This window comes from Anolis carolinensis, chromosome 1 (assembly GCF_035594765.1).
Source record: "Anolis carolinensis isolate JA03-04 chromosome 1, rAnoCar3.1.pri, whole genome shotgun sequence".
In the NCBI taxonomy this organism is placed as follows: Eukaryota; Metazoa; Chordata; class Lepidosauria; order Squamata; family Dactyloidae; genus Anolis; species Anolis carolinensis.
The window spans coordinates 334,033,022-334,105,110 of record NC_085841.1 but is presented as its reverse complement, the minus strand read 5'-3'; the positions used below and the strand labels follow the sequence as shown (position 1 = coordinate 334,105,110).

General features: G+C 38.9%; 1 protein-coding gene across 2 annotated transcripts; it reads left to right on the top strand.

Annotated features, from left to right (window-relative positions):
• Positions 1-25,246: 25,246 nt before the first annotated feature.
• Positions 25,247-47,524, top strand: dio2 (iodothyronine deiodinase 2). 2 transcript variants are annotated; one of them, XM_016991111.2, is made up of 2 exons: positions 25,247-26,651; positions 40,984-41,562. In XM_016991111.2, the coding sequence occupies exons 1-2, from the start codon at positions 26,430-26,432 to the stop codon at positions 41,560-41,562; spliced, it is 801 nt and encodes a 266-aa protein (XP_016846600.1). In that variant the 5' UTR covers positions 25,247-26,429. The 2 variants fall into 2 exon arrangements, with proteins under 2 accessions (XP_016846600.1, XP_003214410.3); XM_003214362.4 differs by having other exon boundaries at positions 25,251-26,651; positions 40,984-47,524.
• The last annotated feature ends 24,565 nt before the right edge of the window (positions 47,525-72,089 follow it).

Below are 72,089 nucleotides of genomic sequence, written 5' to 3'. Positions count from 1 at the left end.
TATGTTCACACTTCAGCAGTACTGTGCAGAGGACCCTCACTGCCACCAGCCTGCCCCCCCCCCCGGTAGGTTTTTGGGGAGAAATTGTGGGCTGGAGGGGGGATGGCATCTAGCCACCCCTCAGAGGAAATCCCAGGATTTGGGTTGGGGGTCAGGACTTAGAATTCCTTAAAAAAAAAAAGGAGTTAGAGCACCCAAGCTTCCAGCAATGGAAAGGAAAACCTTGGGATACATCTATGCTGTAGAATGAATCCACGTTAACTTCATTGGTTCAATGCAATGGAATCATGGGGGCAGTAATTTGACAATGCCTTGAGCCTTCTCTGGTAAAGAATGCTGATGCCTCACCAAACTACAAATCTCAGGATTATACAGCATTGAGTTATGGCAATGAAATGAGAGATGGCATCCTCAAATAGGAGCTCTAGGTGCAGCTTCTGAAGCAGCTTCCGCTTTGGCTTTGGCTGGGCACTTAGATTACTGTATGACATGAATCTAATGTGCACCCTAAGTTATGAGAGGTCATTTAGCTTTAAAAGGTGAACATTGGATTCGAGTAAATACAGTATGTTTCAGTACAGAAACAGCGTTATATACTTGCCAGCTGCTAGTTTTCTATGCACAGCCATTGCAGACAAGGTATTGTTAATACTTGACATCTTTTCTGGGAAGGGTAATTTCAGTTCATCATTGAAGTAAACACTTTCTATAAGATGACTCATACTCCATAACCATTATTTTTTAAGCAAATAATCTACCTGCCAATGCAACCACTCAAGCTAATTGGTGTAAAAATGTATAATAGATAAGAGGCATCTCTTGTACTTATTAATAGACAGATGAGGCTACTTAGTGCACACCTGTTTTAAAGTATGGTGTAACAACATCCTGTGTATGTCAAAAACTGTGGCGATTCCTTGTTGGAAGCTTTCCAAATACTGTAGTTCTTGAACAAAACCCAGGTACCCAAGACCATCTGAATTCCTAATATATCACACCCTATACCATTTTTTAAAAGGAGGGAAATGCATGAATTTATTAACTTTCTTCATGGTTGTTCCTAAGCTACGGACTTCCTTTCCAAGGGCACATCCAGATAGCACCCAAAATGTGTGCCTTCCCATGTTTTTACCTGAAGTGTCCAAACAATACCTCAGGTAAAAACAAATTACTTCTGGACAATGCAGGAAAACCCTGCTTTGGTTCAAATTAATTAGCTAGCCTATTAGACTCGCACCTTTGTGAAAGGCCTGGGTCTAATGAGCTATGACCTATGTATGGACAGGCCCATGGGGAGTTCTGGGACTTCATTGGGACCTGTCCATACACCCATCTAGCACGTTCTGAGTTTCTGGAGCCCAGAGATGCAAGATGACCCCGCTTCCCAACCTCTCTAAGCCTTAAAATGGTTAAGAACTTACCTGGCTGCCATTAGACTTCACAGCACACTTCCTGGAATGTACCAATTACTTGTGAGGGAGTGAAAGGGGACCAAATTGCTCCTGCCTTCCCTGGCCTCCTCACACATAATTGGTACATTCCAGGAAATGTTCTGTGAGGTCTAATTGTGATCAGGTAAGCTATTCTCTCCTTTTAAGGCTTTTCTGGGGGTTTTCTTTTGTGTCTGGGCCTTTCGGCCGGGCATCTGGACACCCCACCTCTCAGGAAAGCGCGGATGTTGGGCTGGTCTGTGGACTTTAATGCGGGCAGGCCCACATTAAAGTTATGTTTGGAACTGCCCAAGAGAGACTGGACTTGTTTTCGTCCTATTAAAACAGCTCCACTGGCTACCAATAAGTTTCTGGTCCCAATTCAAGGTGCTGGTTATCACCTATAAAGCCCTAAATGGTTCGGGTCTAGATTATCTTTTTAATCTGTTTCCTACTATGAACCTACTCGATCCCTGACATCTGCGGGGGAGGCCATCTCTCACTCCTGCCATCATCTCAAACACGGCTGGTGGGGACGAGAGAATGAGCCGAGGGAAATTAGATTAGCCCCCACCTTGGCCACATTCCGAAAAGAGCTGAAAACCTGGCTACTTCAATGTGTTGTTGAAGGCTTTCATGGCTGGGATCACAGGGTTGTTGTATGTTTTCCGGGCTGTATGGCCATATTCCAGAAGTATCTCTCCTGATGTTTCACCCACATCTATGGCAGGCATGCTCAGAGGTTGTGAGGTATGGAGATACTTTCTCCATATCTCACAACCTCTGAGGATGCCTGCCATAGATGTGGGCAAAACGTCAGGAGAGAATACTTCTGGAACATGGCCATACAGCCCGGAAAACATACAACAACCCTGGTTACTTCAATGTTTGTTTGACTGATTCAGTACAAATTGATGGTATCCTTTCAACCCACCTATACCCAGCTATTTCACTTTATTCTGGCCCAGCTCAGGGGTTGCAAGATATTGCACATAAATAAATCTTATTGCCTTACCTACAATCCTGATTATGCTCAGTGTGCCTAGAAGGCTAAAAATCTACAAGATTGAATGCCAAAATCAAAAGCTAACAAAATCAGAAGCTGGTGAATTATTTTTTAAAAATCCCTGGATGCATTTGTTATTTTAAAAAAAACCCTTCTTGGAGTATTTAAAAAATGTAAAATGTTTTCTTTCTTTATTGTGCAAGGTTTATCTGTTCTGGTTGTTTCATTTTACATGCACATATTATTAGTTTGGGTCAAATAGTTTGCTGATGCAGATTGATTTGATTTGTAGGCATGTATCTCCATTCTTTCCACATTATATCTAGCTCTGTTACCAAACATTCAGTTGAAGAAGGGCAGGGCCTTTGGGACCTACTGTGATTTAGTTACAGGCCCACCCTTCCCCATGGATACCCAACTCCATGGTTGCTTAAATCCCATTACATATAATAGTAGAGGACAATGGACCCCTTTATATAAAGTTGCACAACCAAGGTTTGCTTTGATGATTTTTAAAAATTATTTTTAAGCCATGGAAGATTCAGAATACAGAATTCATGGATATGGAAGGCTGACTGTAATGCCAATATATTGACTTCATTAACTGAGGCATATTGTTAGCTGCTGCCAAGTTGACCTCTGCTTATGGGGACCCTATGAATAAGAGACTGCCAAGATAGCCTATTGCAAGCAGTCCTGCTCAGATTCTGCAAACTCAAAGACTTGGCTTCCTTGATTGATTCTATCCCCCATTTAGCATCATTTTAAATATTTATATTGTTTATATAATTATATGGGTTTTTAAAGTTGGGTAGAAATATTGTAATAAACAATAAAAATGTTCAATTTTGTAAGCAGAGAAGTAACGAGATCTTCCCAAAAGCAGTATCCAGAATTAAAAGAATATTTATAATAGCTCCATTCAGATGTTCAGACTGCATTTAAATGAAGATATAATGGATGGAAGAGGGCAGGTTTTGTCTCTTCTGTAGTCTTTACCTCTCCTATGCAAACTGAACATCTGGACGGGGATTGGTTAACAAAATTTTCTCAGAGTAATTTCTTTTAATCCTCCACTTTGCACAGAAATTAAAGTTAAATATCTCTACTGTCATCAGAAATGTGTTCAGGATTTCAGTTTATATGTTTCCCATTAAAATAATGTGCCTTATCATCCTGTGTCTTTTACAGCCAGCCTTTAAACTTTCTTTATCCTGGCTTTTGTAAAAGGGTTCAGTGTCCTATGCAAGTCTCCACTAAATTGAATGGGTCTTTAAAAGCTTCAAGGCCTCTTTATTTGGCAGGAATTATTTGATGATGGTATGTCGGCTCTGAGTAGTACGGTGCTACATGATTACTAGCATCACTATTATTACATTGGTTACCTTTTTTGAAAATGCCGTCTATAAAATTTAAACGAGGCTGAACATTTGGGTGTTCAGTGGCCAAACAATGCAAAATGATCATTCTGGCCTTTTAAAACAAACCACTGCAAAAGAGTAATGGCAGTGCTGATGATATTTTATTACTTATTGGGCGCCACAAGTGAGTTCAGTACTAAGCAAATTCTGTCGCCACCACTGAGATGATTCCCAGACTTAAATTTAGACATGTGGTTATGATGCTTGCTGAATTGGGGCTATTTGTATTGATGTTAATAAACAGATCCAATTTTGTGGAGATCAACACCAATTTTAACTTCTTTTTGGGTATGAAAACAGAGCCGGTTCAGGACTGTATAGTAAAAGAAAAAGGTGTGATCTCTGATGTTTTATTTTTGAAAAAAACTCTTGAATCATAGTCAGGAACTGAAGTGTTGGTTTCCAAGGCACCTTTCAGCCTCAAAAATTATTGAAATGCTGGACATTTTAAGGAAAACTTTATGAAAAGGATAAGTGGAGCACAAACAAAGGAAACTCTGTCCAGATAGGAAAACATCTGCTTTAAACCCACATTATGAGCTGTCTCGTTTCTTGAAATATAAATTTCATGTGGCCAGGGTTATAGGTCACATAGAGGTACCACTAGCAGAATATTCTTGTATTTCTTGTGAGTTTTCCCCACCTTAATAAAAGACCTTGTCACATGGCTGGCAGCATCTAGCAAGGCATGGAGCTCCTTCCCCACCTTGCTTCGCTGGCCAGCATGGCAATCACATGGAGAGAAGCGAGGAGCACACATAGTGCGCACAGCTTCCCCCCATGGATCTGGCAACACGGGAGGCTTCCTGTGTTGCCAGATCCATGCCAGCTCCACTATATATAGTTTAGGGTTGTATCCAATCTTATATGGCCATCAACAAAAGGATCACTTTTGGTAGAATGGATTCTTATTCCCCAAATTCACTGCTACCGTGTTTCCCCGAAAATAAGACAGTGTCTTATATTAATTTTTGCTCCCAAAGATGTGCTAGGTCTTATTTTCAGGGGATGTCTTAATTTTCCATGAAGACGAATTCACTTTTATTGTTGAACAAAAGAAATGAACATTTATTATGTACTGTACAGTAGATATCATCACAAACCAGCATAACCAGAATTTCTATCATATCCTATCAAGAATTTCTTGTTACTACTATTATTTTCATGTACATACATTTACCAATCCTGCATGCTCTGGTGTTTTGTTTGGTGGGCATAATTCCAAACAAAAACTTTGCTAGGTCTTACTTTCAGGGGAGGCCTTATATTTAGCAATTCAGCAAAATCTCTACTAGGTCTTATTTTCTGGGGATGTCTTATTTTCGGGGAAACAGGGTAGTGTGGCTGCTAATGCACTTCCCAGAAAGGACAACAGGCATCCCAGAAAGGAGGACAAAGGAGGACAGATTGAGAAGAAAATGCAGTTGCTAATATAAATTAATATATTCACATATAGAGACATCATTATTATCATTCAAGTTGAAATATAATACAACTCACCATAGTGCAGGTGAATGTGAAAAGGTGACTTTTGCTGTCCAGGTGTTTTTGATGGAAATCCTCTGAAGGCCCTATTGGGACAATTCCCTATGTTTGTGTTTCTGTGTGTGTGTGTGTGTGGGGGGGGGGGTCAGGGGGCTTATGATTGCTCATATTCTGCTTGTGAATATTAATCACTTTCCATGTGATGTACATTATGTTTTCATGGTCCAGAACAGAAATGTAGGATGCTCCAGACAAAATGCAATCCTGTGGCTCCCCAAGGATGTCATCAAATGACCCTTGGTAAAATGGGTGACAGCAGAAGAAATTGTGAGGCAGTGTGCAGACCCTGTCTGGCTGTGTTCCCTGCCATTGGGATCCATCTTCTGCCTTCCCATAATGTTTCCCCACTGTCCCCCGCTTTGGCTCCTCTGCCTTTTTTGGATGAGGAGTTGGGTTGCATGGCTGCTGCAATGCTGTCAGCATGGAGCCCTGTCGGAACTAGCCCTCCATCATGTGATGGGATCTAGGGGACTCCCAGCTCAAAGAAGCGGGAGAAGATGCTTCTCTGCCTTCATCTGATGACGTTGTAAGTCACAATGTATGCTCCCCATTAGGTTCCAAAGGGTTTGGGAACCTGCAGAAACTGATAGGATGTTGCGTACTCTGAGAAGTAGAGTAGCGATAGGTGTCTCATTGTATGACTTTAGATGTTACTCTATTAGAGCTGAAGAACTGTAGAATCTACATAATACTGCTTTGTCTACTGAAATATTTCTTTTGAATAGCAAAATAAAAAGTATGGAGTGGACCCCAAAACAATGCTAATGGAGTGGCTGGATGGGTATTGCAGATATAATAATAATTACACTCTTTAAATATCTCAAGACCTATCATAAAGAGTGGTATGTGAGTTTGTTTTCTGCTGCTCCATAGAGTAGGGCCAGATCTAAAAGTTTCAAATTACAGCAGAGCTGATTGTCTGGGCATGATAAAGAACATCTTGATCATAAGAGGTGTTTAACCATTGAACCAATGGCCTTGAATGGTGGTAGAATCTTTTTATCTAGACATCTTCAAGATGGAGCTAGACAGTCAACTTCTGAATATGTTCTAGAAGGATTTCCTGTATTTAGTGGGAATTTGGAGTTGATGATCTATAGGACCTCTTCCTATGATTTTATGTGACTTAAAGTTCAGCAAAATGTGGAGAGCCATGTGATTACTACCCCTGGTATACAGTCTCTAGAAGATTATACTACTGGAGTTATGTGTGATCAGATAAAAGAACATTTTAAGGACCAATAAAAGTAAACAGCCTTGTTGCCTGATGAATATCATGCACCTATTTAGAAACTGACTTTCGTTGGTAATTACTAGCAATTAAGGGTTAAAATGCAATGTGTGTATCTAAATGCAGATGATAAAATGTTTGCAGATAACCTTCCTTCCAGCACAAGCCCCCCAAAATGACTGTCCAGAATTGGAGGACTTCTAGGGGATTGGGGGAAAACCCCTCCTATTCCACTGATGAAAGGTACTTATCTGGAGTTCACTGATTACAATCATATGAAGTTGCAAGTTTTACATGTGGGATCAGTACTAGGACCCTATGTGTAATAAATTTTTTGTATATAATCTAGAACACAATTTTCTTACTTGAAATGAGGAAGCTCTTGCAGTTCTGACTGAGGAATCACATAGAAGTCATTGAATTACAGAGGATGCCCTATGACTTCATCACATAGAGCTTTTTTTAACAACGTAGGATGCTTCCCCATTAGTCCAGTGACAGATGGGCTTGCTGCCCATCACACGATGTCACCTGACTTCCAGCAGAGGTCCTGCCCACAACTGGAGTGGAATTGTCGTACAATGCTTCCCTTGCACAACAGGAGGCTTCCCGTGTTGTGCTGGTCCCAGTGGAGCCAGCACAGATCTGCATGGCTTCGTCAATGCTTCCTCCATGTGATGGGGGAAGTGGCGCTGTGAGGTAGCAGCACGCAGGGTGACAGGACTAATGTGATAAGGTCCCCAGTGATGCTTAGAGTGACCAGTGGCATTTTATGCCCAACTTCTGGTCGAACATCTGGCAAACATTGACCATAGATCATGCCTGAGGCTTAGAAAGAACACTTCTATAGGCATTGCTAGGTACTCCAGAACAATTCAATTGTATTCAAAGTTTATCACATATAATTGAAACTATGTCCAACAATAACTGGGCCTACTAAATCTCCCAAAGAAGTTAAAAAGCTAGCAGAATAAAATGGGGCAACAGAATAAACTATATTGCTTTGGATTACACATAGAATGGTCCATTTTATTGGTTCTCAGCATAAATACTTGAATATAGAGATCTGGGACATGAGAGAGAGAAAGTCTACAAACGACATGTCATATTTTTATTCTTTCTGCTGGCTTTGTATTTGAACAGAAACTGCTTTCATGTAGGCTGATGGTGTCATTCCCCACATCAGATTTGAAATGGCTCAGTCCACCATGGTTCTCCTTCTGTTTGTCTGTTTATGTAGGAGAAAAGCAGTTTATGGAGCCAGGAGTATCAATTCCAGATCTGCTTCTGAAGGTATTATTGTGTACATTACCCTAGTTCTCCCAACCAAAAGCTGGTATTTTTAATGACCAGAAGCAAATAATAATTACTCTGCAAATGAGCAGATGGTTTACTCTGTGGGAATGTTTGTAAGCCAAGAAGAGAGGCTTGAAACAAAGACATTATTTAATGTTCATTGACAAAGGCAAATAAATGTTCTTATGTCATTGCTGATTGTGATTATTGATAGGACGTGCCAACCAATAATGATTTTTCTCTTGCCTTAGGGTAGCTAGTGCGTGAGTGTGTGCATGTCTATTTATTCTGTTGATCTTAGAATAAAAACACTCTCAAGAGAGATCTTACCAACTGTAATCTACTAAACATGTTTGATATTGGGAGCAGGGTGCATAAGGTACATTTTTGTGTATTAAAATATGCACTATTTTTCTTCAAGCATTTATTCATTCATTTGCTTATTTTGTCTGTTGCATTTCTCATTTCATATTTTCAGTATTTAAAAGCTATGGTGAATAAAATGACAGCATCTATGTACATTTGCAAAGGTGGTAGCCCTGTATACCTACCTATAAATAAAACAGTGTGTGGGTGCCTGATTTTCATATCACAAAAGTTCTTCTGGGAGAAAAAGGTGAACATTATAAATTCTGAGCTCTGTATCTTTGAGCAATTTTCTTCTCAAACCACTCACCTTTGTTCCTGGAATTACAGAATACAGGGTTGTAAGGTATTTGTGTGATTATTTTCTCCTGTTCAACAAACACTCTTTATTGTAAACAAGAGATGTGTGAATATCCTTTCATATATGACACTTAGATTGTAGGCCTGAGGACAGGGAACTGTCTTGATGTTCTTTTACTTGTAAAGCATCATGTACAGGAATAGAAATAAAAATAGAATTGAAATAGAATAACTGAATTGTCATTGTAGGTTGTACAACAAAATTAAATGCTTCCCGCAGAGCACATCATAAAAACAACAATGCATCCCTCCACACTCCAACTACCACTGCACAGATAGATTAATAAATGAAACTATGAACAGGACAGGCATGTAGACTATAATTGTAATTCCCATTGTCATACTGAACTTGTCAGAGCCCCTGGTGGTGCAATGGGTTAAGTCCTTGTGCTGGCAGGACTGCTGACTGACAAAATCTGGGGAGAGTGGGTGAGCTCCCTCTGTCAACTCCAGCTCCCCATGTGGGGATATGAGAGAAGCTTCCCACAGGATGGTAAAATTACAAAACATCCGAGTGTCCCCTGAGCAACGTCCCTGCAGACTGCCAATTCTCTCACATCAGAAGCGGCATGCCGTTTCTCAAGTCGCTCCTGACACAGAAAAAAAAAATACTCTGTCCCTCACTAACAATGCAGTCCTGAGGCACAACTAAACCCATTTGGCTTAGATGCTCTGAAAACACTGCACAAGACTGAGCTGTAAATGTATCACCCCATAGAGAAAGCGAGTGGTTTGAACATTAGACTGTCAGGGTCTTAATCTTTGCTCAGCCATGGAAACACACTGGGTGACCTTGGGCAAGTCATATTCTCTCAGCCTCAGAGGAAGGCAAAGGCAAATCTTGCCAAGAAAATCCTATGATAGGTATGCCTTAGGGTTACCATAAGTCAGAAACAACTTGAAGGCACACAAGAACATAGAAATATAATTTAAAAAATAGACTTTCCCCATAGGAACTCAGTTTTCTAGACTGAGGATGTTTAGATCTAGGAGAGTTAACTTGTTAGTAGATAACTGACATAGGCTGCTGAATGTGTCTTACTACGATTGATATTTTATAGTTGGTTACAAACTTGGACTGACAAAGGCCATGTCTACTAAAAAATAAATAAATATTAACCTTGAAACTGGCACTGGCAGTTTTCACAACTCATAATGACTTCCAGTAAAAATCTGTGCCTTTTATCCCTTGACTAGACTTTGTTCTAGAGTAAGCAAAACCCAGGGATACTCTGAAGTTCACAGAGAACTCCAGAATGTCTTCATATTTTGTGGCTATCTGGACAGCTGGATGAGGTTTCATTTGGCCCAATCCATATGCACAGAACTGCTCCTCACTGGCCATGGAGGTCCCCACAAGAGCCTGGCTGTTACAGTCATGACTGCAGGGCTCTGAATGGGGTCCTGTACAATCAACAAGATTGAGCCCTCTGTCCTATCCTTGCTGACCTCAGCAGATGCCACTGAAAATGCCAAGCTTTTTCAGGGGGCTTCATGGCCAGAAAAGTGCACTGGCAGCATCACAAGGATAAAGCAAATAGGGCTAGTGGGACTGATTCAGCCTTGGCTCTGCAATGTGGCATTGCAGTGTGACCATGGTTGATTTAGGGCCAGTCTGGAACATATACTTTGTACTGACTCCAGATTAAGCAGCCAGTGTAGACATGGCCTATATGTGACATCAGAATTCAACAATAGTTCAGTCTGTTACTAAATACATGTCTCAGATGACTTAATGAGGCCAGTGAGAACTTACAAAAATGGTATGACTAAGTAATAAAATACTTCTCTTCAAGCATTTAGTGAAGAATGTTCAAGCAATAGGTGTTGCCAGATGGGTTTTTAAGCGCGTCTTTCAACACATGCAATAGCTTTTGTTGTTTTCTTGATTTTATCTTAGAAACCTTTCCCACTGCCATCAATAACTATAAAGGAACCTTCCTGGTTTTCTTCTTTGTCTTTTCTTTAGGGAAGCTACTTTTTAATGCTGAGTTGGGTGGGGTTGTTAATTTTTGTTCCAAATTCAGGTCTGACTCATAAAGGTGTGTTTTATAGCCAGGTTTGTTCATTTGACTATTTGCTCGGAGAAATTTGATTCCTTTGCTGGTATAGCTGGGGTTCATCAGTCAGAGATTTATGACTTTTGCAGCCTCTCACCTGGCCCTCACACTTGCAGGTTAGTTACCTGGCTTTCTTTTATGGAGAAAATGTAGCAATTGTGAAAGGAGCTAGATTGACAGCTTTATAAAGCCTGTTGAACAAAAAAAAATGCAAGGGTAGTACTAAAGTGCATGTTTTGCCCATATACTACTTCTCTCATTCCAAATGGAGGTGGGTTTATCTGTAAAAGTGTCAGGTCATGTCTTTAGGCTAGGATTCTTTGGAAATAAAATGCTACTGGGGAAAAAAAAACAATGTTCCAATCTTCCAGTCATTTTATATGAACTCATGTCTGGTTTTATTTTTAAGTTATTGTTTTTAAATCAGTTAATCTTAGTTTTGGACCCTTGACAATGATTTTCCACATCATTCATAGACCCAGAGGTGCTTTCGTTTTTTGAAGTTCTCTGTCTGGAATGATTGTTGTGAAGTGCAGGAAATCTGGGGATCATGGTATTATAGTCCAGATATTTTACCCTTCTCACCTGAAACAGGGAGATCTTTCTCTGCTCTGTTTCAGTGCCACAACCATTGCATTTAGCCAGTGTTACATCTGTCAGTTTAACAGAAGTCAGGTGACACAAAGAGTCCTTGGGCTTCTGTCAGATCATATAAAGGTACTAATTGTGGGCTGGTTGTCTTTAAAGCACTTTCTTGTACCTGCTTCTTCTTTTGACAACAAATTTCCCTTCTCCAGCCTGCCAGTATTGGATAGCTATTTTTCCTGCAATGATATTTTGGTTTATTTATTTATTTATTACAATACTTATATCCCGCCCTTCTCACCCATTGGGGACACAGGATGTCTTACAATAAAACACAATATAAAAATATTACAGACAATTCAATCAATTAAAATTAAGTACATTAAACATTCATAAAAATATACATATTCTAGGGTGGTAATAATTTATGCTGCTGTTATTGATCGAAGGCCTGGTCCCACAACCAGGTCTTAACTTTCCTGCGGAAAGATAGAAAAGAGGGAGCTTGCCTGACATCATTTGGGAGGGCGTTCCATAGGCAGGGAGCCACTACTGAAAAGGCCCTGTCTTGTCCTTGCCATCCGCACATGTGAGGCTGGCGGGACCGCCAGCAGGGCCTCGCCTGAAGATCTTAAATTTTGAGGTGGGTCGTAGCGGGAGACATGTTCGGACAAGTAAGCTGGGCTGGAACCATTTAGAGCTTTATAGGCTAACACCAGCACCTTGAATCATGCTCAGTAGCTAATCGGCAGGCAGTGGAGCTGGTGTAATAGAGGAGTAGTACGCTCCTTGTACGCAGCTCTGGTTATCAACCTGGCTGCCTCCCGTTGGACTAATTGGAGCTTCTGAACAGTCTTCAAAGGCAGCCCCACATAGAGTGCGTTGTAGTAGTAACAAGAGCATGGACCACCATGGCCAAGTCCGGCTTCTCAAGGTATGGGCGCAGCTGACACACAAGTTTTAACTGTGCGAAGGCTCCGCTAGCCACCGCCGAGACCTGGGACTCCAGGCTCAACAAAGAGTCTAGGATCACCTCCAGACGGAGAACCTGCACCTTCAGGGGTTAAACAGTATCCTAAAAGTATTCTATTTGGCAGTATCTCTATAGCCCTTTCTCCCTTATGTTCATTAGTAGATGAGTATTTCACTATAAAACAATCAGCTTCTGCCACCCCCTGCACAGATATCTGATGGATACTTAACAGTGGAGTTGGTACATAAATAGTATGTGATAATGGTTTTCAGTTCAGTTCAGTCCAGTCCATATGAACTGCATCATGTTCTATGACCAGGGAACTAACCTGACTTGGTTTTTTTCCAGAAGTAATAGAAAGGGGGATTTTATGAGCATGGGTGTTTAAGTGAAAAATCATAGTAAATTGATTAATCTAGGTCAATTAATTCCTCTGTGTCCTCAGCTCATTCCAGGTCTCTTATTCATTTTGCACATGTCAAGGCAGAAACACCAATTTATTCACATAAATGATATTGAAAGAACAAAATAATCTTTCCATTAGAGAGCCTGAGTCTGTTTGTATGGTTCTTCTATCTTCAATGATAATGTGGTCCATATCTTACAACTATAAATTACCTGTCCTGATTTGGCGGGGAGAGCCCTAATTTATCCTCTATTATTCCACTTTTGCAATGGCTGTCCAAATATCCCAGTTTTTATCTCTTCCTCCTGCTTTCTCTCAGCACACTTCAATTGTTGCAAACTGAGTTCAATGTGCAAAATTAGTTTGTACTCATTTAGAAGGTATGAGAGGAAAAAGGTGGGTGGGTTGCTGCCCTTTCCTGTCAACACGGGGAAAAGCAAAGTGCTGCAGCCTCTCCTAGCCATCTTGAGCACACTCCGATGTTGCTTGGCCATACATGTGCCAGTTTTCATCTGTGAAATGTCTGAGGTTATGTGAACTGGAAGAGGTAATTCAAACTTGTGAGTACTTCTGTATGATCACATCACATATGCTGATAGAAGAATTCCTAAGGATGTTACTATGCTATCCTGTTGCATCAAAAGCAAACAAAAAACTTGTGGCACCTGAAAAGACTAACAGTTTTTATTTGGCTCAAGCTTTTGTGTACTGCAATCTGCACTTGTATGGATGAGAGGGGCTTAGGCAAAATAAAAGGAGCCCCTAGATGGCGTAGTGGACTAAGTGACTTGAAGGTTGGGTTGCTGACCTGAAAGCTGCCAGGTTCGAATCCCACCCGGGGAGAGTCTGGATGAGCTCCCTCTATCAGCTCCAGCTCCATGCGGGGACATGAGGGAAGCCTCCCACAAGGATGGTAAAAACATCAAAAACATCCGGGCGTCCCCTGGGCAACGTCCTTGCAGATGGCCAATTCTCTCACTCCAGAAGCAACTCCGGTTGCTCCTGACACGAAAAAAAAAAGGCAAAATAAAACTTGTCAGCTTTAAGGAGCACTGCCAGACCCTAGGCAGCGGAGCACCAAGAACCATACACGGAGGCCAATAACCATCTAATATCTTTATTAAAGAAGTATATAAGAATAATAAAAACAAGTAGAAAATATAGTCCAGAAGCAGACCTTTCAAATGAGGCCAAATATCGTCCAGAAATAGTTTGTCCAATAAATATTAGAGTTCAAAGATAAAATCCAATACCGAAACACACACTATTGCCAGGCAATAGTGTGGGGAAATGTCCAGAGTCTTTCAAGGTACAAGGTAATTCCACAAGGAGGCTGGAAACAAGGCTTGAATCTAGGAATCAGGATCCGAAGCTAGGAACGAGGCAAGGCAATCCAAAACTTGATTCTAAGAACAAAATCCGTGGCTAGGAACAAGCAAGGCAATTCTTGGAGGCTTGGATAGACGAGGCAAGGAAACTGGATTTGCGGACTTAGCGAAGTCCACACTAGGCTGGAAACATGAATTCACTCCTGGAGCTGCTCTGTTGTCTCCGCAACGAACCAACCGTGCCAGGCACCTTTAACGGGGTCTCGTTTTCCCGCCAAACAGGTGTTCAGCGCCCTCTTTCCCTAGAGAACAGGGAACGAAACCTAACTTTGCAGATGTGAGACTCCCTGGATTTTCCCAGGGGAAACATGGCTAATCAGTGTCTTTTTTGGCAGCAATTCTCAAACTCCTGCGAACCCGCTCTTTAACTCCCCTGTCTGCAGTAAAGGAATGTCTCCTAGCAAAGGGAGGTGAGAGCTGTTCAAGGTCGGTTTTAATTGGCTCTTGGGCAAGAACATCAACATCAGGCATCTTGAAGGAGTCCGGCTGTTGTTGATCCGGAGAAAACCCCATGTTTTCATCCTCATCTGCCACAGTGACACTAGGATCACAAGGCCCATGAGGCATCACAAGCACAAAACTCTTTAATCACTTTTTAAATCACTTGTCCCACTCCCACAAAATGCTCCTTGGGCAAAATCTGACTACACTTAAAAACATAGAATTATAGATCTGGAGAGAACCTTAAGGGCGATCTAGTCAAAACCCCTGTTACCCAGAAATTCACAGGTAAAGCATTGCTGAGAGATGGCCACCCAACAGTTGTTTAAAAACCATAAAAAAGAGGAGTCTGATACATGCCGTTCCCAAGTTAAGAACATCCAACATACAAATGACTCCTAGTTAAGAATGGGGGTGAGACAACAGGAAGTGAGAGAACTCTTTGTGAAGGGAAATTCACTCCTGAAAGAATCATCATGGGGAAAATGTGTCTCAACTGAATCTTTACCACCAATCCTTGTTTCCACAACAAGCCAAATTTTTCAAAATCCAATTATCACAGGTACAGAAAGTGAGATGAAATCTCCTAAACAGGGGCACAGACAGAAAAACAAACACCACAGGGGGTGCTAACCATTCCCTATGTTATCCAAAGCTCATGCATATATAGATATTTTTGGCTGGAGTTACACTTAAAAATGTATCTATAGAACATACCTTGTTTGTAACTTGGGGACTGTCTGTACTTCTGAAATAGTCTTTCATTTCCAAACATGGTATGAAAGCTAACTTGAAAGGTTACAAAGCAATTGTGGAAGATTTAAGGCAGGGGTCCCCAAACTTTTTAAACAGGGGGCCAGTTCACGATCCTTCGGACCATTGGAGGGCCAGACTATAGTTGGCCACCAAGCAATAATAATAACAATTAATAACAACAACAACAACAACAACAACAACAACAACAAGAAAAAGAGGGTTGGAAGAGACCATTTGGGCCATTGAGTCCAATCCCCTTCTACCTTTGTGCACCAAAAGCACAAGCAAAGCATCCCTAACAGATGGCCACCCAGCCTCAATGTTAATAATAATAATAATAATAATAATAATAATAATAATAATAATAATAATAAAGAAGGTTGGAAGAGACCCCTTGGGCCATTGAGTCCAATCCCTTTCTACCTTTGTGCACCGAAAGCACAAGCAAAACATCCCTGACAGATGGCCACCCAGCCTCAATGTTAATAATAATAATAATAATAATAATAATAATAATAATAATAATAATAATAATAAAAAAGAGGGTTGGAAGAGACCCCTTGGGACATTGAGTCCAATCCCTTTCTGCCTTTGTGCACTGAAAGCACAAGCAAAGCATCCCTGACAGATGGCCACCCAGCCTCAACGTTAATAATAATAATAATAATAATAATAATAATAATAATAATAATAATAGAGGGTTGAAAGAGACCCCTTGGGCCATTTAGTCCTATCCCCTTCTGCCTTTGTGCACCAAAAGCCATTAGTATTGCCCCTGACAGATGTCCACCCAGCCTCAATGTTAATAACAATAATAATAATAATAATGGTTGTAAGAGAAGAAGAGACCCCTTGGGTCATTTAGCCCAACCCCCTTCTGCCCTTGTGCCGTGGGGGCCGGATGAAAGGCTTCAATGGGCCGCATCCGGCCCCCGGGCCTTAGTTTGGGGACCCCTGCTGTAGACAGATATTGAATTGAACTATACCACTATACTGTAATATTATATGTAATATATAACATATAATTAATATTATTATATGGTATTAGTATTATATTGTATAACATTATAATATTATTATCAATATTATATGTATATACAATATATTATATTATTAAAAATGATATAAAATATCATATTATAAAACTGAGGGCGGGGGCCAGGTAAATGACCTTGGAGGGCTGCATCCAGCCCCCAGGCCTTAGTTTGGGGACCCCTGATTTAAGGGTTAATAAAGTGAAGACCAGAATGGACCAGCCAAAATTCTCCCTACTAGCCACAGAAAAGCTAGTTTGTTCAAGTAGCAACAGAAATCAGAAGGGAAAGTTAGCTGAAAGCACACTAGAACAAGTTTTGTGATGGGCACCCTGTTGCCTAGGCACTAAAATCTCGTGAGGAGTTTTCATTATGAATTGAGAATTACTCTGACTGAGAGCTCTTTAGGCCCTGTCTGTGAATTGCAACCAAGGATATCAATGTTTCCTTAAGGCAAAATTATGCCAAATTCTTGAGGTGAGTAATTGTCTGGGTGGATCCCAAGAAACATTAACGTTATGCTAATGATTGGCACTAGCCAGCTGATTTGCAATTCCTTGTACTTAGCCAAAAGTGTAAAAAAATTCCTAAATTCTATAAAATGATTTATGGCCATAACATAGACACCTGCCAATTTGAATAGCAGCAGTTTCACAGACTCCAGTGTGTTTGCTTGTTTATTTAAGTGTTGAAACTAAACTATCCAGAAGGCTTCAGTTGGGTAGCAACACTAAAATAACAAATCTTTAAAATCAGTAGAAGAAATTCCCATTGAGAGGAAAGCAAGAGCAAGTGTGTGAGAGAGACTGCAGACTAATGAAATTAAAATTATCTGCTTCACTTTAGTTATTAAAAGATACTCAGAATAAGAGAGTAGGAACAGGTTCCTGGGAAACAGAATTTGTCTACAGTTGTGGCTGCTGAAAACACCTTCTGTATACCATCATGATTGACACACAGATAGTATGGTGCAGAGGATGTACGTGAGAGAGCTTAAGTTTTCAGAACTGGTGAAAGGGATCATAGGGTTTCCCGATAGTTTCCCTAAACCTGAGACTCCAGTATTATTTGATTTCAACCCACATCATGACTAGTGGACAATGCTGATGAACACTGAAGCACAACCAATTGGGAAATGGTGCTCTTAGGTGTGTATAATTCAGTGAAGATTGCCACTTCTTTTTTTGCCAGAGTGTTTGCCTAATGGGTATGCAAATTTACCATGTGATAATTGCCCCCAACATTAGGTACATCTCCATGCTGAAAAACAAAACAGAACGGCACAACATTTTTTGTCTGTCTCAGACAGATTTGAAAAACACAGAGGCTGTTAGGGGGAAAAGCCTGGCAACATAACTGCCCACTCATTTAGGATGGATAAAAGCTAGCCACTAATTGAACCCAAAGATCATGGTGTAATTCATTCTCAGTGAATCACTGAGTCACGGTATGATCATCATTACTGCAAGTCTCCTTCTCCCAAGGCAAACTCGGCAGGTCTTCTCCTCTCTTCCAGTGCAAAGTATGACCTCTAGAGGAGGGAGTATGCCATTATGGGCTTGGGATGGTTTAGTATGCTAATGGTGCTTCTACATATGTCTTCCATCCCCCACTTCTGAGCTGGCTTCAGATGCAAAATCTCCTAAGTGTTGCAGAGGCAGGTAGGATGAATAAGGCCCATTGGAAAAGCAGGCAATATAGGTTGACCACATATAACATGTGCACGAGGTATTTGTAGAAAGAGAGAGAAGTAAGGTCTCTTGGAGGAAAGTCTTTAGTTTCCGTTGAGCTTAGCTCCAAATCCCAGTTTGTATATTTATTTTGAACAAACCGGATACTAGCCTTTGGGGCTTACAAAACTGCTACAGGTGGGCATGAAAATAATATTAAAATTGTATTAAAACATGCAGAAGGGCTGCAATGGATATTTCTTTCTTTATTTATTAGAAATATAAATCAATTTCCTGCCCATCTGGTCTTTCAAAGGAAGGCAGAATAAAATCACAACATAAACAGAGAACAGAAAGAAAGCATTCTTTATTTTAAAAGAGACTAAAATGGCTATAAAAGCCAGGAGCTCCACTGAATATCTTATATCCTGTGCAAGTTCATAGAGAAAAGGTTGGTCTTTCAGATCTGGACCACAAGCTTTTCAGGGCTGCATAGGTGAAAACCAGCAGCTTGGATAGAACATAGTGGATTCCTGATAACCCAACACTTTCCAGAATGAAAATATTGTAATGTAAGCAAGGCAAGACTGGATTATCCACATGGGTTTCTGATAGAAAAGGCATTCTGAAATAAGGCCAACAATAGGAAGGAGGTCCATGATGAAGAAGGTCTCACTGCCATCTATCAAAACAATATGATCTCACTTGATGAGCTTGAGGCATGAGAAGGAACATACTATGCACTGAAAGAAATCCTCCCCTTTCCAACCAACTAACAACAATAATATTTTACAAGTAGCTTATTAAGTAACTAAAACAAGTAATTATTATGTATTTCTAAACTAAATGTCATCCTCTCCGGTACAAATGCAACAAAACAAGATTTTCATAAACCCATTGCAGAGGAATTAAAAACAGCAGAGGAAGCCTCACCCTCCACTTTTCCCAGAACTGTATATGGGGATGTCCACAGTTTTCAATTCCATATTAAAACTTGGCAGAACAGCATTTCAGAGAATATGGTGTCCCTGCTGAAGGTACAGCTTGTACAATATGTCTCTGTATCAGTAGCTTGGCAGCTTCCTCTAGAGGAAAAAGAAAGAGTTACTGTATCACACCCAACAGACTGAACAGTTTCAGAAATCTGGGTTTCAATATCACCTAAGCTAATTGCACACGCTGAACCAATCAATATTTTATACACTCCCTACATATATCAGAAATATTGATTACTCTGTATGCCTGTGAGATGCTTTATATACATAATAATTGTACATTCCAGCCCAATGCCAAATAAAATTTTGAGTAGCCATAAAAAGTTGTATTTTCACAGATACACATCACATTGTTTACTTACAAGTATCATGTTAATTCTTACATAGTGTGCCTTCTGCAAAGGAATTTTATAACATGCTATATTTTTGTGTTCTTGTGTTCATAGTATTTCATTTGATAGAAAGACTGTATGAGCCATATATTTAAGAGAGTTTTCCCATTTTAGCTTGCTGATACAGTAGGAGCTCTGCAGATAAAGAAGTGGGCCTCTCCAGATAATGTCTGGCTCAGTTCTCAGTAATCCCTATTGAATTTTACAGGCCAGGTAATATTGGTTAAGAAGAATCAAAATCAGTCAAGATAGTAAAGGCAATTCTAGTCATTGTCCTAGCATTGTTCCCTTAACTATATCTTGTGCCCCCCCCCCCCACCTGCCCTTAAAAAACAAAATGGTGACAGATATATGTTTCCCATTGCCTAGTTGGGAAGAATAACACAGGATTTTGCGCAGTTTTCATCTGGTATTTGAGCATTCAAGTGTTTCATTTCACCCACAGGGAAATGAAATGGGAAGAACGATGACTAGAATCATAGAATAATATAATATTAGAGTTGGATGAGACCATATGGGCCATCTAGTCCAACCCGTTGCCATGCAGGAAAAGCATAATCAAAGCACCCTTGACAGATGGCCACCCAGCCTCTGTTTAAATGCTTCCAAGGAAGAAGCTTCCTCCAGACTTAAAGGCAGAGAGTTCCACTGCTGAATAACTTTTACAGTCAGAAAGTTCTTTCTAATGTTCAGTTGAAATCAGAGTGCAGATGGCGGAAAACTCAACGTTGACGGGACAAGACACTCACATCCTGCTGAGCTGTTCAGAGTGGTGAAAGGTTTAACGCAGATACCCTCCCCTCCTAATCAATTGCTAGAACCTTCAGTAGCTCACTGTAATGCTTTTAACAACCATTTTGCAGATAAAAGGAGATGCAATTTGATCTCAAATACAACAAATTATTAATGCATCTCTCAGGGAAGAGAACTTTCTATCCTATTTAAAAGAAACAGTAATTGGACTGCTGCTGAAAATGTCCTCCCTGGATCCTCCTGGACTTTAATAATTACAGATCAGGCTGTAGCATTCCTTTTTTGGGCAAGGTCATTGAGAAGGCAGTTGTCCTCCAACTTCAGACAGTCTTGGATGACACACACATCCTTGACCCATTTCAAACTGGCTTCAGAGTTGAGACTGCTATGGTGGTCACCTTAGTGGATGATCTCTGTCTTAACACTTACAGCATGTCTATGCCCCTGTTGGTGCTTCTAGACCTCTTAGCAGCTTTCAATACTATCGACCATGGCATCCTGGAATGACTGGAGGGGATGGAAATCAAAGGCCCTGTGCTACAGCGGTTCCAGTCATACCTCTCAGGCCCTGCCTATCTCTGTGATCGCATCTCCCCCTATGAAATAGCATGGGCATTAAGATCTGCTGGGGAGGCCCTCCTCTCACTCCCGCCACTGTCCCAAGCACGGTTGGTGGGGACGAGGGAGAGGGTCTTCTTGGTGGTGGCTCCCCGGCTCTGGGAATGCCCTTCCCAGAGAGATCAGACAAGCCCCTTCATTATCTTCCTTCCACAGGGAATTAAAAACTTGGTGCTTCCTGCAGATCTTTGAACAGGATTATTATTATTTATTTATTATTATTTATTTAATTGATTTATATACCGCTCTCCTCCCCCAGGGGGACTCAGAGTGGTCTTACACAATGGCAGAATTAAACGGCACATATAATATAACATGTAGTAAAAACCAAACATAAAACACAAATAAAAGCTGATATCCAAATCGAGTCCTTGGCCCGCCCTCAAACCCAGTTCAGCACTTTATTCGCCACTGGCCCCAAGCCCTCCTGTTGCAAAAGACTTGAATAGAATTTTACAATTGGCCATTCCAATGTTGAACTCTGGGTTACTATAACTGGCCCATAAATGGAGAATTGTTAGTAGTTTTATATTTCATTGTTGGATTGTATGTTGTGTATTTATGTTTATTACTTGTATTATTTTTAAACTGTTGTATGGTTCTGTTTTTATTATGTGTATTGTATTGTATTGTATTGTATTGTATTGTATTGTATTGTATTGTATTGTATTGTATTTTTTTGTTTTTATCATGTTGGAAACCACCCTGAGTCCCCTGAAGAGATAGGGCGGTATTTAAATAATTTTTTTATTATTATTTTCCAGATGGTGGTTCTTGGGGATAGCTGGTCCTCAAAAAAAGGAACTGTTATGTGATGTCCCACAAGGTGCCATTCGATCCCCAATGCTTTTAAATATTTATATGAAATTGCTGGGAGAGATCATCCATAGGCATGGGTGATGATAACCAATATGTTTCTGTATGCCTTCAAAAACAGTCTCAGCTAAGGATAGCATGTCTCCTCTGAGCAAATGCCTAGAGGAGGCAATGGGATGGATGAGGAAAAACAGAGACTGAATCCAGACAAAACAGAGGTGCTTGCCATCAAGGGTCCTAATCTGGAGATGAAAGTGTGTTAACCAGTTCTGAATGGGGCTACACTCCCCCTGAAAGATTGTGTTTGCAGATTAAGAGTGCTCCTGGTTCAGTCTTTCCATATGTTAGTCCAGGTAGATGTGACAGTAAGGAGTGCTTACTACCAGCTTCGGCTGATATGCCAGCTGCACCCCTTCCTAGATTTGGCGGACCTGAAGATGGTAGTGCATGCACTGGTAACCTCCAGGTTGATCTTCTGCAATGTGTTTTATATTGGGCTATCTCCAGCTGGTTCAAAATATGGCAGCCAGATTGGTTACAGAAATATCCAGGAATGACCATATTATACCTATCCTAAAGTCACTCCACTAGCTGTGAATTAGTTTCTGGGCAAAGTAAAAGCTGTTGCTTTTGACCAGGGATCCTCAAACTTTTTAAGCAGAGGGCCAGTCCATGGTCCCTCTGAGTGCTGGGGGGGGGGTCTATAGTTTGAAAAAAATGAACAAATTCCTATGCACACTGCACATGTCTTATTTGTAATGCAAAAAAGGAGAACAATACAGTATTTAAAAATAAGAACACTTTTAATCAACAGAAACCTACTAGGATTTCAATGGGAAGTGTGGGCCTGCTTATTGCTGATGAGATAGTCAAGTTAATTAGGATTGTTGTTGTTGTGTGCTTTCGAGTCATTTCAGACTTAGAGTGAGTTTAAGTCTAAAACTGAGGGCGGGGGCCAGATAAATGACCTCGGAGGGCTGCATCCGGCCAATGGGCCTTAGTTTGGGGACCCTTGGTTTTGACCTTTAAAGCCCTACATGGTTTGGGTCCATGTTACCTTCAGGAACACCTTCTCCCATACAATCCACGCTGAACACTTTGGTCCAGGCTGCCAGAACTTGACAGGTGACTGTTACCCATGGGACCTTTTCATTGGCCACCCCGACTGTGGAAAAACTTGCCAGAAGAGCTCTGACAGCTAAATGAGCTGTCAGAATTTTAAAACCATCTAAAGATCTTTCTCTTCCAGCAGGACAACTCAGCCAGTTTTAAGCATAAATTTTAAATTTGTGTCCTGTGTTTAATCTTTGTTCTGTGCATTTTAATATGTACTTTATAGAAACTTAGGAGCAAATGGCTATGTAAGATTACTGGGTTTTGTGCAAAAAGCTTAGTTTTGAGCATACAAAAAGCGAGGTAGTATATGCTGAAGATAGGTGAATGGTCCAAGCCTAACCAATCTCATAAGGTTTTTATGCAAAGGGATGGAGATAGGTGAGTGATGCAAACCTAAACGTGGACCTTTAGATTGTGTGCACAACAATTCCTTTTATTTTTCACCATTATCTGGGACATTTTAGCCCAAAGCATATATTCCCTTGCCTTGCTCGCTCCACTGCATTAGATGGTTTTCATGGTCATGGTCTATCGCAGGTATTTTTTTGAGCTTCCATTAAGGACCAGTGTAGAAAATGAGACCATACACAGCATTCATTTGGGTTAATCTTGAGGAAGAGTGATTTGCTTTATTCTTTTTCAGTATAAAAAGATGTTCAAAACCCATTATTCTTTATCTGTTAGTCAAATGACTGGATCACTCGAACATGCAGATATTTTGGGATATTTAATGTTTTCTGTAGGATATTAACTTCAAGATGTTGTTTTTTTCTTATATTCCTTTTGCTACCAGTTTGAAATTCTCCTTTTTGGGGGTAGGCTTTGCAATTGCAAATTAATGTTGTATCTTATTCCTATCTGCGTGTGAACTAGAGGCAAATCTTAATCATATAATTCTTTGTATTTAAGCTGAGAGGATGTATAGATAGGACTTTTATAACCACTCTGGCTAAGCAGTAATTTAGGTTCAAATCCTGGTTTTATGGTAGCTATAGGCATCACATTGGTGCTCAACCTCATTAACTCTCTCTGTAAAATGGATGCAAGTAATTATCTGTTAATATTTTTAATACAATGATTTTTTTAGAGATTTGCTTATGATATGTAGCTGCTTGACATAGTCTTGGGAATATAGTAGGTTATGCAGCAGGCAGAACAATCCAAAGGTGCTTGGAGATACTGGTAGGGGACCCATGACTGAGGACATAATGAGAGCCATGTTGGATCAGACCTAAGATGTATCTCATTCAACACTCTGCACTCTTGCTTGTGTAGAACTCATCCATAGGACATGAAGATGCTAGCATCTTCCTGCTGGTGTTCCACAGCAACTGAAATGCAGAGGTATATAGTGTTTCCTAGGCGTTGGTAGTGTTTTTTTTCCCCTTTTCTTCCTATATGCCTGTTACTGTCTACTGCAAAAAATATTCTCTCAATTGAGAGGAAATGCATGCAACAGCTCCAACGGTTGTCATTTCCCCAATCTTTAGAGGCATGTTGGGAGAATGGTGGGCTTTGGATCCATTTTCCTGTTTGAATTTGACTGTATGGGTGCACATACAGTAGAGTCTCACTTATCCAACACTGGCTTATCCAACGTTCTGGATTATCCAATGCATTTTTGTAGTCAATGTTTTCAATACATCATGATATTTTGGTACTAAATTCGTAAATACAGTAATTACTACATCACATTACTGTGTATTGAACTACTTTTTCTGTAAAATTTGTTGTATAACATGATGTTTTGGTGCTTAACTTGTAAAATCATAACCTAACTTGATGTTTAATAGGCTTTTCCTTAATCTCTCCTTATTATCCAACATATTCGCTTATCCAACGTTCTGCCGGCCCGTTTACGTTGGATAAGCGAGACTCTACTGTACATTGTATAATTACTGCAGTTCTACTCAACCTTAACTGACAAGGCTCAATGCTATGAAATCATGGAAGTTGTAGTTTGGTGAAGCGCCAGCACTCTTTAGCAGAGAAGTCTGAAAACTCTGTAAAACTACAGCTCCCATGATGTGGTGGTAGTAGAGTTCTCAGTTGGTGTGGTGGAGATTTCTGGAGGCAAGCTGAGAAGGAGGTCTCTAGTGTACTATGCTAATTGAAATGGTTTCCCAGTGAGAATAGGGTTGCCCTCCAAATAACCCTTATTTTAAACAAAGAACATGAGTATGGAGATTTATTTATTTTCAAAGTAGATTTCTTAGCTCTTATGGAACATCTGACTCTTCTAGAGCAAATGATATTCCATTGGAGTAAAGTAATATGTTATGCCCCCCTAAAATAAAGTGCTAGTCTTATGTGGACAGATATAAATGAATGAGATCTTTTGTAGCCTTCTAATTGGGAAGTATGGAGTGGGAAACTCTTGATTCGGTACAGTATATTTTCACGGATGAGCTTCAGTTTTAAACCAAAGCTGAATGAAAATTTTACACCTAGCCCTGTCCTCCCTCCACCCACCAGTTCTTTAATTCCTTTCCACATCAGCAGATGAAGTCAGACCTGGGTGTTCCTTGTGTTTCCTTAAATACCAGGAAGACGACAAAAGATATTTAAAACAGCACATGCTTTCGTGTTTGATTATTGTGGGAGGGAAACATACCAAAATGTGCCCTTTTCTAGGATGCATCATCTCTTACACCTTCCTGGAAACTACACAAAGACATAGTAATAATTGGAAGGGAGAAAAATATAAGGATGAAAAAACCCACTCTCTTTTAAATGATGAAAGATCATACTTCTGTGTCACTTTCCACATCATCATCTGAAAATATTTTTCCAGAGTTTGAAAACATTTGTGAAGGAGGGGCCAGTCTTCCGAGAGGTATCTGTAACTTTTTTTAAAAAACAAAACAAAACAACAAAGCAAAGTTCTTCCCTCCCCACTCCCTTCTCTTTTTTTTAAGGAGAGAGAGAGAGAGAGAGAGAGAGAGAGAGAGGGAGGAGGGGGTAGAGTTTTGAGAATTTTACTTTTCTATTCACTGCAGTCCTGGCCAAAGTAAAGCCCTCTTTTACACTGACGTCAAGATCTTTACTAAGATTAGGGTTTCATTTCTCTATTGCAGCAATTAGCCAGGGAATGTATAAAAGGCTTGAGGGAACCAAGCTAGGACTCCAGAGGGAAAGCACTTCGTACCACAGGCAGATAGCGACAGGCAGATAGAGAGAGAGAAAGAGAGAGTGAAAGAAGAGTGGCAGAAGAGAGGCTGAGAAGGGAATGAACGGGAAATAGCAGAAAGTTTGTGTACCTAGGCTTTCTGCTCCTCCACCTGTCCCCTCACACACACAAAAAAGATTGTTTCACCTGATAGCTTGGGTGATAAAAAAAAATTGAGGGAGCTGCCGAGTGCTTAAATAGCTCAGAGTTAGAGGAAAGTTAGCAATTCTGCTTCATTTTTAGAACTGCAGGCAATTGGCAGCAGAGCCACTCCTCTCAAACAGACTGAAAAGAGCTACTGACTAAGGAGGAACAACAGTAGTTTGACTTAGAGTTTTTGAAAAATTAAAAGCAGTTCAGGGTGGAAAGACTTTCACGCTGGCATTTCACAGTTATGTTTTTTTAAAGCAGCTTTGCCTGAACTGAGAAAACTTTCTGGGAGAGGAGACAGGGGCGCTGAGTCTTTAAGAAGCACCTTGTGATTTTTCTTTTCTCATCATCTTTATTGCTGCTATTATTTATTACTATTATTTTTTATGAGGGAGCAGGGCATGGCAAGGGAACTCCAGGGAAGCCACTGAAGAGCAGCCGCAGCAAGCAAGATGGGTCTGTTAAGTGTGGACCTATTGATCACGCTGCAGATCTTGCCTATTTTTTTCTCCAACTGCCTCTTCCTTGCACTCTATGACTCGGTGGTCCTCCTGAAGCACATGGTGCTTCTCCTGAGCCGCTCCAAGGCTGCACGTGGCGAGTGGCGGAGGATGCTCACCTCAGAGGGGCTGCGCTGCGTCTGGAACAGCTTCCTTCTAGATGCCTACAAACAGGTGGGTTTGTGACAGTCGGGTGGAATGGGGACATTGATTTCCTGCTTAGGATAAGCTAATCATAAAGTTTGCCAGAAGTTTAAATATTGTGATCTGAAGTATTTAACACAGAAAGTGTCCAGTCCAGGATTGGAACCCTGAAATTCCAGTTCTGGGTACAACTTAATCAAATAATTGTTTTTGCAAAGTATTTTATTTGAGAAAAAATGTATCGGTTTCTTTATTCTGTGCAAAACAGAATCGTTTTTGTGTTTCCCACCTTCTCACCATGAAATAGCTCTGTTTTCTCTCTTTTTAACTGTTGATGGTAACTTACGTATTCCCTCACTTTCTCTACCATGGATAGACCTGTACTAATGCCCCAGATGCATAATATGTATATGTACATGAAATACATTAATGTTGAATGCCTTCCTTTTAAGTAAAATAATAGAATTTATGTAGGTGTAAATAGTCACAGGATTGATGATTAAATTAGCAAGGATATAATCATGGTGTCTGACCCTCAGAAAAATAAAAAACAGTTCACCTGCTGTAAGAAAGTAATGCTTCAGCGAAACTGTTTGATGCATCTTGTTGATTTCAGCTTCCCAGGCAGAAGTGAAATTCTTTGCTAGAATAAATTGTCAGTGCCTTTTGGAAAGGAGAACACAAAAGTTTGGAGGCAAGTTATTCAGTGGGAGGCTTCTAAAACATTATGCCAGTAAACTGATTGGATGACTCTTTCAAAGAACTTTATTTCTAAGATTTCTCTGTCTTAGCTTAAGGACATTTTTGCTGAGGCAGATGAGGACTAGTTCATTAGATCCTGAAGCAGAACGCTATGAAAATTTAAAAATGCACCTTTCCTTACTTACATTTTTGTTTTACAGTTTGGTGTTTTCCCTTCTTCTATAAATAGATTTACTAATATAGTAATGATAAGTACTAGGCTTGTATTGGCATATACAGCAACAAAGCCTGAAGCTAAGTTCTGATACATTTTAAGTTGACCTTTTTCATTCCATATATGTAGTATAGATGCTTTTATTATGCAGTACAGTGACTAATCCATTCTATAGTTCCAAATTGGATGCAAAATGTTCATTGTTTCTAAAAGGCTGGGGCCTCATTTTTTGGAAACTCTGAAAGTTTTGTGTATAACTTTGAATATAAAAGTGACTTTGTCACTATGTTGAATAATGAAGGAGCTTGTGTTACATGTCAGTCCTTTTCAATAAGTTCTATTAGAATATCTTTGGTTCTATTTCATACCAAACACTATGACAGCGCTTGGCACTATAACTACCAAGACATTTTCATTATTCAGAAATTCTGTACCATCTAGCCCTTTCTGTGAAACAGTCTTCCTCCTGATGTGTTGGTTTACAACTCCCATCAAGTCTAGCCATTGGCCATACTTTCTGCAGATTTAGATCAACAGATCTAGAAAACACCAAGTTATGGGAGGTTGCATGAAGTGTGCGCTTATGAGGAATCCATTGCACCATGGAGAGCTCCCATGGTAAAATCAGGAGGCGTTAGGTACCCAAGGATAATCATCTTCATATAAAATTTTTCCCATATGCTAGTTTGAATCACCCTTGAATTATATAGGTGTGCTGCATCTGATCTTGGATTCTAAGCAGGATCAGACCTGGTTAGTTCTTGGATGGGAGACTACCAAGGAATATTAAGGCTATATTTGAGAGAAAGCTACTGGCAAAATTACTTCTGAGCATTCATTGCCTAAGAAAATTCTATGAAATTTTTGAGGTCACCATAAGTCAACAGGCAACTTGAAACACACCTGACTTCCCATGCATGCACATAAACCAACAATGTGTAGATTTACTCTGGAACATCTTACTATCCTAAATTATAATAGATGAGTACTAAAAGCATGTGCCTGAAAATATTTATATAGTTCACAAAGTTTAAACTATAAAAAGCGTTATATTTTATTTCATCTTTTTATAATTGCCTTTTGCTCTGCAGTTGTAATGATTTTCAAAATGGTTTACAATGACAAAATCAGAAAATTACAGACCAACGATGATGCTATATCATCTACGGTATGGTAGATATTCTCTTCTAACTCCAGTTCCTCTTTCTGCCAGTATCGTTGCTCTTGTATGATAAAGATAACCATCACCTATCTATCATTTATGCTGGGCATTTGAAATATTTTGGATTGGATGCAGATTTAACCATATTTAGAAGAGATCTACTGAAATGAAACAAACCTAAATTAGACACAAGTGACATTCAGTGTGATGTGAAGATTTGAATGTTGAAGTAGGACTCTGGAAAAATATTGTACTAGTTTTTTTCCACCTTGGGAAACTACTGGAGTTTCATTGTCTCTGTTTCAAAGGAAGGCAATTTTGCCAAGAAAACCCCATGATAAGTTCTGCTTATGGGCTGCCATAGAATCAGTAACCACAAGAGCCATCCAGCCCAGCCGCTGACATGCAGAATACACAATCAGAGCACTACTGATGTATGGCCATCCAGCCTCTGTTTAAAAAGCTCCAGAGGAGACTCCACCACACTCTGTGGTGGCATAGTCCACTGTCCAACAGCTCTTACCATCAGGTCATTCTTCCTAATGGCATCTCCTTCCTTGTAGTCTCTAGAGCAGCAAATATCAAACTGGCCTCATCTTCAATATTACATTCTTTCAAATATTTAAATATGGCTATCATGCTATTTCTGAACTTTCTTTTATCCAGGCTAAACATACCCAGCTCCCTAAACTGCTTCTCAGAGGGTATGGCTTCCAGACTCTTTACCATTTTGGTCACTCTCCTTTGGACACATTCCAACTTGTCAATAAGTTGGAAACAACTTGAAGATACTTAGTAACAAATTAAACATGACTGGTTTGATTTAATAGCTTGTGCTTTCAATTAACTAAGTCCATTTTAGAGTCATTCAGTCTCTGAAATGTCAAAAAATGTAAAAGCCGTCATAAACATTTTTTCCATTTGCATCCAATTTGTATATGTAGACACTCAGTGCTCCATTTGTAATATCATGGAAACTTACATTGACATCAATAAAGAGTTGGTACCTCACTTGTTTTACTTTTGTTTTAATAATTTCAAAGGATGAGCATTACTAGAGCAAACACAAAGAATGAAATTTACAGACTACTTGAGCTAGCATGTGTATGAATGATTTATCTCATCTCAAGATTGTCGTGGGACAACTGAACACACAAGTTGGAACCAGAGAGCGAAGGAGAGTAGGGATGCAATGTTCTAGTTCCCAAAGAGTTAGTGGAGAAAGAGTGCATTATGCTACAGTTGGTTTTAAGTCATTGTGAGTCTCTTGCCTCTAGCCTTAAGCAATAAAGAAAAAGGAAGAAACAGTCATGACTAACTTGGATCTCATTTTTATGAATAGAGTTCCCAGTTTTTATATGTTGCATTGCTCATGTGTTTCAGCAATATCCAACTGTCCTACTGTGTAATACAATGAAATCTGCAGTTTTCCATGGGAAGTCATGGAAGGCCAAAAGATACTGTCAAATGGGTAAAGGAAAGTGATAATAAGGCCGGGCTGCAGTGTGTATGTGTGTGTAAGAGAAAATAGCCATTTCCTTTGCTTTTAATTAACATCACATTTACTAACACCACGTCTCGATATGAGATAGAGCTTATGCTCGACAAAAGCAGATACCTTAATAGAGTTGTTAGGAAGCTGGCACCTAGAGCAATAAACATTAGCAACAGTTCTAAAAGTAAGATTGGGAGTAAAATGTATTGGGTTTCTTTGATTCACATGTAATTTGTTGCTCAATTGGGCATATGTTGATTCTGTGCCATTGGAAAGATTATTGATGATTCTGTCATGTTTGTCCATTTTCCTCTGTAGTGTGTTTTTATCCAGCTTTAGTAGGTTTCTTCACACTCACTGAACTTTGCTTTCCCATTTGAACACCTGCCAGATTCAGAGTGGATTTCTGCTGTACTGTTCCCTCCTTATCATCTGAATAGCAGCCCCAGGGAGGCAAGCACACCCCGTGTTGCACAGAGAGTTTCTTTATAACAAGGCTAATTATCATAATGAGAGTTAATGGAGCTAGTGTTTAAGACTGTGTATCTTTGCATTAGAGAGGAAAAGTTCAAAGAAAAGCCTTGTTTTGAGGACACCTCATGCCCTCACTCCAAAATGCTTCTGTAATGTCGCTAGATGCTGTTGGGATGAAAAAGGCAGCTGTATTCCATCACATGTTTAGAGAGTGATGTGTCTGCTGAGAAAACATGATGATGAAAACCCTTAATTGTGTACATCCAGGACATTCACAATATTCCTAAGTTATATAGGTCATCATGATGTGGGCCAATGTAGACTTTGTGGCAGGCGGCGGCACCATGTTTGATCTATGCACAATAACACATATGTTTACAGGTAATGCAGACAACCCACCAACCACTGCGGTGACTCTTTAAAAAATGTTTCCCTGTATGTCAGGTTATGCTTCAGCACTGTGTGAGACTTGTTTTTATGTAATCCAGAAAGGAAGAAGGAAATAGCATAGCACAAATCTGTTTTCAAATAGGCTTACATTGTATTACTGTGCAAGAAGTAACACTAATATAAATGATTGCAGCATTTTTAAAGCTCCAGTGGAAAATGGGTGGAAGCATCCTGCCACTTCAATGTTTTTGTTTTACTATTTACCTTTCCGCTCAGTTTCAGGACTCATCCTAGCTTTGTGCCCCGCCTTGGAGGATACAGTAGGGCAGATATTGGAATAGAACAGAATAGAATAGAATGACATTATTGTCATTGTACATTGTACAATGAAATTAAATGCTTTCCCCAGAACATATCACAAAAATAGCACAGCCATCCTTCCACACTCCAACCACCACTGCGCAGCCCCCATCAATGCAAAACCATGGTGTCCAGTATAATTATAGCGCTAGGATAAAAGCTATATCTCAGTCTGTTTGTCCTTGTCTTTGTCACCCTGTACCATCTACCAGATAGCAATAATTCAAAAAGAGAACATGCTACGGGGAAATGATCCTTAAGAATGTTCTAAGCTTTTTAAAAAGTCTTCCAAAGAGGGGAGAGGGCAACCAATGATTCTCTGTGCAGTAGTGGTGACCCTTTGGAGCAGTTACCAAACTGTGCAGTTACCAAACCATACACAGATGCAGTAGGTTAGGACACTCTCTGAAGCAAAGCAGTAGAAAGTTACCAGCAGTTTTTAATTCAGTTTTTGGTTCCTTAGAAGTCTCAAATAGTACAGTCGCTTATTGGCACTCTTAACCAATGCTGCCTTGGTTAAGAGAGCCCTTGAGTTCCCCAGGTCAGATCCTTTCTTAACAGTGACACCCAGGAACTTAAACTGACCATCCACTCCACTTGGTCTCCATTTATGACCAAAGGCTGAATTTCTGGTCTGTTTTTTTCCCTATAATCCTCTATGAGCTCCTTGGTCTTATTGATGTTAAAAAACAAGTTATTGTCCTTGTATCACAAGAGCAGACAATCCACCTCATCCCAATAGGGAGACTCGTCCCTTCAGAGATAAGCCCCACCACTGATGTATCATCTGTGAATTTGGTAATAATATTGCTATGGTGGTCAGGGATGAAATCATACGTGTACAAAGTATAAAGCAGAGGATTCAACACACAGCCCTATGGCATCCCAGTTTTGAGAATATCATGAAGAAGTATTATTACTTAATCTAACCATCTGGGAACACCCAGACAAGAAGTTCATAATCTAAGAACACGTTGAATATGACAATCCAAGATTCATAAATTTAGACACCAATCTATGTGGGAGGATTGTGTTAAACGCAGAACTAAAGCCTGCAAAAAGCATCCTCACATAGTTTCCCCATATTTCCAGGTGGGTCAGAGCAGTGTGGAGAGTGATGGCTATAGAGGTATAGCATCCTCCATAGATCTGTTAGCTCTATATACAAAATTATGTTTAATGTATGTGGAAGGCAAGAAATGCTATGCCTGCAGACCAATTTTTCAAGGCACTTCATGATGGTGGAAATGAGTGCCATTTCTACTCCTACTCTACACTATTTCTATGAATACTTGTGTGGGAGTCCACTCTATTCAGTAATGTTTCTTAATAAACTAATGTAAGATTGCCCATGTAATCTCCAGGGATAAAGAATCTGGTTTTTAAGATCTGGAGAAAAGGCATGGATCCCAAAGACTCATGCAGGAAACATAACACTTTTCTTTCACTTCCATTGTATGGTGGTCTTCATGGCAGGTTATGTGTGGCACAGGACTTGTCTGCAGCTCCACAGACAAGAGCTGTTCCCCTGTGATATTGTTCCAACAAACATGGCAAGAGTTTTCAGGGCACAACTTTGTTTGGAACCATTTGGCTAGGAAGAACTTTTCTAGTCAAGCACTCTATTTCCTACAGTGGTCAGGGAATTGTCTCTTAAGAGATCCACAAACAACCTATAAAAGCAATAGCAGCTCTTTCCACTGCGATCATTTTCCAGCAACTGGTTATTTAATGACATACTCAGGAGAATAGTATTGTTGTGTTTCTTTATTTCTGACATATGATAACCTTAAGGCAAGCTTGTAATCAAGTTTTCTTGGCAAGATTCATTTCAAAGGGATTTGTCTTTGCTTTCTTCCCCCGAGGCTGAGATAATGGAACTTGCCCATAGTCAGTGGGTTTCCATGAATGAGCAGGGATTTAAGCTTTTGCCTTCAAAGTCATAGCCCAACCCTCAAACTAACACACTATTTTAGCTTTCCATAAGAATACAGGAACCTTTGGTATATTGGGTTGAGCCAATAGTTCAGTATTGTCTATAATATCCAGGGTTTAGAAAGGAGCTTCCAGTCCTTCCTAAATCCACAAAAGAATGGTGTCTTTATTGGGCAAATTAATGCCAATGGAGTTGAAATTTAATCACTTTACTTGGATTTTATTATTCTTTTCTCAGCCACACATATGGTCAAAAAAAGGGGAATGGCCTTTGCCTGCACTGGATAATCACTGGATAGCAAAAGAAGATATATGTAAGCTTGCAATTCTAACATGGTCATTTTTTCTTCTCCTGCATGTTGTTTAACACCTTTGGCTGATGGAGAAGCAGCTGAGCTTCAAAAATATACATGGTGTAATTTGATCTTTTTTAATTGGCCCAACAAAAGTATTGCTCTTTTTATGAAGTTTGAATTTTGTTGTAATTTGCTACATGGCCAATACAGGTATCATTGAATATGTTTTCCAATATTCCTGGAGATGACAGAAACGGGATCTGAAACATTCTACAGGCTTTCCCTCAAGAACACAACCAGGATGTTGAAAAACATGATAGGGATGGTCCAGAGGTAGAGAGGGTATGCATGCAAGACATATTCATTTAATTCTACTACTGTGTTGGAACTATTATGGCCTTGAGTTTCCATTATGTTTTAATGCTAATTCACAAGTCTGTATGATTGGGGACCTCCAAAACTGGTTCCCTGGCTCAGAACCAGAAATGCCAGGTCAGAGTCTGCCTGGGCTGGCATCAGTGCAAAATTAGAATTAACTTCAAGATCAGGGTAGAAGTAGTTTAGTCTTCATAGGTCAGGCTTTTAATCATGTAGGCCATTGTTTCCCAGCTAATCAAAACCCTTTACTAAAGAAAGCTTAACCCAAAGGGAATTAAGCCAATAAATGTATGCCAACTTAAGTTTATGTGAACATGATTTACACTGAACAGTCTGTAAATAGTCCAAGATTCAGTGCTCAGCTTCCTAAGCTTCAGAATTAGTAAATTCTAGGGAAGAAAACATAAAGGCATAATGGGCAGTGGTACATCTTCTCTGCCATTACTTCTTTTTATGGTTGAATTTGCCCATGGCTAGGACACTGACAGTCAATAGGAACTGCCTAAGGAGAAGCCTGTCACAGTCAAACTGTTGGCTTAACCCCCTGCTAAGGAAAGCTAGGGAATACTCTGGAGTTTGAGCACAGCTGGGTCTGATGTGGACTGATCTGCTGTCCACAACAGCCAGAGCCGGCCCGAGGTATTTTTCAAGTGTAGGCGAACAGAATTTTGCCCCCCCCCCCAACCAATCACTGAAAAATAAAAGCGTTGGATAAGCGAAAATGTTAGATAATAAGGAAAGATAAAGGAAAAGCCTATTAAACATCAAATTACATTATGATTTTACAAATTAAGAACCAAAACATCATGTTTTACAACAAATCAATAGAAAAAAGCAGTTCAATACATGGTAAGTGTGGACTTAGATAACCCAGATAGCCCTCAGTATTAAAAAAAAACCCTCTAAAATCAGGACAATAAATAAAGAACAACACTCTGAAAACAAAAGAAATCCAGACAGTAAACAATCAGGGACAGCTAACTCCTCCCAAAAAAAGATTCTCCCAGGCAAGAAGAAGCCAGGCCTTGAAGCCACAGGGCCATTAAATGCTAATCAAGGTAATTAATTACAACATTCACACCTGCTTCAAAGAAAAGTTCTTTCTCCCACCCTGGACCTTCTACAGATATATAAACCCCACATACCTAGCTTCCAAGTTCCCACAGACCTCACAATCTCTGAAGGCCCCAAAGGTGGGCTCCCATGGTGCGAAGGTGGGTCTGCGCCGGCCGGAAAGCCCAGCACGGGCACCAGGAGGCCCAGCGTGGCCACCGGAAGGCCCAAAAGAGAAGGAGGTGGAGAGTGGTGCCCTCCTCTCAGGACGATGGCGCCCCTGGGACAATGGCGCCACAGGCAAGTGCCTAGTTCGCCTTATGGTTGGACCTCCTCTGACAACAGCCATCACTGCCAACACCATCCTCCTTTCCTTGTGCTTATTTGTGCAGGGAAGGGGTCAGATCGTCCCTGTGTTGCCACCGTCACCACTGCAAATGGATGCAGAACTCCAGGAGTACTGGATTATCCCGCTCTTTCTTTCTGATCATGTGGTGCCCCTGCTGATGTCAGCATAGGATACCTGCGACAACCAGTAGTTCTCCTGGAGCTCTGAGGCTGTCCAGAAGTGACAATGGTGACAGGATTGGTAAGGTGACAGTCCAATGGAACCGAACCAGTCTTGGGCTAGTTTGATCACGTAGACTCCCACCGTCACTACTGCAGGTAGTAAATGAAGCATGTGGCTGCCACCAGGGTCACTCCACAGCATTACTGTTCTGGACTGGCCACAGATTAAGCAGCTAGATAAGCCCTACCTCAGCCCTTTTTTTCTATAGTTGAATCAATTCTCCATTCATTAATGTCATTTCTTAAGAATGTCCCATTAACTGTGGTGCAAAGTTGTTTGAGGACTAGCACAGAAACTGTTGGTCTTTCCAGTCACTTCTAGCAGGGATTGTGACTCTCTGTTTTTAGTATTAGTTCTTTTTCTTCCTGGTATAGAAAGTTAGTCATACAAATAAACTTTAAATAGGATGTGAATACCTTTTGGTGCTTTATAACCCTTATGAAATATATAAAGAGGTGTGTTTATGTTTTTGACCTGGTTAAATTCCTATCAGTCCAAGTGTCAAGACCAAAACATTCTTTGGCTGCTTCTCTCTACTTCTTAGATATACGTGTTCTTAGAGGAGGGTGCCAGAAATTCTTCTAAAAATGACATCTCAAGATGCCTGATGCTATCATTACAGTCAGTGTTATGTAGCATCATTGCAAAAGTCATTTACAAAAGAGGTGGACAGTAGTATATAGAATAATGGTTTGACTACTCCATGACCCATCGTTGGAATAATTTTGGCAGGCTTTTAAGGCAGTGGAACAAGTCCTCTTAGCTTTCATCATATTTGTTTACTTTGGCCTCAAGTTCAAGGAAGTGCCTTTCTTTGTATTTCACAGCAGTAAGAGTTTTTATGAAAGAAGCTGTCTATTAAAAGGAAATATTGCCCAGTACTTCTAAGTCCAAAATAGCCTGACTGGATGTTTATCAAGAAATAGTGAGTAGTCACTCCCAATATGATATTGTGAACGGTGTGCTTATGCACAGTAAACACAGTAATGCGAGTTCATAAAATTAATCTCAGCAAGCTATTTATGCAGAAATATCAACAAACTATTTTAAATGAGTAAGGAAATGTAACATTCCTCATATCCATGGAGGGTTAAAGGGAAGGTCATCATTACTGCATTATGTTTATTTATAACCCGCTTTTTCTCTGCACAAGGAGACTCAAAACGGCTGTAGATCAGCAGGAATTAAATTTTCTTTGATGGATTATGTCTGTATTAGGGTTGTGCGACTCGGCAAAAAACTGTACTATTTTCAGCTCCATATTTGGCTCCCTCCCCCCATTCCATTTACCGGGAAATACCCAAAATCGGGAGGGGTGGTGCCATTTTGTGCTGGTAAGATTTGGCCCACTGGTGATAATGTGAAAACTTTAGAGGCTTGTTTCTCTGTCATTTTTATACCTATCAGCATGAAACTTGACTCACTTGTAGCCACATTTCACCAATCCACTGGTTTTGGGAATTTTTTTAGAGTTTTTACCATAACTTAAAAAAACAAACAAACCATAAGAGGAGGTTCTGGAAATTAAAGTCCCAACCAGTGGGTGCCACAAGAGGGGAGGAGAATGGACACAGTCAACCAGGCTTCTGATTGGCTGAGAAATATATGCAAGAAACATACAGAGAGAAAAACCTCCACTGACATCATGCCCCAAGAAGGAGCACAGAGGCTCTTTCACTGTCTGGGCCACTCAAAGTGCTGCTGAGAAAGCAAGCTGGGGTTCTCTCTGGAGGAGAAGCCTAGGGAAATCTTTTGCTCTCTCCAGACTTGTTTGCCTCAAGTGGGTGCTCTGCAGGGGTGGGGGGTTCAGGAATGGATGGAGGAGGCTGACAGGGAAGAAAGAAGAGGGGGAGCCACTGCTGCCAGGCTCCCGGTCTTGTCTGATTTGTGAGGCTGCCCACATGCCAACATGCCTCAGGTAGAGTGCTGCTCAGCCCCATTACTTCCTATTAGCTAAAAGATTTGGCTGCTAGTGATCCATATTGGCTGAGCCTTGGGCTGCCCCCAGCCAGTCTGTTTTTGGAGGTCTGGCAGCTGGATTGACACATTTCCCTGAATCCGGTGTTGCCAAATGGAATTGTGCACAGCCCTAGTCTGTATCTGTATAACCAACCCTAGACTTTTCAGAACTATATCTGGACCTTTAATATCGTTTCTGACAACTGTAGCACTCTTCCTTAATATTAGCAGTGCCCATTTCCTACTGAGGCCTGTCATCATGATATACTTCTGCTACCAAGGACCCAAGAGATATTATTTAGAGAAAAAGTGTTGTAAGCCTGAATGCTATCTATTTTTCTCATTTATGAATATTTTTATTTATTCAGGTGAAATACAAAAAGATTTGGAATGTAAAGCTTGTGTAGGAACATAAGAAGACTCCTAGTTTAGCATTCTGTTCATACAGTGGCTAACCAGTTTCCTGTGATTAGTTTTAGACATGAATAGAGCCTGATGTGGATGAAGGAGACAGAGAACTAGAGGAAGACCAGGAAAGGTGATGGTTGGCATTTGGCAACCGATGACTCTTAGGGAGGGACAAGTTTGGCCAGGCAGCATCCAGTTACTGTTTCCTAAGAATTGTGGCTTTTGGAGAAAAACAATAGCAGCATGAACTGTCCTCTTGTCCTGTAGCTGATGAAAATGTGGGATGAATCATTGCAAAATGATAGGCTCTGAACTCTGGAGGGGATGTGTATGGAACAAAATCAGACAGAAGGGTTCAAAAGTATTCTGCTCATAGCCCTAATGCGCCATGTCTGTGTTTAAACAGCCAGGGCCACAGCCTGCTAATTATCTGGCAGCATCTATTTTCTGTAAAGAGTTGACACAGCTTGCCACAAAACTCAGAAGTCTCTAATGACGGGCTTCAAAACATCACCCTGCAGGATCTGAAAAGATTTATGATTTTATCCTCTAAAAGAAGGATGGAAAAAAGTGCAAATGCTTTGTTCATTGGTGTTACAGGAACAATGTTACTATAGTGTCAAGATCTATTTCTAGTCAGTGGCTAATGAATGGGTCTTTTTTGCCTGCCTCTGCCACCTCATTTTTCAAACCTGCATGCAGGAGCACCACTAAACATGCCCTTGCCATAGAGCACAGTTTTAAAGTGAAATTCCTAAAGTCTAGGCAGTGGTGTTAAAAAAGCAGGTTGTGCTTTTGCACAAACAGACATTGATGTAGTCCAGCTCGTGCTCTCTTTCTCTCCAAAAGTTGCTAACCTTGCGCTTAAGAGTCTGGGGAAAACCACAAGTAAGTTACGATGGTTATGCAGGCATTCAGTGTTGTTTGTCTAGCTATGTGGCCATTGGCTATGCAGTCCAACAAATCCTGGGAATTGTATTCTGAAAATGAATTTTTCTTTATCTCTGAGTTATTGATACTCTCTGTGAGTAAGTGTTATCCATTTTTTAAAAGTCATCGAAGTCTTGTGTTGTCTCATGGCAATTAATTCTAAAGTTAATTATTCATGGAATAAAAGAATATTCCTTTTTATTTGTCAAGCACATCTTGTTCAGCAATTTCCTTGGGCTGTTTTAATATGAGAGAGAATGAGAATAACTTAATTATTCTTTTGAATTAACAAGATTGGAATACTCAAGTTGGTTGTGAAGAAACAACTTCCTAGATTACCTGTGGATGAAATAGAAAATCATTGCTCAGTTTCTTTGTCAACTCCCAGAGCATAAAATTGAATTGACTGGTTAGCACAGAAGTCTGTAATTATAAGGAACTGTGGAGCCAGAGTTATTGCGTGTGAGTGAAATTTTCTGGGTTTGTTTTTCAGAATGGCCCTTTCGCCTGCCTTTGTTTGTCATTTCAAAAGAGGTTTGGCAGAGCAATAATTTTTATTTTAAAAAAAATTTTGGATGACATTTTATTGTAGTGTGTTGTGGGTATCTTTCCAAGAGCTAATTCTACCCACCCTTTCAATAATGAATAACAACAACAAAGAAACAAAAAAGGCCCATGAAGCATGTCAATCCCATTCCTGAGCCTGTTAGAATAAAGAGTCCCTTTGGGAATGTTAGAGCTTCATCAAGACCAATTAGCAGGAGATGCTGCTGTTTGTGTCTGAGCACTAACTACTGGGATGGGTTGGTTTTTTTGGGGTGGCTGATGCTAGCACAGAACAAGGCACCGACCTAATTACTCTATTTGCAAAAGCAGAGGAGGCCTTGTGAATGTCTGTTTGGCAAGCCTTTCTCATTAAGGACAAAAATCTCCAAACAAACAGAAAGATAGAAAGAGTAACATGATAGGTAACCTGTGGCCATGAGATTTCATTTGTTGCTGTGGGAAATGCAGTGATGCTATCCATACCAGATGATGACTTAGTCACTTTCCAGATATGTGATGACGTGAAACCAGCTATTGTTTGGTTTTCAAAGCCCTCTTGGTTTGCAATGTACTGCATGTTGGGAGAAAGGCACAGAGAATAACCTTCCATTGTCTCTAAAAATTAAACCAATGCCTTGGCACTACAGATAAGCTAGGAAGTTGTTCCTTCACAACCAAATTGAGTAGTCCAATCTTGACAGAGGTACAGTAGCTAGTGGGCAGGGTTTGATTGCTTGTCATTCCTCTTCCCCTATTGCTACTATGGAGAAGTCTCTTTCCTTGAGTTAGATCCACTGTACCTTTGTGGATGGCATTACTCAGAAGAAAGCCTCCAAAAGTAATGTTGACAATTGGGAAAGATCATGTGGCACTAAAGGCCTCATAACACTTGAACATTTATCCACTTTAATCCACTTTAGATGCTGTGACTGCCTCCTGCAGAATCCTGGGGTTTGTAGTTTAGGAAGTCCCAGGGATTTGCCAGATGAGTAGTTTAAAGGCTTCTTCCTAAACTACAAACTCTAGAATTCTGCAGAAAGCAGTCACAGCATTTAAAGTAGATTAAAGGGATTAATGCTTAAGTGTGATGAGGCCCTAAGTGCTCCTTCATTAAGCCTGGCCTTAAGTCATTTAAGTGTTAAAAGGTCAACATCAGCAATTCGAAATGGTCTAGGAAATTGCCTGGTAACTAGCACAGCACTAGAAGAATATGTCCCATTATGTTTCTGCCCTTTAAAAACCTTGAAACTCAGAAATCAGATTTAATTTTGGTTCAAACATATCCACCAAGAAATGGAGCAAATAACACAGGCTAGTGGGAAATAATATCTTTAAGTGAAAGTGAAAAAAAATGGTTTCATTTTTTATGACAACTCCCCACCCCCCAATAATATCAGTGGAGAAGCTGACAATTATTTGGTTAATGAAATTCAAATGGCACCAAATCTTCAGTAAATTATAATATATATTTTCTTGCTTTACACAACAGGTGAAGCTGGGTGGAGAAGCTCCTAACTCCAATGTAATCCACATACCTAGTGGGACTGGTGACAACAGCAACAGCAGCAGCAGGTGGAAAAACTCCAGCGGAAGATATGGCATGGAGTGCCACCTTCTAGACTTTGCCAAATCGGAGCGCCCACTGGTGGTCAACTTTGGCTCAGCCACTTGACCCCCTTTCACAAACCAGCTGTCAGCCTTTGGCAAGCTGGTGGAAGAGTTCTCCAGTGTGGCTGACTTTCTGTTAGTCTACATTGATGAGGCTCACCCATCAGATGGCTGGGCTGCTCCTGGTGTCTCCTCCTCTTTTGAGGTAAAGAAACATAGGAACCAAGAAGACAGATGTGCAGCTGCTCACCAGCTTCTGAAGCGGTTTTCCTTGCCACCCCAATGTCAGATAGTGGCAGACTGCATGGACAATAATGCCAACGTAGCCTATGGGGTCTCCTTTGAGCGTGTGTGCATTGTACAGAGACAAAAAATTGCCTATCTTGGGGGCAAGGGACCCTTTTTCTATAATCTCCAAGAAGTTCGACTTTGGTTGGAGCAGAATTTTAGGAAGAGATGAAACCCAAACTTACCACAGGAAGATATGTTGAACATTTCCCCTTTGAAGTGATGCTAAAGGGAAGTAACTTGCATCCTGATTTGAATAGGCTTTGTTAAAGCCTTGTTACAAAAGAGCAAGCCTAAAAATGAGGTCAAATGAGCACAACAGATGTGAAGCAAACAAACAGATAACCATTTTCGCCCTTTCTACCTGGATTTTCCCCTTGCTCTTCAAGAATGGAGTCTGGGAAAGTTGTGCCTTTAAGACACGAAGGCTGGTGTGATGAGATATCTGTGCCACAAGCAGACGTTCCTTGTATTGAGGTGTTTGGCACATAAGGAGCTGAAAGCATTTGTTCCAGAAAAGTAGTTCATTGTGAAAGCTGTACCATCACCTGAAATGAAGGGCTATCCCTTTGTCCTGCTACATTTTTCCCACTGAATTTTCATTCAGCAAAATATTAGGAATCTGAAGTTTGCCAGTGTCACGAAACAGAACTCTTTATTTTGTGGTAGAGTGGTATAGATTCTTAGACAAAAGTTCCAATATCTGCTATGAACTGGCTAGTGATGCCCTTTTATTTGCTGACACCAGGAATTAGAGATATTACAGGGTTAGTATAGCTGCAATCCTGAAGTTTTAAATTCAAAGCTGATGATGCTAGTTGGTTGGCTGTAATGTGTTTTGCAATGGATGGTTCTGTGATCCCTGCCTTATTATTCATTGGATGAAACCAATAGAGTGTTTTTATGCTATAATTAAGTCTTAAGCATTTCATGGCAACACCCAACATGGAAATCACTGATTTTGGGTCTTAATTTGCAACTGAGAGTTGGATAACTATTATAGCAGAAAGATCTGTTGTGCCTTAACCAATTTAGAAAGTGGTAGCTCCAACATTGTGTTAAAAAATCTCATTCATGAGAAAAGGATCTTTTTGCATTTTCAGAACCAAAATACATGGAAATTCTGTTTGTAAAATATCAAGGGATAGTTGTATGATGGCTAAGTCTAGTTGGTTACATCCAGGATAGCTGATTTGTGCTTCCCTTTCTTATATCCAAACAGTTACAAAACAGTTCCAGATATCTTCTGAAATGCACACTTTGGTGAACTTAATTTGCTTTTCTCTGATTAACCAGCAAGGGCAAACTTTTCTAATGATTTTGCACTGCAGACAAGATCATAAGATGAACAGGTAATCCCTTGCCATCCAATTCTCCATTTGAATAAGTGTCTGGGACACACCAACATGGCACACATGGATCCACTTCCCCACATCTAGCAAGGAGAACAGGAATTAATTTGGCTTTGGATCTTGTGCAAGGAGAAAGGTAGACTATAAATTAATTAAATAAATGAAAACAAGTTATTCCAACATTGTGGGAAATCAAGCAAGGAAAGGTTTTCAACCTTTTCTGGGTCAATCACATTTTGTTCAGCTTTTGAATAAGTGTAAGCAATAAGAACATTTTGGATGTCATTTCAGGAAGAGAATGCAGTGAAACATTGAATCCAATACCATCAAAAGGAACCAATGAAAGCATTATTTCATATGATATTTTTCCTACACTGAGATAATCTCTGAGCAGGGAGAAACATCTATACATTGGAGTGCATTGTAAGAGTATCCTGTGTAGGAAAGATATTGTGTGTATTCCAATTTTTGGGAGAGAGTAGAGAAAGAAAAGCAAGGTGGGGATAGAAGTCACATATTGCGAGCAATCTGTTGTGTAAGACATCATTTTTGACATTGGGATCTGTCCATGGTCTCATGAACCTATACTTACTCCTTGATATTTATTTGCATTCACAATTACACAAGGTCATATCTAACAAAAAATGAACTTGGCTAGTGGTAGCCCTGGATGCATGGAACTGAAACAATTTATTTATCAGCGTGCTTGCTTTCTTTTCGAAAGAAAAACAACAGTACAATTAGGATTATGAGTTACAGTGTAATTCTTTTTTAAAAAAAATGAAAATAATTTATTGCATTTGGAAACAATAATGCAGAAAGAGTATTTTTATGTGAGGGAAAAGAAAGGGGATGGGGTTACAAACCACTTTACCTCATTGGTATTGGGATTTTTTCCATTCTTTAAATATAGTAGGGTTGATCTTTCTTGCTGTCTATCCTAGCAGCCTGCAGTTAGTTTAGGATGATACTCATTCAGTGACATTAGTTTAGCCCCAAATATATCTCAGCTTCAGAGTCAATTGACTTCAGTAGTATTTTAACCTATCTTCTGTTCTCAAAGGAAGTTTCTTAAAAGGATCATGTTGGTTGCACAGGCACCCCTCACCCCCAATCACTGAGAGAATGAAAAGGAACAGAAGCAGATGGGATTTCTTAAGAAAGGAAAAGGAGAGAAAGTGAAGAGATTTTGAAAGGGACACTGAATACAATTCTTTGCAAAGGGTTTTTTTTTTTTTTTGCACAAGATCCATTGGAATGAGACAGAACTTGCCACTTAAAGATGTGACACTTTTCATAGACTTCAGCCTGCTTCATTAAAAAATATATTTAGGAGAACATCTTAGTGGATTGTGTCCACTCTATGTTTGGGGTAGAAGAACATAGGGATAATATGGGCTCTTGTCCTATTGGCCAACAAACAAACAAAACCAATTGATATTACCTCCAGTGATATTTAGAAGTGATATATAGAAGTATTCCTTTTCTCCCCTTAAGTTGACATTGCCTCTTCATTTGTGCATTTTGAATATATTTTTGTTTTGATTTGTATCAATTCAGCTAATGCATAAGGCATTTTAGAACGTGCTTTTCTCCACTGCAGCTATGCAGACTTGACAGTGAGGTATGCATGCTATTTTTTCTCTATCCACCTTCATTCCTTCCTCCCTTTACACAGACAGGTCATGGGGACACACAAATACTGAGGAAGAATGTCGGGGAAGCTGGGAAGGCATAAACAGTGAAAAGCTGAGAGCTGGAGGGCAAAGAGGTGACAGATGTTCTCTCAGTTCAGAGTAACACAAAGATGTAAGGTAGAAGAAGAAAAGAGGGGCAGTGGCATGGAATGTGGGATTCACTAAAGTGGGGTGAAGGAGATGTGACTACAAGTAAGGAAAGTTATTGAGCAGTGAGTCAATATGTATGGATGAACCACTGGACTTTCCCGATTATAGTATGTGAACTATATTTCTTATCAAAGATTTCCAAATACATTCTTCATCATTCATCTTCTAATTATTGGATTTTTTAAATCCTTAGTTAAAATGATCTGTGTTTACTCAGATGTATACTGAGTAAATATAGTATAAATATCCAAATAAATAACTGCTGAAATATGCCATCCTTACTATTATTAATGGGCCTTATTCATGGGTTGCTCCCTTTAACACTGCCACAGAAATCTCTGGGATGCCAATGTACTTAAAACTGGTTGGAACATCAGTTTTTTGAGTTAACCAGCCCAAGATCCATGTGTGTGTGTGTATATACACATACACACAAGTTTTCAAAACAATTTTAAAATCAAATGCAGCTCTGTGTATGAACAAAAAGATCCCAAGACTCTTGTGGTTCCTTAGAATCCTAGATTTATTGTGGCATAAATATTTTGCTTAGGTTTTATCCGTTAGTCTCCAATATGTCACATAATGGTTATACAACCAAGTTTTATACATATTCATCCAAAGTAAACCCTCAGTACATTCAGCGGGAGGAACAGACCATAGGCAGGTTCATTCAGTAGTCTATAAAAATCCAAATAAAATGTTTAGTCACATTTAAATTTGTTATATCATTTCAAGGTTCCTCTCTTAAGGGGGAATGAAACATCCAGTACACATTTTATTTCCTCAGTGATTTATATAATTATATTTATTTATTTCCTCTTCCATGTCTTTTTGTGTTTTTGATCATTTTTCATTTCATGTTGTTTCTAGGTATATGTTGGGGAAACCTAACAACTAAACAACCTAACCAAAGTACTGTTCTGAATAGACACAAATGTTGGTTTCTTTCTCCCCTTTTCTATCCTTATTCTCTCTTGACTTTTGAAAACATTAAAAAAATATATATTTCTGAAAAAATCCTTTTCTTTCTCATTTGAATTCCATGGATAGAAAGACAAGGTATTTTTGTGACTGTTAGAACATACCTTAAACTCACATGAGAGATTGAGAGTGACTAAACGGTAATACAGATTTGCATATCTAAAGTCACAGCAATTTTGCATGGCTATTTTCTGCTTTTTCTGTTTTCATTATTCTGGCTTTTTCTTATGTGCAAAATGCTTGTTATTCATAGATGTGTGTTCCCCTTATAGTACAAGGATTATGAAAATGGCTTTTGTCAACAGAAAATCCACCAGCTTTCTATCTTTCCCAACAACACGCATTTGTGACCCATTTCACAAATTTAATTACGCCCATGAACCAGAAAAAATAATTACGATAGAGACGTACCTGAAATATGTCCTAAGAAACAACAGATGCCACAAGAAGGAAATATAAATTTTAGCACCCCACAAGGACATTGGGAGGAAAAGGTATTTTAACTTCCTGATTTAAATTCAATTTCCTTCAAGGTTTTATATTATTAAGATGTATCATTTTCTTGTCAACTAGTAGGAAATGGTTTTAAAGTTCAAAGACAACCTGTTACAATTAATGAAAGAAAAATAGGAGAGACCTTAGACCACATAGAGCAAATACCAGTATCTACAAGCAGATCAGCAAGGCTCAAAGAAAAAGAAAAAACAGACTGCAAGGCTTGAGGTATAAGCATAACAGTATTTCAGAATCAACATGTTCTAATTTAATTGCCTAGCTGCATTACACAGCTAGCTGGCTTCTGTAGAAGGGAGGATGCAAGTGTATAGATGGATTTTCCACATTTAAATTCATTTTGGTCATAGGCTAAAAAGATTTTCCCCACCCCGCGTAGTTCTCTGTGTCACTTACATTTTTGTCCCACTAATAGGAGGTTAATTCTTGGATGAGTATTACAAGCTATGGTTGAGAAGGGCTAACTCTGTGGCCATGTAGTTTGCATTTACATGTTCTGGATAGGCAGAGGCAGCAAAATAAATATTACATAAGAAGATATACATTTGAACATTATTGTAGTATGCACTGGGCCAGATCAACCTAAAGGCCAGTGTGGTGGTGAAGAGTTTTTTTTAAAATGACCTTGGGTTGGGTTTTTAAACTTAAAGTACTATACACCCCATTGATTTAAGTGGGTCCACTCTAAGTATGACCGAGTCTGTATACAATCTTCCATATATAATATCAAGCCTAAGCTGCTGCCTGGGAGACTAACCTCTGCTTCAGAGCTTGAGTTATGGGGCAGGCTTGTGAAAAAGTAGGTTGCACACACCATCACACATTAGAACAGAGCGTAAGAAAGCAAGATACCTTATATTAAGAGTATATGGTTAAGTTAAGCTTCTCGTGAACTTAACTGGTGTTCTGTATGTGACCTTTTGTGTTGCCGAATGTTGGATTTAGATCTTAAAACCTGCATTCAATAATATAACCAAAGCAATAAAAGATGTATTGAGTAGGGAATACAGGCCAGTCATATTCAGCTCTTCACCACATTCAACGCAGGACCCATATTGACCAAACTTTGGCTGGACCTAAGACTTGGTATGAAAGGTTGAGAGGTGAGGATGAAGCAGAGCTGTTGGTGTCTTTATGAAGATCACCAACAAAAGAGTGTCTCATTCAGTTGGTGTTCAGATGTCTTAGCACTGGCATTTCTCTTTGTCTTTCCCTCTCCACCTTCAGAAATGGGAACGTCTTTGAAATCAATATAATATGAGTCTTGGGTCAATGTGGTAGGGATTCATTTGTTTTGTGTGTATGCATGTATCTTTGTTTAGATGTTACAAATACACTCTGTAGAAAAACAAGCAAAATGTTACAATATTGGTGCTGCGTGGACCATGTACTTTATAGAACTGTTTTCCCCTTGTATTTTAATAAAAGTGGAAGAAAAGAAGCCTTTGTCTTTACTGTGGTGAATACATTGTCGAGGTCATCACAGACATAAAAATAAAATGATGAAAGGCTGTTTACATGGCACAAAGTCTTCAAAGCTGTTTGATCTTCAATGATCCAGGAAAATAATTTATTTAATCTGGACATAAAACAAAGAATAACATAAGCTATTCACACAAAGTAAAAAAAAACAAACCTACTTTTGAAGCAGTAATAGAATCACGGATTCATAGAGTTGGAAGAGTCCACATGAGCCATCCAGTCCCCTTACATGCAGAAAAAGCACAATCAAAGCACACCCAATAGATGGCATCCAGCCACTTATTAAAAGCCTCCAAAGATGGAGCTTCCATCACACTACGAGGCTTGACCCCTCTTCCTTATGAAATCCTTTCAATTACTTAAACATAATTATCATGCCTCCTCTCAACCTTCTCTTCAGAAGGCTAAACATGCCCAGCTCTTTAAGCTGTTTCTCATAGGGCATGGTTTCCAGGCCTTTGATCATTTCAGTCACTCTCCTTTGGACACATCCCAGCCTGTCAATATCTCTCTTAAATTGTGGTGTCTAGAACTGGACACAGTATTTCAGGTGGGATCAGAACAAAGCAGAATAGAGGGGCATCATTACTTCCGTCAAAATAGACACTATACTCTTTTTGATGCAGCCCAAAATCCCATTAACTTTTTAAACTGCTGCATCACTTGTTGTCTTCTAAGATTTCAAGATCTTTTTCACATGGACTGTTCTCAAGCCAGGTGTCCTGGACATGCTATCCTAAAGTGTTTTCCCCAAAAGGAAAAATTACAGCAGGATCAATGAAATTCAAAAATTAACACAATGAATTACTTCTGTAACATTGTTGTGAATAATGCCAATGATCTGATTTTAAACTCTAGCAAGGAGGAGGGGAAAATATTTTAAAAAGTACCTTCCAAGCCCTTCCAGGACTGAAGGAAGAGTAAATGTCTAGTCAAATCAGTTTTTTACATGGAATTGAAGGTGGCTCAGGTTGGTTTTTTTTGTCACAAGCAGCAAAAATACCATATATTGGGTCTGCCCTATTACCATTATATGGAAATGCCCAGTAGCATCTATAATGGGAATGTATGCACTCTCTCTTTCTTCTTTTGCTGCTGTACTACTCACCTGTCACTGTCTAAGGGAGGAAGGTTACAGCACAGAGGTGTCCGACAGCAGAAGGGCAATAATGGACATTAAATCTGATGATAATTGTGGAATTAGCCAAGATTGCTTGACCCAAACAACAACAATAATGAGAAGAGTTGTAGCTGAGTCTAGCCCTAAAACCTGCGCCGAAGAAGGTTAAAATAACTTGCACCGACGTGGGTTCTTGTCCCCACTCACTCAGCCAAACCCTGGGCTTTCCTTGGTGGGCAGGGGGTGGGCAGGGAGGTGGCTACATGCCACCCTGATTGAAATCAGAATGGCATGGGGACACCCTGAAGCCCCCCATTTACCCTGTAAACTACTTTAAAAAGTCTCTTGCCATCATAAAGCTTCTGTTGCAAGAAAATGACACTTGAGGAGATAGAAGTGGTAAGGAGGAAAATCCCTCCTTGTCCCCCCTTGCAGACTCCTCGCAAGTGATTTTCTCGCACCAGGAGGATACAAGAAGGTGGGCAGGAACCTTTAAAAGTAAGTTTTAGGGGAAAATGGGGGGGATGGGGGGAGGGGGCTGGGGGGAGGCGGTGGGTGCCCTCTCACACCATTGGACTCCAGGAGCTCCAGTTGTGGGATGGCAGTGGAGACAGACCCAGTGTTGCAGAATGTGACCCTGGAAGTTAGTCCCCACAGGCTCAATACCCCATTAAATCTGAGCCTTTCATGAAGCTTGGATCTAATGACACCTTGGTTTGTTTCAAAATAATTTGTTTTTAGTGGAGTCATCGTTTGGATGCCTCTGGTAAAAACCAAGTCAAGTCCCACATTTTGGGACTATCTGGATAGGTCCTTAGATTCAACTTTAACATCCCCAAATGAAGCTTGTCTAAATCCCTGGAAACCCACTGCTACCAAAAGTTGAAAATAGTTGTCTAAGTGGGCCAATAGACTGAACTTCAATATGGGCACCAATAAAAAAAAAGTAAGGGGCGAGGAGAAGTGGCAATGGAATATCATCTATCAAATGTAAGTAAAATAACATTGATATTATGGAAGGACCAGAATCTAGGAACACACTCAGACATGCATATTCTCTCTCACGCAGAACAAAGAGCAACATTCTTTAAGGCATAATTAACTTTTCTCTAAGTATAAACTTTCAACAAAAGCCTAATTGCTGTCTAAAGACCTTGATCACAGACAAGTGATCAATTTTAGCTAAAGTCACTATCTCCTCTATGGTTCACTGCATTAATTGACTCACTACATTTTGCCTGCCTGCTTCTGAATTGCCATTCACGTTAATGAACCCAGTGCTGTACCTATGTTTTAAAGAGACTAATGTGGCATGAGATATTCTGGGAATGCCTACTGCTTGTTTCAAATTCTTAGTCTTGAAACAACAACTAGGGTTGGATTGTAATATATTATTTAGTGTGAACCCCCTACCCCCCATATACAGTGATGGTTTGTGTAGTAACTATAATGACCACAAAGCAGTTTCTAAACCAATGAGCTACAGCTTCAAGTGCAACTTAAAGGAAGAAAGAAGTCATCACAAAATTGTTTCTTTGAATGCAATATTCCTGCTTCTTGGTAGGGAGTTGGACTGGATGGCCCATGAGGTCTCTTCCAACTCTATGATTCTATTAGCTGGATTCTCTTATGTTTTGTTAGCATCTATTAACATGAATTAATTCCCTGCTCAGTTTCCTCCATGTAAGAAGGCTAATGTCTTGCATAGCATCATATGATAGCAAAAATAAACTTTGTGTAATATCAACCTCTGTGTAATATTAACTCAACCTTTGGGTAAGCCTTTACATGTTAACTAGACAATTTTGTACTCACTATAACCAGTTTTTGGAAAATAAACCTTTGGAATGCACCTTCAAGAAGCTCTCTGTCAAGATGGCTAGCGAGGGTTCAGAAAGGCCCCTTCTACACTACCATAAAAATCCAGATTATCCGCTTTGATCTGGATTATATGGCAGTGTAGACTCAAAGTTCTTAGTGAAATCTAGTTGCTGATACTGTTGACGAGTGGTTCCCAACCTTTAGTTCTCTAGGTGTTTTCATTCTCCAATTCCCAGAATTCCTGACAGTTGACAAAGTTTGTTGTGGTGTCTGGGAGTTGAACACCTGGAGCATCAAGGTTGAGAACCCCTGTTCTAAACCCAGCTTCTCTATCACTATTAGATTCTTACATCTCATGAAGTCTTCTTCTTCACTCTTCTGTGGCAGATCCTCCTCTGGCCCCACGACTGACCAGACCACTTGCTGCCCCATCCCACAAATCTTCATAGCTGCAGATTCTCCACAGTTTCCAGGGTCCTGCTTTGGCAGGACATTTTTCATTAGGCACATTGCTGGGAGTATTGGGCATTCCTTCAGGGTCCTTTCAGACCACAAAATTATAGCGCTATGATTTAACTTTAACTGCCATGACTGCATGCAATGGAATCCTGGGGTTTGTAGCTTGGTTCTTCAGTCAAGTTCTTCATCTGAGAATTCTATATATTCCTCAGAAAACTTAAAATCCTATAAGCCTTTAGAATGGATCCACATTTAAAGTGCCCTCTTTTCTCCACTGACTATTTAATCCAGTTTATGCTAGCAAATAAATGCATTATAGATTCTGCCCCACAGCAATGTTTTTTTCCCCAAGTCCTGCTAAAATAATGACCTGTTCATTCTGTACACTACAAAATTATCTCGGCTTACTCAGTTTCTGTTCAGTATAATGGTGTTTCCCAATAAGTGATACATGGCAATATTTTTAATGGTAATATAGCTTTTTAAAAAGTTTTCCAAAGTTCAAAATGCATCTGGGAATAGGATTTTTTTTTCGGGGGGGGGGGGGGGGGCTAAACAACATGGCAGCTGCTCTCAATATCTTCCCTCTAAAATATCAGTCCATGTCTGAAATACAGCCAAAACAAAACTGATAATTTAGAAATTAGTCCCTTTCACTTTGGCACATTGATTCCACCATATAGTTTCACTGTCTTAAAATCTGGCAAGGTTTCAAGATCCTGCAGACAAAAGAACAAATGTGAAAACTTGCCATCCAAGGATCATTAAACAAAATGCACAGAAACCTGCTATGGGCATCTCTCAGATTATCATAATTGAAAAGGCCCCTTTCCTGAGGACTATTGAGAGAAGTAGAGAGACTTTCCATTAATCATAATAGAGTTAGGAAAAAATCCATTTTGGGCTACAGCTTCCAGGTGCACTGGAGAGAGGCCATGTTGGTAGGGGAAAGGGAGCCCAGAAGTTCTAAGCCTAAAATGTTGGTCCAAACTCCAGGTGGCTTTCACAACATTTAACCCTCATCAGAGGCCTTTCCTCTTTGCTACTATTCTTGGATTACATGTGAGTGTTTAAACATGTTCTTTTTCCTAAGCAGAAGCACATGTAGTCTGACTTAGAAGAAGCCATCCTTTGGATGTGCCCAAGTCAAAAGCAGTTTAAGATGTCTTCAAGACAAATTCTTAGATTTTAAAAGAATATGAATTATACCTAAACTAATTTCAGCTTTGTGGAATATATTTCACAGTGGTAGATTCTAGCCTAAGCAATGCTTCTGGCTCATGTACCAAAGCATCTTAGCCTGTCACAACACACATTTTTATTTACTGTCACATTACTAAATCATGGAGGGGTGAAATATCATTTCAAAAAAGGAATGGAAAAGAAACTTACTGTGTTCATGATTCAAGCCAAAATGATCAATTTCATACTTTCATATTTTCTAATATTCATTGCAAAACAAAGCTCACCAAAGCTGCCATAGATGTGGGCGAAACGTCAGGAGAGAATACTTCTGGAACATGGCCACACAGCCCGAAAGACATACAACAACCCAAAGCTCACCTTACCTTAGAAATTTGCACATTTGTGAATTTTTTGATATAGTATGGAGAAATAAAGTATGCACACATTTTTAAAAGAATGTGAATGGAAAAATGTGTATATTAAAAATAAATACAAACATGTTAGCAACAGGGGATATGAATACATAAAGAAGATTGCACAAATTGTTCAGTTCTTTATATTTTCCTTTTCCTTTGACAGGTGTATTTTACAGATAATTTGAAAATAGAAACAAATTTCCATGTGAGAAGAAAAACACATTCTTGCAAAGTCTCTTGATATATATACTTCTATTGATATGTTATTCTAAGAATTCAGGCCAAATATTCCTATACAGTATTACAGCATCTTCACAGCCAAAGGCAATGCTCATTTTTGCTGCTAGAGCTCATTAATCCTTCGTCCATTCACGAGCCGGAGGGAGCTAGAAAAGTCTGCCAGTTTTTATGAAGTTTATCTTTGGCTGTAACTCCTGCTCTGAGGACCCACTATCTCAATTTTTCCAAGTTTGACTCTATAGGTAAACTTCCAAAAATAAATCATATGTCCCTGAAGTGTGTCAGAATAGCCATATAAATATGTGACTGGAAGAAGATTGGAAGAAAGGATAATTATCAGGGCCTGACCAGAACATTTACTTTCCTTTTTCTGTCCTCAGAATGGTAACTGAATTTTAACTTTGAAATGATGGTGGGACAGCATGATCCACTACTCTTTAAGGTGATAAATTAGTTTGAGAAGGATAGAATAGAGTGCCTGGAATATACAGGCCTATCTTTTAAAAACAGGTCCCGATTGAGGGCCTGGCACTGCTATTTCCTCCACAACACTCAAACTCTGCTTCATGAGACAGCCACCTCATTCTGCCTGATGGTAGAGACAGGCCTATTTAGCAGACACAAACCATGTGGAGGTGCACCACATAATGCTGCTGACTCTCTCAATCTTGCCCCGTTTCCATACTCATGCATATATGGAAGCCTAAGCACGACCAGCTGCTCATCGATAGAGAGTCTACAAGACTGCAGGTTTCCAAAGGCTTCCTCTGTCAACATTTCATGCTGATGCAGGACAACTTGAAGTGGGCATGCTGGAAAATGTCATGTACTACAGTAATATTTGTAAGCAGAGAGTAAGTTCCAATGCCATTCTAACAGAGAAATAAAGATAACTTAATCTCTCTTTTTTGTAAAAACATATAAAGTATATTTACTTATAAATACTAAAGGTTCAATCACGCTTCATGCTAAGAAGCTCTGTAACATGTGCTGTTGTAATATGGAGGAGAAAGGCAACCACAAAATGAAAGATCAACCAACTCAGGCTGGTGCAAGAAGAAAGAGGCGATGGCTAAGACCAACTATCAGGCATTAGATAAATATGTGCTCTGCCTAAACTCTTAGACATGGTATAGGCATGGAAAGGTTGTTACACAGAGAAACAGTGTAACTCTTCCCATCTCAGGTACAGTAAGCAGGTCTTCCAATTTTGTACTTATGAGGCCTATGAGGGAATTTATTGAAACATTTACTGCTTTGTAACATTCATTTTATGCTTTTGTGGTAGTTGGTGACTTCTATGTCAGTGGGATGGTCATATATAAGGGGGGAAAGAAGAGGAGGAGGAAGAAGACAACTGCCTTGGATAGAGATTCCCCATCCCTATTATCCAATTTAGATATAATAAACAGGACAATGATGAAATAAAGTATCTCATCTACATGGAGACATGAGCAGGTGTCCCCCAGCTTCACCAACTGGGAACGGCCCTCCAAGAAGGACTGGAGCCACAGCAAAGCCGTGCCCCCAAGACCCATCCCAGAGAGCAGACCCAGAAGGATACCATGGTTGATGATATCAAAAGCTGCTGAGATGTCCAAGAAAATCAGCAGGGTCACACTCCCCCTGTTCAGTTCCCTGCGGAGGTCATCGACCAAGGCGACCAAAGCCGTCTCAGTGCTGTACCCAGGTCTAAAGCCGGATTGTGATGGGTCCAGAAAATCGGTGTCATCCAAAAAACCCTGAAGCTGAGAGGCAACCACCTGCTCCAGGACCTTTCCCAGAAAAGGTAAGTTAGAGATTGGTCTGTAGTTATTTAAGATGGTTGAATCAAGGGAGGCCTTCTTCAAAATTGGCCTCACTATGGCCTGTTTAAGGACAGATGGATATTTGCCTTGATCCAATGAGGCATTAATTATCCTCACAAACCACTCTTCCAACTCTCCTCTGGCAGATTTAATTAGCCAAGAGGGGCAAGGATCTGTGGCGCAAGTGGTTGCTCTCATGGCTCCAAGGATCTTGTCCATGTCATCCAGGCGAATGAGCTGAAACGAATCCCACAAATTCGGACAGACAAGTGCCTCGGTTACCTCATCTGGCATTGCATCAAAGCTAGTGTTCAACTCAAAGCGAATCTGAGCGACTTTGTCTGCAAAGTGGTGCACAAACTCGCTGCACTGAGTTGCTGAGTCTTCGGGCGCCCCTCCCCCCTTAGGAGGGTGGAGAAGCTCCCTGATGACTCGGAACAACTCCGATGGGCTATTAGTTGCAGACGCTATGCGGGCAGTCGTGAAGGTTTTCCTGGATGCCTGCAAAGCCACGGAGTAGACCTTAATAGTGGCTCTAGCCCATGCTCGGTCAGAGTCGTCATGAGTTTTCCGCCAGTTCCATTTTTGTAAAATAGGTAACAATCACAAATGGAATATTAGAAATATAATGATTGCTCCTTAGATGTCACATATGCAATTTGACATAGTATCATAGTTTAACATGAATCATGTGAAATACATGAAAAAATCATTCAAGTGCTTTACAGGTGGGAGACACAAAGAACTAGCCTCTCATGTTTGCAGTTTCAATTCTTTTTAATCAATGCCACATTTTGGCCTGCAACAGAAGCAAGTGGGCTGCTTCAGTGATTTAAATGCTTTTATCACTGGGGCAACCTAATCCTGCTGAACTGTTTGAGCTTTCCTTTGTTGGTGTGCTTTGTTCCAGGCCAGGTAAATAGATAAGACAAGCTATTACTGAAATCATTATGGACTGGATCATTACCCAGAAAACCATCTGCTTGTATTCTATCAAGCCTCCTCCTATTAAGCTGCCATTAAAGTACTTCTAATGCTTGCTTATGGGTAGTGGATAGATTAGTCCACTTGACAGAAACATATAGTCAGATAACTATACTTTAGTTATCTCGGCTTCCATCGGGTGTCAGCTACATTCCCTGTAATCAACAATAAGACTTTAATTAAATATAATCTAAAGTGGATTGTCTTATCTGTCTACAGGGAAGGAATGTACATGAAGAAAATAAAAGTAATGACAGTTTAAAATATAAATCTTTATTAGAAGTTTCCATATATATGATAAAATAGCATTGGGGAAAATAAAGAATAAAAAGAGAAAAATAGGGGTAGAAGTGAGGGGGCAGATAGAGGGAAGACAGGGATGGAGGAAAAGAAAAAAAAGGAAAAAAAAGATTAAAAAAAAGAATTTTTTTTAATTAAAATAGGACTTCCAGGTCATCCGGTGGGATTGGTCTTCTGCTCGTACTTCTTTCTCCTTCTTCATCCAATCTTTTTCCTTTTGTGTGTGTGTATATCTGAATGTGTGACCTCTTTTTTATTCGTTTATCCTTTCTCCTTCTTATTTATGTAGTTCTCCACTTGTTGCCAATTTGTTTCTTTTCTTGGCTTTCCCTGTTGTTTAGACATTAAAAAGGTTAATCTGTCCATATTTTTTATTTCTAAAATTTTAGTTAGCCAATCTGTTTTATTAGGAATTTATTTTTGTCTCCAAAATCTCCCATATATAATTCTAGCTGCCGTTGTTGAGTATGTTATTATCTTTTCTTCATTTGAACCTGGGGGGAAGTTTGAAATGCCTAATAGGTATATTTCAGGTGTTTTGTTAAACTTTTTATCCAAAATGATTTGTGTACTCTCATGGATTTTTGTCCAGAATTCTTTTGCTCTTTTACATGTCCACCAAATGTGGAAGTATGAACCCTCTTCCTCTCTACATTTCCAGCATTTTGAGCTCATACTTTTGTTTATTAGTCCTAATCTTTTGGGTGTTATATGCCATCTGTAGAACATCTTCGTCCAGTTTTCCTTTAAGTCATATGAATATGTAAGTTTTAATTTCCTACCCCAGCATGCCTCCCATTCTTCCAATTGTATCGATCTCCCAATATTTCTCGCCCATTTAATCATGCAATCTTTAATTATTTCAGTTTCCGTATCCCATTCCAGTAGTATTTTATATATTTTCGATATTGTTTTTCTTTCTGTATTAAAGATTCTATCCCATCTATTATTGTTTTCCATAAAACCCATAGTTTTGTCTTTTTTAAAGAGATCCTTAAGTTGGCCATACTGTAGCCATGATATGTTTGGATACTTTATTTTTTATCTCTTGTTGTGTTTTTAATATATGCTCTGAATCCTGTTTCTTTATTAGTTCCTCATATTTTGGCCACCTTGACCATCCCAATAGCCTCCTTTGTGATGCTTCTAAGGGTGATAACCATCCTGGGGTTTTATTATACATTCTGGTTTTGTATTTTTGCCAGGTTTTTATTAATGCTGATCTAATTATATGATTACAAAAGTTTTTCTCTAATTTGGTTCTGTCATACCATAGGTATGCATGCCACCCAATCCTCAGGTCAAAACCTTCTAGATTCAATATTTTTCTATTTTTTATTTGTATCCAATCTCTAATCCATAACAAGTTGGTTGCTTCATAATAGAGTTTCAGGTTGGGTAGTGCCAGGCCTCCTCTACTCTTCTCATCTGTCAAATTTTTTATTTTAATGCGGGGCTTCTTCCCATTCCATATAAATTTACTTATGTCTCTGTTCCAATTGATAAAATTTTTCTGATTCCTTAAGATTGGGAGACACTGAAACAAGAATATCATCTTTGGAAGTATATTCATTTTGACAGTTGAAATTCTTCCCAATAGTGAAATTTTTAGGTTTCTCCAAGTTTCTAATTCTTTTTTATCCCCTTCCATATTTTCTCATAATTATTTTTCAGTAGTTGGATATTTTTTGGTGTGATGTCTATCCCCAGGTATTTGATTTTAGAAGTTATCTGTATACCTAATTGCTCTATATGCTGTCTTGTTTTTTCTTTTGTATATTTTTCGCTAAAGCTTTAGTTTTGTTTATGTTCATTTTGAAGCCAGCCACTTCCCCATATTCTTTAATGGTCTCAATCCATTTCCCTCCTTTCTTTAACGGTTCCTCTATAAAACAAATCAGATCATCTGCATAGGCACTTATTTTATAATTGACACCTTGTATCTCTGCACCCTGTAATTCTTTATTTTCTCTAATTTTATTAAGTAATATTTCTAATGACATTATGAATATTAATGGTGACAACGGGCAGCCCTGTCTTGTCCCTTTTTGAATTTTGATTGGTTCTGTTTCTATTCCATTTACTATAATTTTTGCTGTCTGATTTTGATAAATTGCTTCTAATAAATTTTGAAAATAATACCCCATGTCTAATTCTTGAGCTAGAAATTTGAAAAAATTCCATTTCACCCTTTCGAATGCCTTCTCAGCGTCTATAGCTAGAAATAATACTTCTCTTTGGCTATTTATTTCGTAATATTCTATTAAGTCTAAAACTATGCGGATGTTGTCCTTAATGTGTCTGTTAGGAAGAAATCCTACTTGATCCTCTTTTATCCAGTTAACTAGGAAATTTTTTAATCTCTCAGCCAATATATTAGAGAAAATTTTATAATCTATGTTTAGCAAGGAAATGGGCCTATAATTCTTGATCTCTTCTGGATCCGTATTTTCTTTGTGTATTACCGTAATTGAGGCTTCCTTCCAAGAATCTGGCATTTTTCTTTCATTTCTTATTATATTCATTATGATTTGGAGATGTGGTATTAATTCATTTTCAAATGTCTTATAGTATATTGCAGATAGACCATCCGGTCCTGGGGCTTTGGATCCATCTAATTTTTTAATCGCATCTTTTATTTCTTTTCTTGAAATTTCTTTATTTAATACTTCCCTTTCCTCGGTTGTTATTCTTTCTAGTTTTAGTTTCCCCAAGTAGCTTGTAATGTTTTCTTCTGGGATCTTATCCTTCTCGTATAATTTACTATAGAATTTAAAGAATTGATTTGCAATTTCTTTCTCTGTAAAATAATACTTCTCTCCAATTTTTATTCTATTTATATATGTTGATTCCCTTTTTTTCCTCAGTTTCCTTGAAAGCCACCGGCCCGGCTTATTTGCATTTTCAAAGAAATCCTGTTTTATATACTTTAGTTGTTTTGCTCTCTGTTCTAATTCTAAGTGTTCTCTATTTTTTTTTGTCTTATTATTAATTCTTGAAGAAGTTTATTATTCTTAGGGTTCTTTTTTAATTTGTTCTCAATTTCCGTTATTTCTTCCAATATCTGCTTTAATTGTTCCTGTTTTTTTCTCTTTTTTTGGGCACTTTGTTGTATAAAATAACCCCTCATAGTGGCCTTACTCGCTTCCCATACTATCATTGGTGATGTTTCCTGATTGTTATTAATCGTAAAATATTCTGCTATTAACTTCTTATTTTTCTCGATATCCTCTTTCTTTTTTAGGAGATTTCCGTCTAATCTCCATTTCCATTTCCCCCTTTTTTGGTTTAATATCAATTCTATCGGGCTGTGGTCTGTATCTATCATAGGTAAAATCTTTGTTTTCGTTACTTTAGGGCTTAGTGATCTTGATATCCAAAACATGTCGATTCGGGACCAACTTTTATGTCTTGCTGAAAAAAAAGTATAATCCCTCTCCTTTTCATGTTGTAACCTCCATATATCTACCAGATTATATTCCTCCTTAAATTTCTTAAATTCTTTAGATAATGTTCCCTTATTTTTCCTTTTTTCCTTATCTGTTCCTGGGTTTTTGTCTATTTCATTATTTAAGACTCCGTTGATGTCTCCCATTAGTATTATCCCATCAAATTCCTTATCTGTTAATAATTCTTTAAGTTTTTTCACAAATGTTGTTTTTGACTCATTTGGTGCGTAAATATTACACACTAATATTTTTAAATTTTCTAACTTTATTGCGACCCCTAATATTCTACCCTCGTTATCCTTAAAACTTAATTCAGCGGGAATTTTAGATTTAATGTATGTGACCACCCCTCTTTTTTTTTGCGCATCCAGGGAGTAGAATTCTTGTCCTAATTTTTGTTGTAATAAAAATTTAACATGTGATTGTTTTATATGTACTTCCTGTAAAGAGATTATATCATAATCCAATTTATTGAGCCTACTAAATATTTTATTCCGCTTCTGGGGTGCGTTCAGTCCGTTTACGTTGTTGTTATACAATTTTAACTTTCTACTCATACTCATTCTTCTTCTTTTTCATTTAGATCCTTCCCTTCCTCCTCTGAGGGGTTGATTGAGTTCTCGTCAGTAACTTCTTCTACCTCTCCCTCTTCTTCTGATTTGTCTTCTCCTATTGGCTGTTCGTTTCTTAGTTGTTTTTTTCCGTCTATTTCCTGTCTTTTTTTGTTGTAATTTTTCTGTCCAGGTTTTCCTCTCATCGTTCTGTCATCCTGATCTGTCTCCTCCTCTTCCTCCATCTCCTTTTTAATCCGTTTGTAAAAATGTTGTGCCTTCTCCTCTGTTGTAATCCAACATTTCTCTCCTTTGTATGTAGTCATCAAACCCTCTGTTTTTTCCCACCGAAATCTAATATTATGTCTTTTCAATTCCTCTACTAGGAAGAAGTATTTTCTTCTTCTATTTATGGTGTCCAGGGGGAATTCTCTCAGTATTATCACCTTTTTCTCTTTAAATTTGACGTAATTTTCATTATTCAGTTTCAATATTTCATCTCTATAGATTTTCTTTGTGAAGTTCACTATTACATCTCGTGGTGTCTTGTTTCTTTTTGCGTAGTTTGTGTTGATTCTGTAAACTCTGTCTATTCTGTTTTCTATCTCCTCTATTGGGCATTGGGTAAGGTTGGCCATAATCTCTACTACCACACTTCTTATATTTTCTCTTGATTCTTCGTAGATGTTTCGTAGTCTCAGTTGGTATTCCATTTCTTTCATTTCCATCAGTTTTGTTTCGATTTTATTAGTTTTTCCTTCTAATATATGTACCTCTCTTTGCAGTTTTTCGTGTGATTTTCTGAGTTCTGCTTTATCGCTTTTTAATTCTTTTAGTTCTTGACTTATACTTCCTATTTCTTGTTTCATTCCTTTCAATTCATTTTTGATTTCTTTCTTAAAGTCTAACATCTGCTCTTGAGCCAGTTTTTGGTAGGCATCTTGCTTCTCTTGCATCCTATGAAGTTCTTTGAGAATCATCTCAGTCATCTCTTTAACTTGCGATTCTTCCGAGAATGATGTTCTTTTCTGCGTGACCCTCAGGTCCTTTATTTCCTTCTCGCTTCTTAATTTATAAGCCATTTTCCTTATAATATCCACAGTGTGTACTCTTAGAATTATTTTAGTTCCACTAAGGTCTGCGCGTATCTAAGGCGTAAGGAAACAGTGTAAGGTGACTAATATTTGATATTTGGTATATTATAACGTTTTATAATATTATAAAATCCCGGATACGGGATTTTATTTTTATTTTTCCCCCGTATATCTATATAATATAATATACCTCTGTATGAAGTCTCACAGATTCTGCTTTATAAACTATTTACTTAAACAATAAATGCTGGTGAACAATTGAAGAGATTATAATATGCTGCAATCTACTCGAGTTCTAGCAGCAGAGCTAAGGGATATTCTGTTCCAGGTTTGCAGAATGAATGAACTATTTGCAGTTTTTATGTACTGTTTACAGTTTCACTTCTTCCTTCTTTTGTCTTTACTTTTTCTCTTTTTTTTTGTTTTACCCTCCAATTTCCGGAGCTCACCTATATGGAGATGTTTTCCAGCTTCCCTTCTCTTCTCGCGTGTTGCCTTCCTTCTTTTTTTTTCCTGTGTCCTCTCACGTTTCCCCCCTTCCTCTTCTCCTCTCTGTTTGGTTTTTTCCCCCTTGACTGCGTGTTGGCGCATCAGTGCCCTCTCTCGCAAGAGTTCTTCCTCTCCCCCTCCAAGGTCTCTCCTCCTCTGGAGCTCGTTCACGCCTCTCCCTCTGTTCGATCCTGCCGATTCACTATTGTCTTAATCTCGCCAGCGTTTCCAAGGTCAGCCCTTTATAGTCGCCATCTTCAGTCTTAAGAATCCAATGCAACTTTAGTACAATTCTATTAAAACAGATTTTGCTCTAATTATATGTTACATCAGTTCTCTTGCGCCTGGGTTCTTTGGCAAGCAAGTGTTTTATTCCTTTTATTTTATTTTATTCTTCCAGGTCATTAGGTCCCCTGTTGTCTCTCTCCGTCTGAATTCTTATATTATTCAATTAGTTCAATTGATAGTAGTATGAATGAATGAAGTACTCTTACCCTCCTACCGAAGCGACCTTCTTTCTTTCTTCCTTTTATACCTCTTCCTTTTTTTTTAAAATTTCTCTTCTTGTGGTGATGTGGTGGCGATGAGTGTTCCGTCTTTGGCTCAGAGTAATACTGATATATGCAGTGTAAAAATAGAAAGCATATGTGAAATTATTCAGAAAATAGTTCAAAAACATGTTTTACAAATATTGAGAATCCCTAATAAGAAGAGCCCTGAAGTTATGAGGATCTTTTTAGTTTGTAGTTCTGTATTCATACATGGTTGTTTTGTGCCGAAAACAGCGTTATCTGTGTAGAAAAAAATCATTTTCTGTGCACAGAAATATTATTTCCCTCTCAGAAAATGTTTTAATTGGGGATATATTCTGCGCAAAATCTACATGTGATTGACTTGAATAGCCATTTCCTATGCAAAACAATCATGTAATAATTTTTCGCAAAATAATTTCCCAGTTTCAAATAATCTTTGGAAATAATGTGGTTTCCAAAAACTTCAAGGCAGGAAGAAAATTACTAATTTCTTTCTTTCAGAACAAACTTAGTGAAGAATTACATGTCCAATACTACTGTAATACTACTGTAATACCTTATGACAATTTCTCATTTTGACAACCATAGTCATAGAAAATGTCCTGCCCTCAATGTCAAATAAGAATCTAGGGTGCAAAAGTCTGCAGGAGGTATCTGGCAACAAAACTTTCCAGGCCTGAAAAAGCCATAAACCAGTGACAGGGTTTTAGGGCAGCATGGTAGCAAAGTCAACAAACAACCCAAGGGTCAAAAATCCTTTAAATACACTTGGAAGAGCCAAGCAATCAGTAGGAGACTTGAAGTGGCATTCAACAATTTGGCAGTGGAAAATAATCACCGTATCATCATGGGCACCAATAGCCAAGAATGATTGTCTTCCAGAGGTAGGGTCTTGGTCAGTAGATCTGTAAATGACTTCGAAAATCTATTCTGGATCATATAGTCTTTCACATTGAATACATAGATTTCCAGATGGAAGGTGATCATGACAAGGGTTTATTTGATGTGCCTTTTTCTTGGCACGTTTCTTCCTTTCAGCTGTTTTTGTGCCTCTTCTAAATCCATAGCACCATTGGTAACAGCTGAGCTCCAGTTACAACACTCAAGAGCCAGGGCTTTCCAGTTCTTGGTGTTTATACCACATTTTTAAAGGTTAGCTTTAAGCATATCCTTAAATCTCTTTTGTTGTCGTCGTCATTATGTTTTCCAATATTAAGTTGAGAATAAAATAACTGCTTATATAGGCAGTAACACCTTATAGAGGCAGACTGTTCAGCCAATCTCTGATCCCAAGTAGTATTTGGGGAGGGGGTTCCACAGCTATGTTTCTCCCAATGGCTTGATTGTAGCCTTTCATTCTGTCTGGAGGGGATGGTTTGACACAGGCACTAGAATCTCTGCTTTTTATGATGAATGGAGGGCGCAGGATTCCTCCAACTCCTTTGTCTGCTCTGAATACAACCTGATCTGCTGAACTGAAAGTGAACTTTGTTGACTATTAGGCATGTGCAATCGATAAAAAAAATATGTTTCAAAAGTCATTACAAAATTAAGGGGCGCTGGCATTTCATTTCTAAAGTGTTTCTAAAGTGTAGTTAGTGATATTTTTATTACTATAACAAGAGTAATGAAATTTCATTACTTTTTCATTATAGTAATTGCACATAATTACTATAATTGGGGAAATTTCAGGGGCTTCCTTCTCCCTCATTTTTACAGCTATTGGGATGAAACTTGCTACAATGGTAGAACACATTTACCACTGTTAACCTATCAAGTTTTGGAATGTTCACTTATCCACAGTGTTTTGGTGAATTTTCAAAGTTTTTATAAACAACATTTAAAAAAAAGAAAACTACAAGAGCTATCTCCTTGAATTTTCTATATAATGACACAAGATAACAGGGGATCATCCTCCCCAACTTGCAGAAACATTCATTCATTTATTGATTTTAATAACTTTTTAAAGTTTTGACAAAAACGTGTCTTTTTTGAAAAAAAAGCCTCAACAGCTGTCACATTGAATGTTTCTCATATATTAACCAATCCTTTTCTTAGCAGATTCAAAAATTTATTGGAACTCTGGCTGACTGCTGCTACTGAGGGATAAATCTCTCCTGATTGGGGCTTTCTGATGCAAGCAGAATTCCAGCTCTTGTTAACCTAGCAGTTTGAAAACATGCAAATGTGAATAGATAAATAGGTACCGCTATAGGAGGGAAAGGCAAAAGAGATACTCCAAGCAATCTTGCTAGCCACACAACCAGGAAGTAACAACACAGGCTCCTCGGCTTGAAAATGGAGTAAAAAGCATCTCTCCAGAGCCAGAGATGAGTACTGCCTCCAGAAGGAGCAGTATCTTTGTTTGTATTTGTCTGTCCCATTGTGTATGATTGTAAATGCATTGAATGTATATGTATGTAATGTATGTGTATATGTATTTGTATGTATATGTATATGCAATGTATATATGTGTGTGTGTAATATGCAATATGTAATATGTATATATGTAATGTATATGTATGTCCCCTTGGGGAGACAGGTGGAATATAAATTAAGTGTATCATTATTATTATTATTACTGAAGATGGAAATGGAACCAGAACTGAGAGAGGAATTTGTGATTAAAAGGACACAAAATGTCAGATACAGCATAGAATTAATTAGGGAAAAGTGTTCTACTGGCTAAAAGAAAGTCTTGTGTTAGGACCTTACAGAAAATTATTACAAGATGATGACTAGATTGTACCTGACACCAGCAAAACATGCCAAAATGTATAAGGGAAGAAACAATAAGTGTTGGAAATGTAAGGAACAAGAAGGAACTTAATATCACATCAGGAGGTCTTGTAAAAAATAAGGGAATTCTGGGGCAATGTACAAAAATAGTGCAGAAATTTTTTAAATCAAAAATACCATTAAAACCTGAACTTTTTTTTTAACGAAAATGCCAAACAATCAACGAAATCACTAAACTACAAAATGCTGCACTAAAGGATAATTGCAGCATGGATGATAACACTGGAATAAGTCAGATCTTCCAGCAATATAAGAATGGATTTTAAAAGTTTTTAGAATAGTGGAGATGGATAAATTGGCTTTAATAAAGAAGAAACACACACGAAAACCCTTTCTGGGAATCATTTCTAAACTTTGTAAAAAGAAATAAAGTTTTTTTTAAAATAGATGGCTTCATAATTTAGTCTGTTAGAATGTTTATTTAGAATTTTAAAATTATAACTATTATGCTATAAGGAAGAATGGAAAAATACTTCAATAAGAAGAATGGACATAATTATATATGATGGTCTTCAAACCAAAAGATAGAAAGTCACTACAACAGGAGGGGTGGGAGGGAACAGTCTAGTAGTTAGGAACAATCGCTGTATAGATGTTAGGTATGCTTATGGTTATAGTTATTCTTTTGGATAAATATGCAAATTTAAAATAAAATATTTAATCAGAACATTCTGGCACAGCTTCCCATAGGAGTGAAAAAATGCCCCATTCCAATACCGTTGCTCATTCCTAGTGTACAAACCTGTAACTCACCTGTAGTTTATAAGAGTATGCCACAATTGTTGTTTCCCTTCCAGCTGCTGTCAGTATTACAACTAAGTTCAGAAAAAGCATAACTCTTGCTAATAAAAAAGCATTTGGGCTATAAAAGCTCAATTATAAATTTTGTTAAATGTGTTCAGTGCTGTCAAAAAGAAACTATCAAGAGCGGTTGATAAAGCAATGCAATTGTCAGTGCAATCCACAATTCCTGTTAGCCTTATGACTTGCATTAATTTTATAGCTCTTCCAATTAGGAATTAACATAATTTTTTTCATGGGGAAACACTTTTTTTACTTTCTACACTGACTTTTATGCTACGGAATCCCTTGAAAAGTTGTAATGAAATGCTAATGTATTGAATAATACATTCTGGTAAAATGTTCTTAAATCTGGCTACACCACTGAATTGCTTTGTGTGAGCTGAGCATGTAATGTATTATCCCTAAAATTACCCAGCAAGTATAAATTTACTACCCCAAAGCAATGGAGCCACCCAGGTCCGTAGCCAGGATTTTGATTCGGGAGGGGCTGGGATTTTGGTTCGGGGGGGGGGGGCTGAGTCTGGGTGAGAGAGGATCTACCCTAGCAAACCTTTTGTATCCTTATCCCAATACCTCCATGTATATGGGATATATTGAGCATGGTGATCAGGTCATGATATGAATAAACATAACAGTTTAAATAATAAATGTGGACCACCCTGAGAATTTTGGGGTGGGGGGCTGAAGCCCCTCAAGCCCCCCCCCCCCCCCGGCTACATGCCGGGAGCCACCAGTCATCTGGTTATGAAGGACAAGTCATTTTCTTACAAGAGTCCAACCATTAATGCATCCAGTTCCAGCCAAAATAGCTGAGAAAATCCTACCAATCAGCAGGCATTGCATCCTGTTTGGATATCCTTATGAACCTTTTGTTGGCATGTAAGGGGACACAAGATACGTTTTCTGTCTCTGATTCCCATCAGATTCCATGAGACACTTATGCATAGAAACAAACCATTCCATCAATTTCCATGGGATTTAAGCTGTTTAATCACAAAGATTTCTAGCTAGTTAAACTGCTGTCACAATGCAAGATTTTCCATCACCAAATTATGAGTGAAATCAGTCCCATGAAGAAATATACTGGAACCAAAATGTACTTGGGGTTTCCAGGAAATATGTGACATCAGAAAACTGTATTATTGCTGGTTATAAAATGAGGCTAACTCAAATAAAATGTGGAATCTTGTGGTATTAATTAAATTGGAATGAGTGCAGATTGTCCATTGTGGATGAATCAAGGCTACAATTATACATGTCTAATTCTAAAACATGAATATGCTTAGGACATCCAAAACTGAATCAATGCAAAGTATCCTATGGTATTATGTATGGGTATCATGACCTTATCCTAAACAGACAGGACAGTAAAAAGTGACAATGTTTCATTACTGTGAATTTGTTACAACTAATTGCAATTTAAGTTAAATATTTTAGTGAATAAAATAAAATTTAAAAAATCTACTACTTTTCCTTTTAGAGCCTTGTCCATAATACATGAAAGATTTCACTGATGTACTCAGTAGTCTTTTATATTTGCTGTAACCAGAAACAAGTCACCTGAGAATATAGCAATCAATGACTCCTTTAGGGCATGGTATGTATTTGCAAAAATAAAGGTCTTCTCCATGATTAATGTTGCTGAAGGATTTAGGGACATTTTTACATTGGCAGACTCAAATATAAGGGGCTATAATAAAGTTTAATTTTATAGCTACCTGTTTTGCTCTTTATATATTACCATATATATTAACCTTCCTTGGCCTGCATTCTAGTTGTCAGGTGCTATTGTTCAGAGCTGAGGATGATGGAAGTTGCAAACCAACATATTTATCCTAGATCAGCATGGACAAAATTTATTCCAATTTATTTAGCTCCAAAATGTCCTAAAATGCCCTCTGGGGCTGCAGGGATTGTGGAAAGCCAAGGGATCTGGTTGGTGAGAATGTTCCTTAGGACGTCATCAGATGCAGTCTTCTTTGCATCTTCTCTGCTCACTTTTTCCCAATCTGGTTGCTGCATTTTGCACTAGCTGCATCTTCCACAGATAGTGTAAAGTGTGAGAAGTCTGGTCAAACTTAATAGCGCACTGTTCTGAGTTTATATGACAAGCCTGCAAGTCTTTCAGCCTTTTTTTGTTATGAAGACAACTTCCATTTATAGTCATTTTGGGATCTTACTGAATTTACTACATACAAGCAATTTTAAGTGGTAAAGGCATTATTATGACGTTGAGTCCTTCTCCTTTACTTTTTTCAAAGGTTTGCTGTCTTCTCTTTCATTTTTCATCTGCAGCTTTCTTGTATACAATCAGAAAAGAGGAAATTGAGGGTTTACTCATGTCTCTTAAAAGGGCCTTATAACAGTTACATCCCTTTCATTTAGATTTCACCATCTAAACATCTCATCATAATTTGAATGTAAAAGATTGCAATCTCTTCCCACTCAGGAAAGATCAAATTACCAAAACTGCAAAAAGGAAATTAGAAAACAGCTATGTGGAATGATGATAAATAATTAAGATTTAAGTATACTTGGCAAAGGAAGAAAAATTGATCTTTCTTTGTTGCCTGTCTGGTATAATAATCTAAAGACTTTATCACACCAAACTGTTATTCTGCTACAGTCATATTAGCTTGGATCAGGGTTTCTTATTCCATCCAGGATCTCTTTTCACCCAAGAAATTTTTACTATAGGTATATAAAAATAAGTATAAAATCAAACATTTGATAAAATAACAGCATTTCTAAGGCTGTTTTCCTCTTTGAATGAAGTACAGTAGAGTCTCACTTATCCAACATTCTGGATTATCCAACGCATTTTTGTAGTCAATGTTTTCACTACATCGTGATATTTTGGTGCTAAATTCGTAAATACAGTAATTACTACATAGCATTACGGCATATTGAACTACTTTTTCTGACAAATTTGTTTTTAAACATGATGTTTTGGTGCTTAATTTGTAAAATCATAACCTAATTTGATGTTTAATAGGCTTTTCCTTAATCCCTCCTTATTATCCAACATATTCGCTTATCCAATGTTCTGCTGGCCCGTTTATGTTGGATAAGTGAGACTTGACTGTACAGTTGAATACTTTTCTGCAGAGTCCAAGTTTGTTGCTAATAGATTCATCCAATGTCAAAAACACCTGCTAGATGACATTCAAAATCCTTTTGCTGTTGCTGTTTGTGTGTGTGTGTGTGTGTGTGTGTGTGTGGGTGTGACTTCCAAAATTGAGTTAAGGGGACCCCATTTGGGTTGGGACCCACAGTTTAAGAAGCAGTGGCTTAGATGAGTACACACCATGTTGAGCAATTCTGATATTGCATCTCTCTTTAATAGGGCAATTGTGCTGATTCACACATTTGTTGTTTCACAATCATACTTTGATATCACAATCCCAACTTTCTGCATTACTGTGGTCCTTTTATTTATTTATTTATTTATTTATTTATGAAGATTGTGCAATGTCAACACTAAAACAAAACAAAACAAAAAGCCAAAGATAGATAGATAGATAGATAGATAGATAGATAGACAGACAGACAGACAGACAGACAGACAGACAGATAATACAAGGAAATCAGTCAGCTTGGAAATAGTAAGAGGGAGAACCCTACTCACTGATATTAATGCTGGTATGGAAATGGAAGGAACCCATTATAATAAGTTAGGGGACAGGAACATAGCAGGATTAGGAGCAATTGACAGATTTTGTTCCTCAATAGCTAGGCATGAGAGAATCATAGGTATGGGAGAGAGGCAATAGTATCATGTGACAGGATGATCAGTAAAGGTGGTTCAGCTATAATATTTGTGTGCCTTGTATGATAAAGCTCATACTTTGGGAAACTGTCCAATCCATGTTTAACCAATATATAGTATTCAGCTCCAGCTACTACTGCTATTCCAGCACTATGAACTGAAGAGTCTGATCACAATGGATTTTGATCATGAACTCTTTAGCCATTCTGAGGTGCTCCTTTCTGACAATTAGCTGAGAGCAGAAGTTAAGCATTAAAGATAACACAAATCATTAGAGCATTTGCTAATATCCATTCATGGATTAATTAAATGATTCTTGTTCAATAAACTTATGTGTAAATGTTATGTAATAGAAATGATACGTTAGCCACCTTTAAATATTTGATGCCATGTATGCAGAAGGTAATGGCGCTCCATGCAGTCATGCCAATGGCCACATGACCTTGGAGGTGTCTATAGACAACGCCGGCTCTTTGGCTTAGAAATGGAAATGAGCACCAACCCCCAGAGTCAGACATGACTGGACTTAACGTCAGGGGAAACCTTTACCTTTACCTTATGCAGAAGTTAAAGCAAGCTTGTTTTCTGTTGTTGCATAGGGTAAAAGACCTGAATCAATGGATTCAAATTACAAGTGGAAACAAATGCCAGGACTTTGTGATGGTAAGAGTTGTTCAACAGTGAAGTAGAGGGTGGTGGGCTTTCCTGCTTTGGAATGCTTTGGATCCACCCCACCCCCCAAATTTTGGGATACCTCTTATATGCATACACACACACTGTCAGGACCTTGGGGCAAGAAGAGGATGATGGAGACGAATCTGAGCTCCAAGTGGATGTGTAGCCTGACACTGTAGAGGTTGCTACTAGTGAGCAGGAGCAGGACCCTCTAGGAATGGAATCACCTGAGCCTGAGGCTCTTCAGGAGAATGACCAGGAGTTAACTCTCCCCACCCGGCTTCAGTTTAGGGTTGATGCCACCCAGCTGTGAAGGTCCATTTTTGTCATGGTTTGCAAAGGCACTGTGCTGTGTGTGATAACTGGAAAATGAAGTGCATGAAGCAGATTTGTGGACTCAGAAAGGACTGTTTATGACTGTGGACTTTTGTAAGCAATCAGAGGGACCATTGTAAATACTACTTTTTTTTGATCTCTTGGAATTAGTAAAGTTCCTGTATTTTTGTTCTGCAAACCTGCATGGCATATTATTGTTCTGCTGGTGACTCTGGATCGCGGGCACACATAAGAGCTTCCATTTATCATCATCAATTTGTAATACAATTGGCTGGTTCAAAGGAGAATCTTGTAGCTGTAAGGACTTTTCAGGAGCATCATCAAGGGCTGGTGTTTTTAACAGACCCTGACATACACACATATATCTTGGACATGGGACCCAAGTTCAAATACAAAATTCATCTATATTTCCTATACTCTTTGCAGAGATATCCTAAAAGTCATTTTATACAATATTTTAAACAACTTTCTGTATGAAACAAAGCTTGTGTATGTGTACACTGAACCATCAAAAAGCAAAGCTGTCACTAGCTCAACAACTCATGTGGACAATTTTGGATTTTAGAATTCTAGGTGTGGGTTTCTCAACTTGTACAACAATCAGTCAATGAATTGTGATAAAACCTTTTCAGGGGCCAATTTGCAATAGATTCCTCTTCTATTAATAAATGTCTTTTTTTCTGACTTATTTATGGTATCTGATTTATGCATTGGCTTTTTGGTGAGCCTCCTTTCCCCTGCCAAAATTCTTTTCATCCATTGCTGTTAATTAACCTCTTGGGGAGCTTCTTCAATATTTTCTAAGTCCCTTTGTGAGTAGCAATAGCTGTGAGAGCATTCACCAGAACAAGAAGATGAGCAGGCCTTTTGCTTACAGCCAATTGTATTGTGCTAAAAATATTTTCTGAACAAATATGACCTTGCATTTCATAGGAATGTGTTGACTTTTGGATAAAAAACCTAGAATGTATCCAAATAGATAGTAGCAGGTATTTGACTACTGGCTATTTTTGTTTAAGGCAGTTTTTTGATTGAGTTGATAATAAACATTGCTATTTTTCTGAAGAAAATGCTTTAATTCATAATTTAATCCATGCCCTAGAAGACAGAATCAAGCTTGTTCCTTACAAAGCAATCTTTAGTGGAGGTTTGTTGCTCCAATAAGATTTCCTCTTTTCCCATGGAGCTCATTATCATTATCACCATCATTCTCGTTGCCACCGGCACCACCACAGTCACTCTCTACCAGTGCTCCTGAATAAACACATTGGACACATTTTTCAAAGCTGTGAACTTTTCACAATTGATTAATTCATATTTAATGTCATTCCTCCCTATTTGTGAGTTGTGAGATTATTCACATCTTTCTGTATCCCCCCACCCCATGCATTGCTGCCCAGCACATGGCTGAAAAAAATATGTTCCTCTCTAGGCATTTATAAGTCCTCTAAAGCAGAGCATTTAAAAATGTGGGTAGGGACCCCAAACGGGATTGTGTAACTAAATGGTGGACTTAGTGAAAGACTCACACCCCCCCCCCCCAACGCAGGATAGGAAAGGTTGCTGCTTCTTCTGTCAAAGGTGTTGTCTAGCCACAGCACACACATCCAGTTTATGAACAAGAAAAAGACTTTAATAAAGAAGTATAATTTTGTCTTTATTTTTTAAACATTTTCACTCTTTCAAAGTTTT